Source organism: Oryx dammah, unplaced genomic scaffold (genome assembly GCF_014754425.2).
Source record: "Oryx dammah isolate SB20612 unplaced genomic scaffold, SCBI_Odam_1.1 HiC_scaffold_15, whole genome shotgun sequence".
Classification (NCBI taxonomy): domain Eukaryota; kingdom Metazoa; phylum Chordata; class Mammalia; order Artiodactyla; family Bovidae; genus Oryx; species Oryx dammah.
Genome location: NW_024070199.1, coordinates 31,774,651 through 31,845,307, shown reverse-complemented (window position 1 = coordinate 31,845,307; position 70,657 = coordinate 31,774,651). Strand labels below are relative to the sequence as shown.

Sequence of the window (70,657 nt, the reverse complement as noted above, 5' to 3'; positions counted from 1 at the left end):
AGGGTGACCTCCATGGAGGAAGATTTTATCAGTCTAGAGGATAAGATGACCTGCTCTGTGGCTCCCAGTCAGCCTCTTCCCCTAGCCACCCCTGTCATTGCCCAATGGACTTGAGACCAAAGGGACATTGTCAGCAATGATGGAGGTGACTTCACCCATCAAGGCCAACCTGGCCACAGCCACTGCTGATGCCCAGTCTATCAGACCAGAATGGACTCACTGCCAGGGTGCCATCCCCTGGTGTGACCAGCCAGCTACCAAACAGCAGGCTGATTACTTGGGCCTACTTCCGTTCCATAAGGGACAGTGTTTGTTCTTCCTGGAATAGACACTCACTCTGGATGTGGATTTGCCTTCCCTCTGCACAACGCCTCTGCCACACTACCGTCAGTGAGCTTACAAGATGCCTTATGTACTCTCATGATGTTCTACACAGCACTGCATCTGATCAAGGGACCTTATGGCCTATTCTCCTAGCACTCATCTCAACAACACTCCCTACCATCCTGTAGCAGCTTACTTGCTAGAAAAACAGATTGGCCTTTTGGAGACTCAACTATAGCACCAACAATGTGGAAATAACTTGCAGGGCTGGGGCAGTGTTCTTCGTCCTATACCAATACCCAGTGTATTATTATTCCTCCCATAAGCAGGGGTCAGGGGTCCAGGAATCACAAATTTGTCATGGCAGTGGCACCATTCACTGCTGCCCCTAGTGACTCACCAGCAAAGTCTTCTCTTCCTGACAATAGTATGTCCTTCTGTTCTAGAGACCTTAGTTCCAAAGAGAGGGAAGCTTCTACCAGGAAACACAATGATTCCACTGGAGTAGTGTCTAATACCATCGCTTGGCCACCTTGGGTTCCTCAGGTGTGTCTGAATCAACAAAGCAAGAAGGGACTTAAACTACTGACTGGGGTTAGGAAGAGTATGATGGAGTAGAGCCGAGCTCAGGGTTTCTCTGAGCACCATCATGGCCTGCGGTTAAGGTCATGGAAAGCTGCAACAGCCCAGCTTGGGCAGAACTACTCAGGGTCCAGACCCTGTTAACAATTTACCAATGTCACCCTTTATATTATGTTTCTGTTTCACATTTAAGAAAATCACCCCTACCCAAAGTCATGAGGACAACCTCATGTCTTTTCCTAGAAGCTTTCACATGGACACCTGTGATCCAAGTCAAATTTGTTTTCTGTGTTATGTGATAAGTTAGGATCATACAGTGTTACTACAGAACATGTCTACTGAAAACCAGTAGTGTGAATGGACCCACACATTTTGCAGGCTAGCTGCTCAAGATCAATTGCACCTACACACAGTGCTATGGAGCCCCCTGGAAGGTGGGGGGAGGGGGAGCACTGGGCCCGCCTGCCCAGGGCCCCACAAGGTGTTACCTTCAGCCTCTGGTACATTTGCCCTCTAGGGGCGACTATGTCCACATGGTGGGAGCCCTCTTGCCCAGGAAGACCAGGCTCCTGCACCGTGGAGCTGGTAGCCCCTGAAGGACTCTTTCTCCACTGATTACAAGCTTCCTGAATTGCTCAGTGGTAAAGTATCTGCCTGCAGTGTAAGAGATGCAGGAGATACAAGTTCGATCCCAGGATCGGGAAAATCCCCTGGAGGAGGACATAAACTCCAGTTCATTCTTGCCTGAGATATCCCATGGACTGAGGAGTCTGGCAGGCTACAGTCCGTGGGGTCTCAAAGAGTCGGACATGACTCAGCGCAGCACACACATAGCCTCCTGTGGGTACGCAGGGGCAAGAGGGTGGGACCACCAGGGACAGAAGAGAGGTGACCCCTGGCGGAAACCAGGAAACCTCAGACACACTAAATATTCCAGTGCTTATACCCCCGACGTCGTAAACCTGGAGCTCTGCTGTAAACCTGGGATCCAGCTGTAAACACCCATAGTCATAAAGCAGGCCTAGGCATGAAACTCACCCAAGCCCAGAAGCAGGCTGAGATATAAACCAGGGGTCCAGACGTAAACCATCCCCAGTCCTAACTCAGACCCAGATATAGACCAGGGGCCATCTGTAACCACCTTGCTATTGTAAACTGGGCCCAGACGTAAACCCGAGACTCAGACAGGACCTCCCACCACTTAACTCAGACCCTAGACACTGGTCAAGTTCCAGTGAGCAGGTGGAGCCATCAGACGCCCGAGCACCCAGCGACCCCTGGATCAGACCCGATGCCCCGTGACAGGACACCTGGCCCTCAGGTGATTCCATAACAGGACGACAGTTGCAGCTGGAGGTGAGTGTGCCTGGCCCTCAGGTGGGGTCTATGATTGGAACCCTAGCTCCTTGCATGTGATCCCTGCCTATGAAGGCGGGGGTGGGGTGTGATCACTGTGGTTTAAATTGCATTTCTCTAATGACTCATCATATTGAGGAGAGGCTGGGAGGTGTTGATGGCAAGACTGCTGCCCCCCCCTACTCCCAGGTCAGCCGCTTGTCCAGGCGTGTGAGAGGCCTGGGTGGTCTGGCCTGCTCCCAGGGCTGGTCCCCAGGGCCGTAGGTCCAGGGATGGGCAGGTCCTCCCGCTCATGGCCTCCTGCAGGTTGGCCACGCAGAAGCTCAGTGACTATTTCATGGTGTTTTGGTTTCTTTGGTCCCATAGATCTCTTATGTCTCTTGAGTTATGAAATATACATAGCAGGATGTTCTTTAATCTGAGACTACATCACATTTTATGGTTTTATTTACCTCGTACTTTGTTTCTAGACTCAAGAATATTTTGGTTCAAGACATGAATCATCCAAATTTAGTATTTTTGTTGTTGGCTGTACAACAGTAGTTACCGTTATCGATCGTTTCCCACTGGTATGTCTGAGTCTCTGCTGACACTTCTTTGGGGTGTATACTTAGCAGTGCAGCTGCTGCCTGCTTTTCTGATTCTACGTTGTACATTTTGAGGAGCTGTTTCTGCAGTTGCGGCTGTTTTATGTTCCCACCAACAGTGAATGAAGGTTCCAGTTTCTCCGTATCCTCTAGGAACACGTTATTTTACACTTATTTCCTTAGATTTGTATTTATTCCTGTTGTTATGGAAACCTTAGTGAACTGGTATATCATTGTAGCTTTGAATTGCATTTTTCTAATGACTAGTTCTACTGAACATCTTTTCATGTATTATTTAGACACTTGTTTATCTTTGGATCAGTGCTTATTAAAGTCCATTTACCATATTTTAATTGGGTGGTCTCTCTTTGCTATTGAGGTGTAACATTTCCTTATGTATTCAGAATATAAATTCCTTTTATACATATTATTTGAAAAAAATGTTCCCCCATTCTGTGATTGTCTTTTCAAAACTTTTCTTGTCATGTCCTCTAAAGCACAAAGGTTTTCCATTTTAAAGTCCAACTTTCCTATTTTTGCTTTTTAACTCATGCTTTGGATGTCATATCTAAGAATTCATTGCCAAAGGTAAAGTCTTGACAATTTACTCCTAAGTTTCATCCTAAAGTTCTATAGTTTTAGCTCTTAATTGAGGTTATTGATCAATTTTAAGGTAATTTTTGTATGTGGTTGAGGTAAGGGGCCCACTGTCGTTCTTTTGCATGTGGATATCCAGTTATGCCAACACTGTCTATTAAAGAGACTGTTTATCCCCACTGACTTGTATTACCATACTTATCAAAAGCCAATTGGCCATGGATATATGGGTTTATTTTGGAAATCTCAATTTTGTTTCCCTGGACTAAAATATCTATTCTTATGGCAATATCATATAATTACTGTAGCCAGCCTTTTGTTAATTTCCAGAGTTCTGAGAGTGTTGATTATCCATTTTTAAATTGTTTTTATGGAGGTGCAAATTTTCAGAGGTCATTATACATTCATCTTTGTGGATGACCAGTTTGTGTTAGTCTACAAATTTGTGCAAAATTATTCAATAGGCATTGTGTAGTTCAAGCTTCATCATTATAAAAGTATTCATTTCTCTCTCCTTTCCTTTTTCTGTCCCTAAATAAAAGTTTGTCTGATACTGAAGTTGTAACTCTGGCAATTTTTTTGGTTGCAATGGTTTGTGATGTCTTTTATTATCATTTTATTTTATTTTAATTTTGAACTTGGAAATTAACTGCGATCAGAGACACCCTATCCTATTTGTAAATATATATATATTGCAGTATACTTTACATAGAAGTGCAAAGAACTTTCACAGTCTTGACACATCTGTGTAAATATTTTACAGCTCAAGGAAAATAACATTACCCAAACCTCAAAAATCTGCTCACATTTCCTTTCACTGTTTTCACCCTGTAAGGATAAACTTTATCTTGACTTCTCATAGTGTACGTTAGTTTTACCTGGGTTTTTTCTTTTTCTTTTTTTGGTACTGTAAGTAAATTATAAACTCGCTGTGTGCTTTCCTTTGTGTGACTTATTTTGCTAAACTTTATGTTTGGATGTCTCCCTCACTGCTCTGTGATACAGTGGATCATTCATTTACATTCTGGATATTATCCTGTTATGTCAACTGTACCATGTCTTCTACTGAAGGGCATTTGAATAGTTGACATTTTATGTATATGAGGAATACTACTGCTCAGAACATGCAGGTCTGTCTCATGGTGCATATATGTTTCAGTACATATTTATTAAGTGTAATCTGAGCTTGAGATTGCTGTGTACAAGCATGGGTACGTTCAGTTTTAGTAGGCATGGACAGAGTTTTCCAGCAGTGTTTCCAGTTCGTTTATATGAACTCAGTAATACTTAGCATTTTAATCATTTTATAAATCATTGCCAGGCTGATAATATTTTTCATTTGCATTCCTCTAATCAAGTTGAGTGCCTTTCCTGTGCCTATTTGCCATTTGCATTTATTTTTTCAGTTGCCTTGACAAAGTCTTCTGACCAGCATACAACTGAATTTTCTGTCTCCCATAGTGATGTCTAGAAAATCACTTGTGGGTGGAAATCTTTTGCTGGTTGTATGTATATATTACAAATGTCTTCTCACACTTTGGATTTTTGTTATGTCTTAATAAACAAAAGCTCCTAACTTTGAAAAAATGATTCATTTATCTTTTCCATTCAGATAATCCTTATCCACTGAATTGGAGTAGTGCCTTGTCATAAACAGATGGCAGTGCATAGTAGAGCTACTTCTAGGTTCTCTTTTCTGTTCTATTAATCTGTCTTCCTTTTTTGACATCAATAGCACTCTTCCTTAATTTTTATCATTGGCCTTGATATTTATTTATGGAAATTCTCCTGCTTTTAAATTATTTTTCATAATCATCTTGGCAACTATAGGTCTTTTGCACTTCCATATACATATTTAGAATCAAATTGTGAATTAGCAAAAAAAGAAACTTCTGGAATTCTGATTAGTATTTTATTGACTCTGTAGCTTGACTTAGTGAGAAATGCTATTTTTAAAAAGAGATTACCATTCTTGAACATACTGTATCTTTCCATTTAAGTTTTTCATTCTACCGACAATGCTTTTGTAGTTTTCAGTGTAGAGAGTTTGCATATCTCACTAGATCTATCTATTGTTGTTGTTTAGTCTCTAAGTCATGTCTGATTCTACGACCCCAAGGACTGTAGCCCACCAGGCTCCTTTGTCCATGGGATTTCCCAGGCAAGAATACTGGATGGGTTGCTATTTCCTTCTCCAGGAGATCTCCCCAACCCAGAGATCAAACCCACGTCTCCTACGTGCCACCAGGGAAGGCCAGGTTTATCTGTAGGTAGTTGTTATTTTAGTGCTACTTTCAACTGTATTTCTTTTATTTGTTTATTTATGGCTGTGCTGGGTTTCTGTCGTTGTGCAGGCTTTCTCTTGTTGCGGCAAGCAGGGGCTACTCTCTAGTTGCAGTGTGTCGGTTTCCCATTGCAGTGGCTTCTCACTGCAGAACGCAGGCTCTAGAGTGTGTAGGCTTCAGTAGGAGCAGCACATGGCCTCAGTAGCTGTGGCTCCTGGGCTCTAAAGCACAGGCTCAATAGTGTGGCACACGGGCTCAGTTGTCCCACGGCATGTGCGGTCTTCCCAGACCAGGATCAAACTCATGTCTCCTGCATTGACAGGTGGATTCTTCACCACTGAGCCACCAAGGAAGACCTCAACTGTATTTCTTATTTCAGTTCCATTCTATTTCAACTGCTTGGTCAGTAATAAACAAATGTTTTGTATTGTCCATGTATCCGGTAACCTTTGAAATTTACTTATGATTATTTCTAAATTCTTTTGGATTTTCTACAAATGCAATCACATCACAGGTGAATAATGATCATTTTTTTCCTTTGCAATTATTAGAGTGTTTCTTATTCTTGTTCTTTTGTTCTAGATAGTATCTTCAGTAAAATGTTGAGTAGAAATGGTATAAACAATCTTTGCTTTGTTTCTAAACTTAGAGGAAGAGTGTTCAGTATTTCACTGTTAAATAAGTGCTAGATTTTGAGTAACTTCCCTTAAATATAGTTTGTTCTATTTCTAGTTTGCTGAGAATTTTTGTCCAAAAAAGGTGTTGAATTTTACCACTTTTCTTCTGCATCTATTGAGATGATTGAAGGGCTTTCTTTTAGTCTGTTATTATAGTGAATTATATTGACTGGTTTTCACATATTAAGTGAAAGAAGTGAAAGTTGTTCAGTTGTGTCTGACTGTAGCCAGCCAGGCTCCTGTGTCTATGGAATTCTCCAGGCAAGAATATTGGAGTGGGTAGTTGTTCCCTTCTCCAGGGGGATCTTCCCAACCCAGGGATCGATCCCAGGTCTCCCGCATTGCAGGCAGATTCTTCACCATCTGAGCCACCAGGGAAGCCCAAGAATACTGGAGTAGGTAGCTGCTTCCTTCTCCAGGGGATCTTCCCAACCCAGGAATCGAACCAGGGTCTCCTGCATTGCTGGCGGAATCTTTATCAGCTGAGCTACCAGAGAAACCACTGAAATTATGTGACAAACCCACTTGTTCAGTGTTTATATAAATATATACACATACACATAATATATATATATACATATATATATATATACACATACACACTCATATATATGTAGTCTCATTAGCTCTTTTGCATCTTTGATAATAAGGGATATTGGCTTGTAATTTTTTTTTTATTTCCTTGTCAGATGTTAGGCTGAACACATAAAATAATTTAGAAGTGTTGACTGTTTCTATCCTCTGAAAGAATAAATTTGTTTTATATTATTTCTTCCTTATGTGTTTTGAGAAATTCATCTGTGAATCCATTTAGTTTTCTTTATTGGATATTTTTAAAGTAGAGCTAACTTCTTAAAATACATAGAGAATTATTCAGATGCGCTTTTCTTCTGTGTAAGTTTAAATATTATATTTATCAAGGAATGTATCCATTTTACCGAAGCAGTCAAATTATCGGCATAGTGTTCACACCTTTTGATACCTTTCTAATGTTTGTAGAATTTGATGTGATTCTACTTATTTTTTCCTGAGAATGCTAATATATGACTTTCATGTTTTTATCTTCATTAGTTTTTCTGGAAGTTTGTCAATATTATTAATCTTTTCGTGTAATTATCCTTTGTTGATTGTTATGTGTGTGTCACACTCATGACACACACATGACATTATCATTATCTTGATAATGTCTACCGTTATTCTTTCCTTCTATGTTCTTTGGATGTAGTTTGTTTTAATTTTTTCAGATGACATTATCACTGATTGTCAACTATTTTCCTTTGCTCATATATACATTCAGAACTAAAAATTGTCCTCAGAACTTTGCTTTAGTTGACAATAATGATATTTTCAGTATCATCCAACCCAAAGCATTTTCTTCCATCGTGGTTTCTTCTTTGACCTTATGTAGAATTGTATTTCTTAACTGAAAACCTTTTGGAGATATTCTAGTTATTAATTTATAATTTAATTCTACTGTAGTCAGTAGAAAACTACTCGGGCTTTCTCTTTTGAAATGAACTGAGGTTGGTGTTCTCGCCCAGTGTATAGTCTGTTTTGGCAGCATTTGAAAGAATAAGCACACTGCAGATGGTGAGTATAGAGGTCTGCATATGTCAGTCAGGTCAAGTTGATTGAGCATGTTGTTCCCTGTAGGAATTTAGTAATATCTTTAGTAATTTTTCCTTATTTGTTACTGAAGAAAAAAATGCTAAAACCCGAAACTATGATTGTGTATTTCCCTATTTTTTCTTTTAGTTCTGTCAGTTTCCACTTCATAAATTTTGCAAAGTACATACAAATTTAACATTGGTGTGTTGTTGTTCAGTCGCTAAGTTGCCTTTGCAACCCCATGGATTGTGGCATGCCAGGCTTCCCTATCCCTCACCAACTCCTGGAGTTTGCCCAAGTTCATGTCCATTGAACTGGTGATGTCATCCAGCCATCTCATCTTCTGTTGCCCTCTTCTCCTTCTGCCTTCAATCTTTCCCAGCATCAAGGTCTTTTCAAATAAGTCACCTGTTCACATCAGGTGGCCAAAGTAAATTGTTATTGATCAACATTAAATAGCCCTACTGAACAAAAACAATATTTTTTACCTTAAAATTGACTCTAATTTAATATGACTATAGCAGCTCTCTTTTTTGTTAGGACTTAACATGGTATGTATTTTTAAATTTTATTATTTCCCATCTCTTTATTTGTATAATATGCTCCTCTAAAGGGTATACATCAAGGCTGTATATTGTCACCCTGCTTATTTAACTTCTATGCAGAGTACATCATGAGAAACACTGGGCTGGAAGAAGCACAAGCTGGAATCAAGATTGCCGGGAGAAATATCAATAACCTCAGATATGCAGATGACACCACCCTTATGGCAGAAAGTGAAGAGGAACTACAGAGCCCCTTGATGAAAGTGAAAGAGGAGAGTGAAAAAGCTCTCTTAAAGCTCAACATTCAGAAAACTAAGATCATGGTATCTGGTCCCATCACTTCATGGGAAATAGATGGGGAAACAGTGGAAACAGTGTCAGACTTTATTTTGGGGGACTCCAAAATCACTGCAGATGGTGATTGCAGCTATGAAATTAAAAGATGCTTACCCCTTGCAAGGAAAGTTATGACCAACCTAGATAGCATATTAAAAAGCAGAGATATTACTTTGGCAACAAAGGTCTGTCTAGTCAAGGCTATGGTTTTTCCTGTGGTCATGTATGGATGTGAGAGTTGGACTGTGAAGAAAGCTGAGCACCGAAGAATTGATGCTTTTGAACTGTGGTGTTGGAGAAGACTCTTGAGAGTCCCTTGGACTGCAAGGAGATCCAACCAGTCCATCCTAAAGGAGATCAGTCCTGGGTGTGCATTGGAAGGACTGATGCTAAAGCTGAAACTCCAATACTTTGGCCACCTCATGTGAAGAGCTGACTCATTGGAAAAGACCCTGATGCTGGGAGGGATTGAGGGCAGGAGGAGAAGGGGTCGACAGAGGATGAGATGGCTGGATGGCATCACCGACTCCATGGATATGAGTTTGAGTGAACTGCTGGAGTTGGTGATGGACAGGGAGGCCTGGCGTGCTGCGATTCATAGGGTTGCAAAGAGTCGGACACAACTGAGCAACTGAACTGAACAGAACTGAAACGGTATACAGTTCTGTGTTTTTATCCAGTCTCACAATATTTGTCTATTAACTGGATTATTTGGTCCATTTTAAATCAATGTAATTACTAATACATTTTAGATAGTTAGATTAACATTTTTTAATTTACACAATCCGTTCTTTCCTATCCTGTCCTTGTTTTATGTTAGGTCACATACTTAAATTATTTCATTGTTCACTTAGAGGCTGACTGTTCCTTTCAGCGCTTTAAAGATATCTCCACTATCTTCTGTCTTCCATCGTCATGTGGGAAAGATTGTCATAAATCTTATTGTTGCTTCTTTGAAGATAATGATTTTTTTCCCCTGAACTTTTAAAGACTTTTCTCTGTATCTTTAGTTTTCAAGAAGCTATTGTGTGCCTGGTGTATTTTGCTTTGTATTTATCGTCCTGTGATTAACTGAGCATCTCGAATCTGTGTTCTGATGCTTTGACATCTGGAGCCTTGCTGACCCTGGAGGGACTGCCCCTCCGAGGATCAACCACTTCCCAGAAAGACCAAATAACTTGCCCACAAGTGCACTTTTCAAACTCAGGCCAACCGATCCAGGGTCTACACCCCACCACCTCCTTTATCAGGCTGTCACACTCGAGGCCATTATTCCCCACCCTAGTCACCCAAGGGCCGGGAACCAAACAGTTAGGCACCGTCTGTTGGCCTTATTATTCACAAATGTCCTATACTTTAGGACACTAGGCTTCTCGAAAGTGTTGCCTGTAGACGGTGTCTCTGATTGCTCACTCCCCCTGCCTCACCGTACTCCAGCCTGGAGTCTGTTCCATTGTTCCATTGATGCTGCTCATACCAAGGTTACCAATAACCTCCTCATCCGACGATGCCAAACAGAACAGGTGTTTTCTGAGTAGTCATTCATTCTTTCATTAAGTTTTTAGTAAGTTGCACTTTGGTGATAAGCACTCGGGTTCTGACAGTGAATAGGACAGACGGGGCCCAGACCCTGAGGAGTTTACACACTAGTGAGGCAGACACAACGTGAGCAAGAGTAACAGAGTGCCAAGTGCACATAACAGGCAATACTCCTGCTGCCTTCAGGTTGGCAACTCAGGCCCCAAACTGAGGACAAACAGGAGCTGTGTGCCTCTTCTTCTCAAGAGGACTGGCTACCGCCAGCACACTCTCCCAAGGGGCAGCATGTCAGCCTGAGCACCACCCCCCCAGGCCTCTGCACCTGGGGAGGGTCCTGTGCAGGCCTGCCCCGTGTCAGTGCCCAGGCACATCCTGCTCCTCTCTGTGCTGCTGCTGCTGCAGCTAAGTCGCTTCAGTTGTGTCCAACTCTGTGCGACCCCATAGACAGCAGCCCACCAGACTCCTCCATCCCTGGAATTCTCCAGGCAAGTACACTGGAGTGGGTTGCCATTTCCTTCTCCAATGCATGAAAGTGAAAAGTGAAACTGAAGTTGCTCAGTCATGTCCAAATCTTCGAGACCCCATGGACTGTAGCCTACCAGGGTCCTCCATCCATGGGATTTTTCCAGGCAAGAGTACCAAAGTAGGTTGCCATTGCCTTCTCCCCTCTCTGTGCAGGCAGGAGGAAAGTGCTGCCCTGCAGAGCAAAGGCTCCGAGATAGCCTGTCTTGGCAGGAGAGAGCGTCATCTCTCTTCTTGGAGTGGCCAGTGGCTGAACTTCAGAGCCTGTGACTCAATCTATACCCAAGAGGGGTCTCGGGGAACACACAGCACCCCTGACCCCTGACATTTGAACCTGTGTGCCTCCCCCACCCCCAACGCCCATATTTCTGAAGGAGGGAACCTGGCAGGACCAGCTCCCTCAGGAAGGTTGAACAGTTTGCTGATATTCGTCAGTTACTAATGGAGAGTAAACATTGTAAATGCTGGTGGTTTATGGGCTGGGGCTGCGAGGTCGAGAAAAATAGAGTGATAATGATCTAGGATTTCAAAGCCCTAGAGAAAGGATCCTGCCCACCGTCCCCAGCTGACAGACCAAACCATCTTGAAATTCTTCCTTGACACCATGTTTGTAGACCAAGGGTCCAAGGCCCCCTGACCAGAGGGACAGATATCCTGGGACAGGGTCATGGTCCATCCGAAAGTTAGACTGAGGGAAAAGTACCAGACAAGGACTCAAGACTGAGGCATCTTCTTTAAGGTCATTTCTTGCTGCCTTAAACCTTTGGGGAAGAAAGGAGGGTATGGAAAGAAGGGAGGGAGGGAGGGAGGGACTGAGGGATAGGAAAGGCAGTGGGCAGGGGGAGAGGGGAAGTGGGGAGGAAAGAAGGGACATTGGTTGATTTTACCAGGTCTCACAGCCCATTCCTGTCTCTAAAAAATAGAAAACAAGCACCACTAAGGTCACCATGGGTACCAAATGAAATGCACATGGAAGAATGTTCTAAAGCATGGAGAACCGGGTTAGCGTTAAGTTAGGGACAATTTTAAAATAGATGAAGGGCCTTTAAATAACAGTGTAATACAGAGAGGAGGCTCCTGACTGAAACTATTTATTTCTCCTCACCAGTTAATTTTTTTTAAACTCATCTTTGCCACAGAGCTGACAGATCTAGCCAGAAAGGTTCATTTATGTCCATATCCTCAGCCACACAAAATCCAGGGGTCCCAGTTTACAGCATGTTGTCAGGGAGTTTGAAGGGTTGGCACTCTTATTTGTGTGAAAACAGGAGACTACAAAACACTCCAAGGACCTGCTTTTAAGAATTAAGACCAGAGTGCATGAAACATCAAAAAATATATATGTATTTTCATTAGACTCAAAAAGGATCAAGGGAACAGGAAATGGAAACTAGGAGAACGGTGAGAGTTCACTGAGGCAAAGCAAGCCAGACAGACACTGGGAGGCATGCTGCTGGCACAATAGCCTCACTACCTGGCTCTTAGGGCATTTTATATGGAGACTTTTATCATAAAAGATGTGTTTAAATTTGTAGCTGGCCCTGTTTCTATTTTTGTTGGGCTGGTGGTGCAGCTGCTTTCTCCACTTGGAGCCATGAGCGTACACAGAAATGCATGTTGGTATTTGCACTCCGCCTGAAGACCAAAGGACACTAAAAGCAAGCGTAGTCTGAGCTGGTACACGAGCAGAGTACTGCTGAGGCAGACCACGAGGCAAGGCTGTACAGAAGCAGGGTGCAGTACGGCACGACCAGGGAGGAAGGTGTGCTGGTCTCAGCACTCAGGTCCCTTGGGTCCACCCAGACGATGGCCCCCCCGGGGTTCAGCACAGAGTGGCTGCTGCACCACTGACTCGTGTGTATGAAATGTCGCCACGGGCCTGCTTGTGAGCGCTAGGACCCACTTAGACAGATGGAGCCAAGCCCGAGGACTTGTCTTCATCACCTAACTGAAGAGTCAGCTTATCTTCTCCCAGCTCTTTAAGATTTCAGGTGCTATGAAAAGTCTACAAGTTTAAGAATTTTGTAAGTGGCCCACTCACCTTTTGCTCAGGGGCTGACTTCTCTTTGTGAGGCCCCCAGCAGTGACTGAAACTGCAGCCAACACTGCCTCCTCACTCCACCTGCCCCTCACCCTGCCTAAGTTTCTTCCCCAAACTCCTACCATCTTATTCTATTAGGTCGGTACAAAAGTAATTGCAATTTCAGAGTGTGAATTTTACATCATTATAACTAGGCTTAAACACATCTTCATTAATCAAAATAGGAACCATTACAATCAATACAATTGCCGACAAGAAATGTTTGTTTACTCCTATAGCATAAAAATCTGTGCTTTGGGATTCGACAAACTCTTAGAAAGCATTTTATGCATCCTGCTGGTTGTGGAAGCGTTTTCCCTGCAACAAGTTTTCAAGATGCTTGAAGAAGAGGTAGTCAGTTGGCGAGAGGCCGGTGAATATGGTAGATAAGGCAAAACCTCATAGCCTAATTCATTCAACTTTTGAAGCATTGGTTGTACGACATGTGGTCAGGCACTGTTGTGGAGAAGAACTGGGCCTTTTCTGTTGACCAATGCTGGCTGCAGGCACTGCAGTTACGGGTGCATCTCATCAATTTGCTGAGTATACTCATCAGATATAATAGCTTTGTCGGGATTCAGAAAGCTATAGTGGATCAGACTGGCAACAGATCACCAAACAGTGACTGGGACCTTTTTTGGTAGAAGTTTAGCTTTGGGAAGTGTTTTGGAGCTTTCTTCATACTACTACTGGTTGTCATATAAAACCCACTTTTTGTTGCATGTCACAATCCCAACAAGAAATGGTTGTTGCATAGAATAAGAGAAGACACTTCAAAATGACTTTTTTTTTTTTTTTAATTTCAGTCAGCTTATAAGGCACCCACTAATTGAGCTTTTCCACCTTTCCAATTTGCTTCAAATGCCAAACATCTATAGAATGGTTGACGTTGAGTTCTTCAGCAGCTTCTTGTATAGCTGGAAGAGGATCAGCTAAGTTGATGGCTCTCAGCTGGTTATTGTCAACTTCAGACTGCCAGCCACTATGCTCTTCATCTTTAAGGCTCTTGTCTCCTTTGAAAATGTCTTGAACCACCACTATCTTTCATTAGCAGTTCCTAGGCCAAATGGGTTGTTGATGTTGCAAGTTATTTCCACTGCTTTAAGACCCATTGTGAACTCAAATAAGAAAATCGCTCATATTTGCTTTTTGTCTAACATCATTTCCATAGTATAAAACATGTATAAAATATAAATAGCAAGAAATAAGTCATTAGCAAAAAACATAAAGTGAGAAATGTGCATTAAAATGATATATAACATAATCACATTTAAGAATGTATTCCAATATCAAACAGCAAATTTCAATAATGCAAAACCACAATTACTTTTGCACCAACCTAATACATCATATTTTACAGGGTGTGATTTCCTCAGCACTATCATTGCTTGCTGTTTTGTCTCCTGGAAGGGCAGAGGCCTTGCCTGCTCGTTCGTGATAGAGCCTGAGTGAGTGGAACGGTGATGCACGTGACTGGACCTCGGCACATCTGCTCAGTGAATAAAGAGAACTTCCTTCATCTCTAGCCTTAAATCCTTCCACAACCTTGTTGAGCCATAAGTAAAATCTGGGGTTGATTAGGGGGACCAAAAGCCAGAGGTGAGAGTAGATACCACCAGAAATGACCTCCTAAGTATAAATAAAAGTTAGAAAATGAACTTTTTTAGCAAATGTTTATTTCTATCAAAATACAAAACATTTCTGAAGCAGAGTAATGTTACATGAGAAGCAGTTAAACCCTAAACTTCTTGAATTTTCACTTGCAACACTCCCAGCATTCCTTCACTGGCTACACATCTCGTCTCCCTGTGTGCCCTCTCTTCTCCCATTGCTCGTTTGCCCATGTCTGTCTTTGCTTGTTTTGCTCTTTAACTCATGATATGAACATGCAGTGTTACTGGCGATGCATTGGTTAGTATCTGGCAAGCCTGGAAATGCCAGCGAGGGGAGCCCAGCATGGCAACCCAAGCCACGGCTGGCCACACGTCCTCTCCTAACTGAGTCTGGGGTGACACTCAGCTTTCAACTGGCAGGAGCCTAAGGCCAAAAGTCACTGTCTGTGGTAGGCAGGGCAGACTTTATTGCTTAGGCCACAGAGCAGGCATGGTCAAGGGGCACCTCTGGCTGGGTCTTTTGTGTGGATTGGGAAGAAGGGGTCAAGCAGCCTGAAGGGTGGCAGCTAGAACAGGCCAAGGCCCAGGACGGGTGGTCAGGGGACCCTGCAGGAGGAACCCCTTCTATAAGAAAGCAGCCAGAGCTGAGGGGAAGCAAGTTCCCTCCCCGTCCTGGCAGTCTGTGATTTGGTGGTTGGCGGTGCCTGCCTCTTGGACAGGCCCTTTATAAATGCTTAGACTTTGGAGATCTTGAGGAAAAAGCACCTGGTTGAGAGTGTAGCTATTTCCATAAACCTCCACTCCCTGACAGAGGGGATAGGGGAAGGAGACAGGAAACAGGAGGAGGAAGTACCCTCCCCTCTCATTACAACCAGCCCACTCCAGAGCCAGCCTGGGTCTCCCCTTCAGGCCCTCAGTTGGTGCATTCACTTTGGCATTGTGCACCTGAAGCACATCCACTCACAAATGTACACACACATACCCCAGTCACCCCCCCCCCCACATACACACACGCATGCACACACACACACAAATGCCTGGTGTCTTCCCAGAGTCTACTCAGGATGCACATGGTGTTCCATCTTCACCATTACCCTCGCTCCAAGGGGTCTCCTTCCCAAGACCCAGCCCCAGGCTTGGCACATGCTGGCATTCCCAGGCTTTTGAGAAGAGGGTGACAGAACAGGGCACTCACCAGAGACAGGTGGTACAGAGTGTAGGATTATGTTCATATAAGGCTTTGGTACAGCACCGGTAAAATGTTCTTATCATTTGACTTCTAAGTTATCTCTTAGAAGAAAAAAAAAGCTTACTGAAAAAATAGTGTTTTTATTTACTTTTGAGTTACATACCTGAAGTTCAAAAAGTAAGCCTCTAGTTGCCATTCAGATTCACACTCAAAGGTGTTCTGTGTGCAGCTGTACAATTTGTTGATTTGTCTTTAATAGTTAACCAAAGTCAGCCAACCAGTACCATGAAGTCAGCTGCCCACGATTACGGACTTTACCCAGTGCATACATACAGGAGAGAGAAAGAACACAAAAGCCACCCCTACGTCTCCCACCCCAACCCCCTAGGGGAAAAATAGAGGACAAAATACAGCAAGATTTAAGGAACCAGTGGGACGAAGGAGGTTCAGTCCAGCTGGCCTCATCAAGAACAGCACCATAAAGCACCCTAGCGCAGTTACGTGGTAGTATCGACATTCAAGAAATGGAAACGAGGTTTGAAGGGTCTTCATGAGAAGACCTGGCATGGATGGGGGAAAACCCCCAAAGAAAGTTGAAGAAGGAAAAAGTGTGCCATGAGAGCAGGCACTCCCACCAGCACGCTGAGTCGTACTCAGATTCCTAGAAGAAATGAGGCAAGAGGCCCCTGGACATCCAGAGGTACAGAGCAGTTGAGGTCTTGGGAGGTGGCCGCGCGATCCCTCCCAGCCCACCCTCTGTGTGTCTACAGCCCACTGGGTTGAAAGAGGGGAAAGAAATCCACACACATTGCTTCCAGGTGTGCTATGGAAGAATCATACCCAGGGTGACAAAGTATCTCCTGGTGGAAGAGAAAAAGTCAGGGACGAGAGGAACCAGGCATCACTGACAGGAAGCTGCTATAGTCCCTTCAGGTCAGCGGCTGTGGAAAGAAGGAGCAACTGGTGGGAGCACCACCGCCGTCTTGTGCCCCTTCCTCTGGCCCCACAGATGGCAGTTCGAAAATGAAGTCTGGACGAGGCGTTAAGACCTTTGGAGATTGATGTATACAACTTAGCAAGGGGGGCTTTAAACTGCTGTTCTTCCCTAAACCAGCCATTCAGTCTGAAGTCCCAATGATCAAGACCACTGCATAGAGTGTCCCCCCAGGCCCTGGGCACAGAAGAGACCCCCACAGGCCGACATCGGGGCCAGACCCTGCGGGACAGGCAACGTGCTGCGTGGGTTTCTCCCGCTCTCCCCGCTACTGCTTTGACATTGCCCCAAGTGGCTCAGCACAAGCACCTGCATCAGACAGGAGATACAGGGCCAGAGGGCAGTGGGAACCCCACTTCCCCAAGCTACCACTTGATGCCCACGGGGGAAGGATGCACCCACGCTGACTTTGGGTGAGGAACACCCAGTGACTCTGTCCACCCCAAACCCTGGTTCCATGAGGCAGCCAGAGGTAGCAGAACTAAAACAACTCCACAGACACCTTCAGCCCCCACCAAAGGGGAAGAGTACCAGCGTTCGGTGAGCCTCCCACCACGCAGGCACCAAGGCGCAGGCACAGCCTACGGGTGGCCTCAAAGACCTAGTCAGCACACTCGTCCCACCAACCTGTCCTGTTAACAGAGGTTCAAAGGCAGATGCTGTTCCTCTACATATAATCAGATCTCCATCATCCATTGGCCTCACATGCCTTTGTGAAAGGCCGGCTCCGCAGAGAAATTGCAGGTCTTGGCTGGGCTATCTACCCTTTCCCACCTCCCTGAGGCTCAGGGTAGAGATAACTTTACAACCCCTCCAAGCTCTAACGTTTCAAGGTAGGGCTATGTCACTTGTCTTCCCTTTTCTTCCTGTAACTGATTTCAGTTAGAGGTAGAGGGGTGGGATGGGAAGGCTGAGGGCAGTGACTCCTTGGTGCAAAGGACCACACCTTGGGTTTCATGTAAAAAGCAGTTTCAGAGTAACCCCAGACCTAGTGCGGTACTGTGATGCAGAATACCAGAAGTGGGACAGGGTCTGTGGAGAAAGAGGATCGCTCTGAGAGCCAAAAGAACGATAATGAAAGCCCTCTTGTCGTGGAGGTTTGAGCAGGCTGGACAGGACAGAGACTGTGTTGCCTTCTTGCCCGGCCTCCCTGAAAAGTCTTACAAGGAACGTCTGGCTGCATCTTCCCCTGGTCTCCTGAGAAGACTGCAGGAACAACTGGTCACCTGCCAAGCACAGATGTGGCCACTGGACCCCATGCTAGAGCTCCCCCAGTGCAGACTAGACAGAGACCACCGTCCTCCAGTGTCCTTGGGAAACGGAAAGCGTCTTGAGCAGGTACGCCAGGGGCTGAAGGACAGGCCTGAGTGAATGCCAGGGCCCCTTAAAGCTACACTGAGGCACGAGATGGGTCAGGGGTCAGACTCGAGCTGCACCCTCACCCCCTCTTCTCATGGTACTGCAAAAAAAGCAAAAAAGCCCCACCCATGGCTGAGGCATGCGAGCTCCTCTAATGACAGAGTTCCATAAGACAAAACCTCTTGGCCTATGTGACGCCCTGCTTGGGGAGGAGGGGTCAGTATTAGCTCTTCAGTTGACGAGCGGGATACGAGCAGAGACTGCACCCACAGGTGTCTCCTGGCTGCCGACACTATGCGGCCCTGCACCAGCTTCAAACACATGACCCTTGGCAAGTCAGAGAAAGAGCTAGCACCCAGGGACAACTGTTGAGCCGCGAGGTGTGAGATCCTTGCAGCATATGTGAGGTCTCGAGTTCTCAGGGAGGTATTCTTCAGGGCACACACTTTCCTGCTCAAATGCTAGTGAGTACCTGTTCCCCCAGAAGCTCCAGCTCTGGGTCAGACTCTACGATACTCTGCTCTGTTCTAGAAGTCCCTGGCCAGGTGCCAGAGGGAGGCTTTGTTAAAATTAAATTTTCATATGTACACATTTCCATCAGAAAGACCCAAATGACTCTGAACAGAGAATGTCTCAAAAGACAGATGAGGCATGGAGGAAGGACGGTGGGGGAGAGGGCACCAAGGCGTGAGCTAGAACCCAGGCCACCCCAGATGGTCGTGCTCCAAACATGTCTAAGCACGAGTACAAAAATAAAGCAAACTATGACTGCATATAGAGATATAGATACATAGACAAGCTAGCTAGCTAGACTTCATATATATGCGTGTGCCGAAGGCACAACCCCGCTCCTCTCCCCGGCTGCAGTCCGCTGCCCTCCCAGCTCCCACTCCCCAGAGGCCCCAGCTCCCAACCACGACTATTGCATTTGGTCCCTGCACCCACCCACCCCCTTACATAAGCTCCCCTCTCTCCTTAAAATAGAACAAATCATATATATTTATATAATTTTATATACAATCTCCATAAAAAATACACTAAAGATGGCATATTACTAATTTCACCCTCCTACCAAATTAGGAGTTGCCTCGTAAAGAAAAGAGTCAACCAAAATGAGGGCCTGCTAGGCCTGAGGCTACTCAGGCAAATTAGTGTGTCCCTACAAATCTTTCGTACACACACACAGCACACTCAAATGCATACCACAAACATACCACACACACACACACACCACCCTCACAAATGCACACCACATACCACATACATAGGCACCATACATACAGAACACACCACACACACACACCACAAACACACACACACACTCACTCACTCACTCACTCACTCACTCTTATTTCCTGAGCCCAGGAAAGGAACATGGACAAGATAGCCACCTGAGGCTGGAGGCCACAGAGCTAGTCTGGTGACTGCAGAGGGCCAGGTGGGAGAGCCCAACCTCTCTGCTCCAGCCAGGACACTGTCTGCTCACGACAGACCCTTCAGGTTCTCAGCAGGTAATAGAGATTTCCGATGACAGTGATAGACAGTTTCCCTTCAAAGAACTGTAAGATGGCTATAAGGACATCTGTCCCCATGCCAGAAACAAGATCTCTTAGATGCTGTAAGCCAAAAGGGGCAAAAAGCCTCTCAGTCCTCATCACCAACACAAGGAGTCGGCATCAGCCCCTTTCCTCTACACGTGTGGAAACCCCACACACCATCAGAAGCACACTCACAGGGCTTCTAAGGTGGAAAATGGAAACCACCCCCCACGAGCTCAACCCTTCTCCCCTCTGATTCCCTTCCCTACCCAACCACCTCCCCAACGCAAACCATGCACGAGGTCAGGATCCCTGGAGTCACGAAGAAGTGGGGTGGGAAGGAAACGAGGTAACTGCTATGTATATGGGGCAGAAAGGAGAACCTGGTCCTAAAATAAACCCAGAGAAGCCAGGGCCAGGGAGAGACTGGTGGGTCTGGTGGGACACATTTCTTCAAGATTCAAGAGACCCAGCAGCTGTTTGTGTCACCATCAAGGCGGCTGGGACAGATGGCAACGGACCAGGGCCAGGGGCTGAGAACTTGCAGCACTTCTCCCTACCACCCGGCCCAGCTCTCCCCACCAGCGATCTGCAGCAGACACTGTTTCCTCAGGCTGCCTCAGACCCACCAAGGAAGACTGGCCCTGTGATGTCATTAATGGCTGCTGTCTACCGAGGATTCAGCAGTCCAGATGCGCCGCTCATCTGGAAGGGACGGGCGCCAGCAGGGCTGTCTGCACATCTACCTCACTCTTCCTCGTCCTACACAGATACCCCGGGGTATGGGACTGTCTAGGGATCAGACTCGACCTATTTATTCTTCCAGCTTAGAATGGGTCATGAAAACACTTCTACCCTCTCAGTAACCCAACATGCAAAATAGTACATTTGCTCACAGAAGCACTGATGAGAGCCCCAGAAGTAAAGCACTGGACCAAGGTGGACTCACTGCTGGTCAGTGGGGTGGTGGTGGACACCCCAACCAAACTCCCAGTTGCTGAAAGCAACTCTTCTCAGAGGAGCAGTGCAGCCCCAGGGGGCTCCAAGCTCCAGCCTCCCTTTATTTGGAGAAGAAAGAGCTGATCAAGGATGCCCACTTCCTTGAGGAAGCCCCCAGGTGCCTACCTACCTCTGCCTCCCTGCTGCTCCCCAACAATCCCTGCCCCCCAAAGCTCCATCACATGCAAGCAAAGCAAGCCCCAGATTAGCCACTAGCTTTTCTTTCCCTATGTTTCTCTATATGGTAATAAAATGTACTTTATGTACAGTTCCTCCCCAGCCCACCCCCAATCCCCTAAAAGGCTTCTTCTAACAAAACTGGAAGTAACAGCTCTAGCTGTGCACACTTGGGCCCTGAATTCTAATCCTGGAGAGTAACAAGGTCGCCCTGTTGCTCTCTGAAGTCTGCCTCCTCCCTGAAGCTATTTTGTCAAACTTAAAAAAAAAAAAGCCTAGGAAATTTCACATTTGATCCTATCAGGTTTCCTCTGCATGAAAAGGGCACAAGGAAACAGCTGAAATCAGTTTAACCCCAAATATTTTAGATACCAAATCAAAAAGAGATAGCATTATAAAATAGTAATGGTGACTCCAGTCCACCCTTGCACTTGAGATGCCCCCATGCACAGGATCACAGGTCATGGGCCTCCTCAAAGAGGGGGCAGACACTGCCCGCCCACCATCCCCCTTTCAGACCCATATCTCTGGGGAAAGTTGAGAGAGACAGGCTGAAGGCTTGTAGACAGAGATCACCGAGTGCTGGGCTGCATCCATACTCAACCCCACTGACGCCGCCAGCAAAGCGAGAAAAGGCCCCACCTTCTCCTTATTGCTTGTTTTCCTCCAAACAGCCTCAAGCTCCCTCTGGCAGCACTTCAGCCTTTCCCTGGTCTCCAAGTCACCTAACCTGAAACAGTGCAGCCTCCAGGCACGATGCAGGAGGAAGGGTAGGCTACTTCTATGCAAGGTTACCGGATGGGCCGAGGGTCAGTCTGGAGGACACCCGATCTCCCGCAGACTGGGGCCTGAAAGTCGGAGGAAGGTTCAGAGTCATCCCTGCACTTGGTGACGGGCAGACTGCAAAGGGCATCTGGTCCTTAGACATGGCTGCACCCCCATGCACATAAATTCACACCTGCACACGCCCAGCACTGGAGCGTGTGCCTCTAACAGCCCTGTCTCCACCTCATGGACAGAGTGGACTGTATTCTGCTGATTTCCATCACAGTCCTTACAGTAAGTGCTGAACCAGCTCCCTGGGGTGCAGGAAGGCCTGTGTCCACATACACTGTCACAAGAAGGAAGCCCTCTTGGGAGGAGTAATGAGTCCAAAGCTATTGAGAGATAGGTCGGCCTGGTGCCCTTCTCCAGTACTGCGGACGCCCAGAACAGCTGACACCCAGCGGCCGGCAAAAAAGCACAACTCCAACCACTTGCTCTTCTGTGCTGAGGTACCAGGCCTGGCCGGGGGAAGGCAGGCAGGCAGGAGTCAGCACCGCTGTTACCGCTGGTGACGGTACACGGCAGGGCCCTGAACACCATCCCTTCTGTCTCCTCTCCTGTTGTAATCTCAGGGCCTACAGTCCCAGCCCAGGGCTCAGATATGGCGGCCTAGCTCACCCTAAAGATACACAGCCCTGACATTGCACGCACGGTCCACCAGGACCTGCTCCACTCAAGAAACAGCCACCATGAGAGTACAGACAAAGGCCACAACTGACCCGTGGGCCTGGTAGAGGTGCCCATGAGCCCCCCGTCGGGCACAGCGGCAGAGGTAGTGCTGCCTCGGGGAGGAAGCAGAGTCGCTGCTTCGCTGGAGCCGCCACCGGGGTGGGGCTTGGACACGGTGCCCAGCGAAGTACATTGGCCAGAAAGGGCAGGTTCCACCGGGTCAGTGGTGGACAGTAGAGTAGGCACAGCCACGAACACTGCTCCTGACACTTCCTTCTCCACGATGGTCACATTTGGAGAGAAACTGTAGTTGTGTGACATGTGAGGCAGAGCCCCAGGGGTGGACCGGGTCCCCACTCACCAGGCGTGAGAAGGAAGCACTGGGCTGAGGATTCACCCCTAGGATGGACACTCCCACACTCAGGTTAGCCTGCCAAGGTCCCCAGAATGAGAGCCAGAGAAGTGTCCAGTGCTGTGACGGGGCCAATATCCAGGCAGGTAACGGGACAGGGGCTGTCCCCAAACCCACCAAGACAGCAGCACCAAGAAGGAGGTACTTGCAGGAACCTGATTGCCACCATAATTTGGGTGGCCAGAAGGGCAAACTCTGGCACAAGAGGAGGAGAAAGAGGCCAGATGCACCCTAGCCACACACAGGCCTTCTGCCCACCGAGGGCAGTACCACACTGCACACGCACGAGAGAGAGACCTCTCCTGTCGCCGTCAGACCACCTCTCAGAGGCTTCTGGGTGCTAAGAGTCTGAGTTAGGAAGAGAACTCAACAAAGAAAGGATGAAGCCCGGCTCCCACCTCCCACTCTTTCCACCTTCAACCCCAGGCCTCAGACAGTTCTATACATACAGCCCTGGGGGAAGGGGGGGCCCAGAGCACCCCCAGAACCCAGTATCCAGGCCCCCAGCTTTATCTGATCCCATCCTGTGGGAGTTCAGGTCTGCGGGGGGACACATGGGGAGCATGGAGAGGAGTGTGGGCGGGCTCCCCACACGTGGCAATTAATCAATCTGGGGAATTAGCTCCCACAAAAGGAGAGGAGGAATCCAATCAGAGCTTTGGAACAGCGCTCCAGAGGGCATGGGATATAAATAGAGCCGCAGCGCTGGGTGCTCGGCACAGATGGCTCTGGAGCGGGAGGCCCCCGGCCACAGGGCTCTGGGCCCGGCTGGACCCAAGGGGCTAATGAGGAGCTCCAGTCTGGGCACAGGGCCACCTCCGGCCCCGCTGCTAAGCAGCTTCGCTTCCGAGCCAGACCATGAAAGCAAGAGAGATGCCCGCCTGGCCGTCCACCAGCCATCCTTCTCCGCCCGGGACCAAGAAATGGAGGCGGTGTTTAGTTCCATGGTAACGGACTGTTGAGTCCCTGGAGCGGGCAGCGGTCAGTATGGCAAGCCCTCACTCTGCCCGGGACGCGATGAGGTCAAAACAAACAGGGGACCCAGCTGAGAAGGCGTGAACCCCATTTCAGGGGGACTCATTCCCGAGACAGACACCAGGGCCCCCGCCAGCTCCCGCTGGTCCTCCTTGCCCAGCCTACACGCCAGCTGCCCTCTCCCTCCTTCTACTGACCACAGAAGTGAGCATTTGCTCCCACGTACATATATATACATAGAGAAACCCACAAACTACACACATACACACTTGCATCTATAGCTATATATATGTGGAGTCTGGAAGACGGTGGAGTCCAGCCCTCTTTCAGGACTCGAGAAACAACAGAAGCAGGGCACAGCGCGAGCCACTGCTTCCTCTCTCACTCCACTGATATCTGAGGAGGTGGAGAAATCCACCTAGTGAAGCAGGGAGAGGGGGGGAGGAGGCAGGTCTCCCCCTGTCCCCAGTTCACTGCCCAAACTCCACCCACAGCCACGGCGGCCAGCGAGCCCTCTGCCCTCTCTCCTGGACACGAGGCCAGCAGGTCGGGAGGCAAAGGAGAGGCCTACTCAGGCCAAAGGGAGAACAAGCGCAGCCAGGGTCTGAACAGCCCTGGAAGCCAACAGCCGGGCCACCGCTCCCCTGGCAGGGGAGGATGAAGCCCCACACACCCATCGCCCCATGCCAGCCCTTGCCCCTCAGCCAGCAGCCTCGCTCAGGGGACACTTAAGTGGCAGCATCACAGCAGAGTGGCGTGGCCGGGGTCATCATGCTCCACACTACTGAGTATTGCCTTCTGGTCTTCCGGGAGCTGGCGGTGGCACAAGTCCGACAGACGGGCGAAGGGGTCGGGCCGGGAATGTCTCTTCTTCCTCCGGAGGCAAACAGCTTCGTCGGGCCACAGGACCTGAGAGTTTGGAAGGTGCTGAGCCTGGGAGGCAGAACCATCTAGGGAGGGGAGCAGGTGCACACAGGACAGGAAAGGAGGAGAGTATGGTAAGAGTGAGAAGCCAGTGGTGCACCCCCGCTGCCCTCTGCAGGGCATGCTGCCTGGGCCCCAGGGCCACATGCTGGAGCCACCCACCTGCCCAGAGACCAGAGCAGAAAGTGCAACAGAGAAGTCAGCGCCCGGCCACCCCAAGTGCTGCTCTAGTGGGAGCCGGAAAGCAGGGTGGGCATGGCTGCACCTCCTGCAGACTCAGATCTAGTCAAGCAACATCTCTCATCTTGTATTTAATATTGAATATATTCAGTACCTTTTATTTAATTTTTTTTTCTACTTTTTTTAAAGAAATATTTACCCATCTCTCTCAGTGCCTCCTGGGTCCCAGGCCAGCATTCTAGGCACGGGGTTGGGACTCAGCACGGTTTCCCCCAACCCAGTCCCACAAGCAGGGATGGATGTCTCAAAAGATTTTACTTGTCCACGTCACAGTCAGGTCTGGCCCACCCTGGACTGCCAGGCCATCCCTCTGCTGCATGGTGCTTCTGGGGACACAGAGGTGAAGCCCTCTCTTTCTAGAAGATTATACTTCAACGTGGGGATGAGGAGGAAGAGATAATAGAGATTTAAAAACTACAACCGTAAACCTTTCAGATGCTGCAAGTGCTACCAAGAAAGGTAGCACAGAACCCTGAGACAGAAAATCTGGGGCGCTGCTTCTGCCCTGAAGGAGCAACACCGAGGCGAGTCTCGCATTACGAACCTTCCACAGGCCTAGGGGAGAAGTGTTCCCACAGTGTGACAGCCCCAAGCAAGGGGCGAACGTGACACGAACTGGAGCCCAAAGGGGGGCTGCCACACTAACGCAAAGGGAGCGGAGGCGGTGAGGCAGGAGGGCAGGCAGAAGCCTGTTCTGGTTGCAGGGGGACCTTCCGAAGGTTTTAGCCAGAAGTGAGTGTGTGTACGTGTGCTGCACATGTGTGTGCACACACTCACGGGACTCTCTAAAACCACTCTAGCCGCTGTGTGTTGAATACACTGCAGGAGCCGGGACGGAGGCTGGAGGACCAGACAGGAGGCTGCTGTTCTGGTCCAGGGGAGAGATGGGAATGACTCAGAACTTAACTTTAGCATCTGAGACAGACAAAAGTGGCCAGATATAGTGTGTGTTTTAAAAGTTGAGTCAACAGGGGACTTCCCTGTTGTTAACACTTTGTCTTCCAGTGCAGGGGGGTGTGGGTTCAATCCCTGGCCGGGGAGCTAAGATCCGACATGCCTTGTGGGCAAAAAACCCCCCAAAACATAGAAACAATGTTACAAATTCCATAAAGACTTGAAAAATGATTCGTATCCCAAAAAAAAAAATCTTTAAAAAACAAAGTGGAGTCAACAGAGCTCACCAGATGGACCAGATGTGAGAAGAGGAGGGAATCAAGGAGCCTGAGCGACCAGGCGAGGAAGTGAGCCTTTTATGAGACTGGGCAGGAAGCAGACATGGAAGATTGTCCATAACTATTTGAGACAGAACACCCAGAGGGAGGGGCAGCAGGCACCCAGAAATATGAGACCAGCTCACAGACAAGGGCTGGGCTAAAGACAGAGCTTTGTGGAGCTGTGAACACCTGACAGCAGACGGGACCACTTAAACAAAAAAAGAGAACATAGGCAGCTCATGGGACCTTTTTTTTTTTTGCCAAAAAACAAAAAACAGATGATAAATAATATATAGGTAGATAGAATGGGCTTAAATGCATTGAAAATTCAGCTTTGAACTCTTCTCTCCCAAAACCTAAAAAAATTTGTCTTCTTTCTCTAAACTTCAATATCCTCAGCTATAAACTAATAGGATAATAGTACCACCCAAAGGCCGAGTGAGAACTGAGAGCTTGCTGCTTCCCAAGCACAAGGGCCTCAGTGTCTCATTCTCCCATATGGAAGGCTCTCTGTGGTAGATAAGAAAGACCAGCAAAGAAGCTGTGCAGTGGTCTTCTCAGACAGCCTGTCACAGCACTCCAAAAACCACTGGTAGAATGAGAGCATGTGATAAATAGTAAGGAGTTTTCTAAGTCTGAAATAAGGCTGAACTATTTTTGCAGTATCTTAGAAGCTATGTACAACTGCTGGGTAAACAGCATCCATTTCAGCAGAGATGTCCTTTCTATGAAATAAGGCAGTTTCACTCTAACTCATGGAAAGAAGTCTGCCCTGCCCTCAGACACTGAGTCCATGCCACAGGGACCCGTTAACACCGAGTTCAGTTCAGTTGCTCAGTCGTGTCTGACTCTTTGTGACCCCATGGACTGTAGCACGCCAGGCCTCCCTGTCCATCACCAACTCCTGGAGTTTACTCAAACTTATGTTCATTGAGTAGCAAATGCTATCTAACCATCTCATCCTCTGTTATCCCCTTCTCCTCCCGCCTTCAATCTTTCCCAGCATCAGGGTCTTTTCAAATGAGTCAGTTCTTCGCATCAGGTAGCCAAAGTATTGGAGTTTAAGCTTCAGCATCAATCCTTCCAATGAATATTCAGGACTGACCTCCTTTAAGATTAACACTGAGTAGGACCCCAGAATTCCCATGTCCATCCAGAGGCCTGATAAGGAGGAAATATATAAGGAAACAGGGATATGTCCAAGGCATATGGCAGACTGAGGGGAAAAGTACTATTTATATTGTTAACAAAAACACACTAGGACTTCCCTGGGGGTACAGTGGATAGGAATCCACTTGCCAGTGCAAGGAACACAGGTTCGATCTCTTGTCCAGGAAGATCCCACTTGCCCTGGGGCAACTGAGCCCACGTGCCACAACTACTGAGCCTGCATGCTTCAACCACTAAAGCCCGTGAGCCTAGGGCATGTGCTCCACAGCATAAGAAGCCACCACAGCAAGAAGCCCGCCCACCACAACAAAGAGCAGCCCCTGCTCACCACAGCTAGAGAGCCCACGCAAAGCAACAAAGCCCCAGGGCAGCCAAAAATAAACATGTTTTAAAATACACTAAAACAATGCCATGTATTTTCTGAAGGTGTACACACAAAAGGGCTGCATCTGAATACACATGCCCCCAGGAAGGATGGTCCCTAGGTTGGATGAAACAAGATTGGGAGGACAATCATATTTTAACCTTATTTTTCTCCTTTTTTGACATGAAAACTCTATTTGTACATCACCTGGCAATTAGCACTAGAGAGAAGCAAAGAAGAAGACACACTAGAGGAGCTGACTCTGCAGAGAACCCAGAGCTGGGATCTGTAAAGGCAGGTCGGGGTTGGGAGGGAGGGATGGCGCGCCACTCTGCATTTACCGGATCGTTTCTTTGACTTCGAGGAGCCCTTGGATGACTTTTTGGGCTTCTTTATCCGTTGGTACTTCAGAGCCTCCAGCCTCTCAGGTGCAGCAGCACTCCCGGGTGCAGGCGGATGTGTCCTGGAAGGGACAATTGGAGAGGCACAGGTAAGCTCGCAGACGAGGGAGGTTTGGAGGAGGAGCTGGAGAAAGCCAAGCAGCTGTCCTGGAGAAGACACCTGCCTCTCTGCTACTCCTGGAAGAAAGAGTCCCAGCGGAGAGCTCCTGCAGCAGGAGGCCCATCTGTCGGGCCACCAGAGACCTGGGAGAGGGAGAGAGACAGGCTTTAATGGTGAACCCGTCATGCGGCCCTAAGCTGGGGAAGGCAGCGTGGAGAAGAATGCAGCTTCCGTGTCTTAAGTTCTTGGACCATCACAGTCAAGACCTTTAAGTGAAAAGTACAGGGGCAGATTAAAGGGGTTGGGGGGAGAGCAACCCCACCCTTGACTGTTCCCCCCACCCCCCAGGAAAGATAGACCCGGCCAGACAGGGCCCTAGTGTCCCGTGAGATCAGCCGCTCCTTTGCCGAGAGTCAGGCAGAACCCTGCAGCCAGCAGCAGCAAATGGCTGTCATCCACCCACATTTCGGCAGCGGACAGGGCTCAGACTTCATGGTCACGTGAGAGAACAGACGAGCGCAGAAGTGGATTATGACGGTCAGTGCCCAATCGGGCAGTCTGGCAAAGCCCAGGACACCTGAAGTGAGTGTCTCCACGGTTTAAGATACAGAGAAACCAAGGTTGTTGGGAGAGGAGACCTGTGTCGGAGTCTCCTGCCCCAGCTGAGGAGTGGAGGTAGCAGCTCACTTAACAGAGTGCCTGTGCAATTAGGTCAAAGGCGACACCCAGAGCCCATGCCACCAAGATGACAGAGAGCTCAAAGAGAGCCGAGAACGGGCTGCGACAATCTGCACGCACTGGAGAGAAGAGTTCAAGAGTCAGAAGAAAATCTAGAAGATCGTTGCCTTTTCTTCCCAGAGGAAGCCAAACTTGGAGCGTGAGGAGTAAAGTGGGAAAGAGAGACATCGGTCGCTCTTTCTTTCCGGCCTGTGATGCTCTCAGCACGCCATCAGGGAATCAGGGCCACCCCAAAACCCTGTGGGCATCTCCCTCCCCACACCTCACTCTTCCATCTCCATTCCAATCAGTGCTTGGTAAATCCTGATTGAAGGAAGAAGGATAGCCAAACCTGTGAGGGGAAAAGAAGTCCCCAGCAGTGAGCAAGAAATCTAAGGTTAAAAAAAAAAAAGAGGGGCGGGAAGACCACAGCCGCATCTCCCCAACCTCGGGGATCTTTGTAGGGACAAGGAAGAAAACAGAGGCTAACTGTAGATGAGCCTCTGGTTCCTGGGGCTTCTTGATCCAGCTAACAGTAAAGCAACCTGCATCTTCTCATGGATGCCATCCTTCCACGGCCTGTCCACATATACAGTGCGGGGAAGCTCCTCCCAAGTCCAGGCCAGAGACAGCATCTCAATTTTCATCAGCCCCCTCGAAATACAGAGCTAAGAGCCCCCCTACACGCACGCACGGCCTCAGAAAGAAGTAGGCCAGCTCACCATCAGAGGTCTGGTCTTCACCCCGAGACCCAGCTGCCAGCTCCCCCTTCCTTCCCCTTTCACAGACACCGCCGTCTACCCCCAGAGGTCCTACACAGCAGCAGCTGGAAGGAATTCTGGAAGCAGACCAAGAATGGAGACGGCCAGGCCATGAGGGAGCGTGACTCCCCGGAGCCGATGCAGTGGCCTCACCCCGCTCATCCTGGACTAAGGCTTCCTGGTGCTGCCTGGAAGGAAAGAGATGTGAATGCACGGCTCGGGTCATCCGCTTGCTGGTGCTGGCCGGCCTTTTCCAAGGGAAGACAAGTGAGCGGCACACCATCCGAGGAGGCATATGACAAGCCAGCAGGCCAGGGGCCAGTGTGCAAACTACACAGTGCAGGGTGACCCACTGGGCATGAGAGAAACAGGTACAGGATGCCCCCCAAAATTGCAAGGGATTCTCCCAGGCAGCTAAGGCTTCCAGGGTCAGTATCGTTATCACTGTCATTATCGCTCTTATCATACAGAACTGGTTCACCAGTCACCATGCCAGGCACTGATCTATGTCCTCTGCAGTAATTCCCCTGAACCCTGACAGCATCCCTAAGGGGCAAACATGAGACGGATCCCATTTTTCAGATGGAGAAACTGAAGTTAAAGCGCTTAAGCCATTTGTCTCATAATTCAGTTGTCAACGCGACACAGCCAAGACTCTCAACGTGTCGTAAGCTGTGTGCGCAGCTTCTTCCTGATGGAAACAGGCACAAGCCCCACGGGAGGAGGACACTGCTCTCACCCTGCAGCGCCCCCATGCCCCAAGCAGTCAGCCTGCCCTGGACGCCCATGCTGCCACCGTCTTGGACATTCACCCCGTCGGTGGCAGAGCCAGAGAAGATAGCCTGGGGAGGGAAGCTGGCTCAGGTGTGCCCTCAGCAAGGATTCCCAAAAGGAAGAAATAAGCCACTGGGAGGTGGACACAGTGGGAGCCAATTTTCCTTGTGAAGCAACCAAGCTCCAGCCCTTCCAGGACACCTGCTGTCCACCTGTTCCTGCATTTGGCTCGGTGTTCAGACTCTGATGCACACAGGAGAAGCCCCGAGGCACTGGGCTGCTTGCCAGTACAGGGGGCAGAGATAAAAAGGCAGGATCTGGAAGGACGGGGGTGTGGGGAGGGGGGCACAGTGGGCCTTCATATTCAGTTAATTAGGCAGAAAAGTCACACGAAGCATCCCAGCAGGCTGGAAGCCAACTGCCCGCTTCTCTGGAAAGGGGGACCCTGTCCCCTGTCCAGGCTAAGCCCCTGGGAGACTTCTAGGCAATGCACTTTGATGCCAAGGAGCTCAGACAGGGAGGTGAAGCCAGAACTCTCTTTCCATTCAGCCCCAGTCCTTCTAGAACACACAGAGTCATCAAACTTGGACCCCTCCCTCAGAAAGTACAAGCATTGCTGGAAGGTGAGGCCTCAAAGCCTGGCATCCCCAGTGAACTCCAGGTCTATGTCCCACAGTGTTTCTCTGTGGTTCAGACCTACCAAAGATGGCCTGGAATATACCTTAACGCTCTTTGACTCTTACTCATTATAAAATTCATGCAAAACCCAAATTAGTCACAGTCCCAGAGACCTCTCAGCTGCTTTCGCTGTGCCCACCTGGAGCAGTGGAGGGAAGACACAGCCCAGCTCAGAAAGGCAAGCCACAGCGCAGGATGGCCAAAACTCCAGGCCTCTCCTGCCCAAAATGGTCACCCTCCTGGCAACAGCAAAGCAGAAGGGAAAGAGTGTGGCCTTCCTCTCCTGAGTGCACACTCTACCTGTCTGTCTATGGGACTGGGGAGGAGACCAAGCAAACCCACTCCCATCCACGGGGTGGCCAGGACGTGGGAGAACCCGCCTTCCATCATAGCACAGCCACCAGGACTCTGCGGAGGGACGCCCTCCTGCTACGCCCACCGACGGCCCCTCCAGTGGGCCAAGTGTGTGGCCTCCCAACTCAGGACAGGCTTTTACCAACGGGGCCACCTTCCCCGGGTTCACCCAGTACAAGGGTCCCCAACACACTCCGACACGCCTGCCTCATGGAGGCCACGGTCAGCATGAACAGGAAAGGGAACCTGAGAGAATGGCAGGCCCAGGCGGCTGCTGGTGTTCAGACAGGGAGCTGAGAGCCCCGGCCACTAACAGGCCGAGTCCTCCCAGAAACCACTCGCCACTGCCCGCCCTGAGAAGGGAGCTGGAGGAGGAGGAAAAGGAGAGGAGGAGCGGCCTAGGATGGCTGTGGGCTGGGAGCAGGGAGGGGGGACAGAGCAAGAACGCACGTAGACGAGACGAGTCACATCTTCTCCAACAGACCCAGGGGAACACACGCAAAGGGGGCAAGACGGCAGCGTCCATGGGGGAGCCCGGCGCCTGCGGGGGCCCCCCGGCCTCTGCCTGAGCTCCTGACAGGCAGCGCAGCGAGGGCCTGACTCTCAAGGCCGAGGAGCTGGCCGGGCCAGGCAGAAACCCAGCTCCCGCGTCACGCCCCCAGATTCTGGATTTGTCACAACAGTGAGGGGACACTCAGCCTGCAAGTCTAGGACACCAGGAAGGGGTCACAGGGGAGAACAGGGCCCGGGCACTTTTCAAGAATGAAGGGGGAGGGCTGGGCCTGGAGTCATCAACTCCTCGGGGGGGTCAAACTGGGGTCAGGGAGGAGAGAGGGAAGGTGGAGGGCCAGCCTGTCACTGTCACTCAGCTGGCCGCTTGCAACTGCTGTCCCTGGGCTCCCAGAGCGTGGCATCAGCCAGCTTCACAGGACCCGGACCTCTGGCTGCGGACACCTTCCCAGCTGCAGATCATGAGGAGCTGGCAAACAGGCTCTGGTTTATGGGAGGCCACTCTCATGACTCGAGGAGACAGGCAGCCCCCCGCCTCCCTTGCCCCCTGCTATCTCCAGGTGGGGAGGAGATGAGGCTTCCTCCTGGAAGCCAGAAGTAGCCGGGGAGGCTCCACTCCTGTCCAAGTGCCTGGTGCCCTCACTGGCTAGTCCCCAGAAGCATCCACGGCAAAAAGCATCTTCTTCTTAGCTACCATGAGAGTGATGGGGTTAGGGGGACTACAGAAGCCTCTTTAAGAGGCTCGGTACCCTTCTGCTGTCGAGTTGCTGAGATCCCCACCTGGAAGAGGAGGCACCCACAGGGGAGCAGAGGGAGGAAAGTGGTGTTTGGTCAGCCTCTTGCCAATCCCCTGCCCAGGGCCGGTTCTCTCCTCTAGGGGGCTCCTCCCAGAAGCCCCCAGAGCTATGGCCCAGAGAGGGCAGGAGTGGCTGCTGCAAGGGCCTTGAGAGCAGCGAGCCTCCAGGCGAGGTCTGCGCCTCAGTCCTGCGACGGCCAAGAACAGGCTGCCGTGAGGGCTCAGGAGTGGTAACCTTCGCTGCCCAGGGCCCTCACAGGACAACGCAGGGCCTGGACCAAAGAAAGACCCAGCTGGTGAGGAAAGGAGAAGGCCACAGCCCAGCCCCAAGCTATGGGGAGGACCAGCTATCATTAGGGTCCCCAGAGAACAGGGAGGGAACAGGGCAGGTCAAGGGGCCAGGGAGGGAGGGGGCCTCTGTGCTGGAGGCTGCTGGGAAAACCGGGCAGAAGAGAGCAACGTGCTCACAGATACCCCGGGGCCCAGACAAGTTTCCCAAGTGCAGAGATGCAAAGCGCTCTAGGCATTCTAGGCCCTCAGGTGCATGCAGGCGCCAGGGCTTCTGTGGGAAGCTCTGGACAGCAGGATGCGGGTGTCTGGATGCAGAAACCAGGGGGGGCTCTGGGCGGGGCTCGGAAGCTGCAGCTAGGCGGTGGCCCGGCGGGCTGTGGCAACAGCATGATGTGGGGAGCCCAGGAAGCTGCAGGGAATCGGAGCGGAGGCTGCCGCCCCACAGAGGACCGGGGGGCTATGGTTTGGATTCCCCCGTAGAGGAAGCGATGGCCCTGCCAAAGCCCGTCCGCCGGTCCGCCCCCCACCGCCCGCCCAGCCGGAGCTCCCTTACCTATTGAGCTGAAGAGAGGCTTGTCTCGACAACACTGCCCAGATAGCTGAGATCAATCAGAAACAAAGCGGTTATCAACACGGGCGCCGGGACCACCCACGCACACCCAGAGGGGAGGGGAGGAGCACGGGGACCAGAGAACCGACACGCGAGGAGGCCAGAGAATGGGGTGAGGGGCAGGAAGGAGAGAGACAGAGACCCAGACGGCACGATGGGACGAAGCAGATGAGGGCTGCACAAAGCACAGACGACAGGGCGCGGCCCCCAGCATCTCCTGCAGACAGCGCACGGCTCTCCTCCACCTCCCAAGCCTCCTCCCCCACCTGAGCCGAGGGGTGGGCGGTGAGGCTTGTGCTTCCAGGTACCAGAGTCGGGAGTGAAGGGGGCAGGGCGCCGGGCTTCCTCCTCTCGACCACCTCCCATCTGCCTACCATCAGGCCAGCCTCTGCTCTGGACTCTTCCCCTGCACAGGCGGCCACACCAAAGAAGACCAAAGGACGGAACCAGAGGGGGCGGGGGCAGGAGATATGGGGTCTACAGACGGTGCAGGCTCTTCTCAGCAAGTCGGGCCAACCCAAAGAAGATGCAGGAAGAGAGACAGACAGAGAAGGACGGACTCAGGGAGGAGGAAGGGGGAGGGAGGGAGAAGGACCAGAGAGAAAGAGCACGGGCAGGCGTCCAGGCTCAGTGGTACCTGGCACACCAGCTGCTACCGTTTACAGTGGGCTCCCCCAGGCCAGCTGATCGCAGGGGCTTGTCTGTCTGTCTGTATGTCTGCAGCTTCCTGCGAGGCACACAGGTTGGGGTGGGGTGTGTGGCTTGGGCTCAGGGTTCACAGGCCTGAGATGTTGCTTTCAGCCTCCAGGAGGACACAGCCTCTAGAGATGCTGGGGTGGGTGGTGGGGGTTGGGGAGAGGGGGGGCAGTGGTGCGGCGCTCACTAGGCAGCAGAGGGAAGGAAGTTGGGGACAAGAGCCTGGGGGCCAGGGAAGCCAGGCCCCAGGGTCCTGCTTTCAAGGAGGAGGGGTCAAGGAAGAACAGGAGGCTGGACACAAGGTCTCCGGGCAAACCTTGGAACCACCCAAAGTCAGGCTCCCTGGGAAGCACTGAGTGACCACTCAAGGGACGCACACACCCTCCCCCATCCATGTCCTCTCCCCTGGCCGCCGTCCCGGGTGGGGGGGGGTCTCCTGAGAGCTCTGGGCAGGGTGGAGAAGATCCCTCATGCTCCTGGCCAGGTACCTGGGCAGGTAAGCCGCACCCCCACCCCAGTGACCACACCCTGGCGATGCCAAGACCAGCACTCCTCTCCTGAAGGATCTGCAGCATGTCCAGACAAGCCCTGTCATTCAGTGGATGGAGGGGCGGGGGCAGGGGGTAGGGGGGAAGGGACGGAAGATGATCGGTGCAGTGGGCACGAGAGACCAGCTCACACTCACCCTGAACTCGGTAAGGGCGGAGCAGGGGGCTCCGGTCTGAGCAGCTCCTCCCCCAACCTTCGAGGGGAAGGCGTCTGTCCAAACACATCCAAGCTGTCCGCTGGCCCCGTGGGGCCCGGCGGAGGGGAGGGGTAGGCTGTGGCCAGAGTGGTGAAGCCCACAGTGGGCCGGAAGCTGGGGCTGCCGCTGCGGCTGCTCTGGGACGGGGAGCCTGTGGACGGCGTGGACTTTCTCGAGAAGCTGACGGCGGCCGGCGGCTGCAGCGTGATCTCTGACATCTCGGCCTGCTGCAGGAGGCCGGGGCGGGGCCGGGCCCGCGCGGCCAGCTCAGGGGAGCCGGTGCGGGAACCAATGGGGCTTTGGGTCAGAGGCGAGAGGCGGGAGGGCTGTAGCACCACTTGATGTAAACTGGGCTCAGTGCGCCTGGCCTGCCGGGGGCTGGGCCGGGGCCGGGGCTGGGGCTCGTACCACCGGGTGTCCAGGCCCAGCGCGCTGGGGCCGCCGTGCGCCCCCGGCTCGGCCGGCTCGGGGTAAGGCAGCACGGGTATGCCCATGCCTTGGCTGGTGTGTCTCAGCTGCCCTTGGCTCACGAGAGGCTGCACAGGCCTGTCCTGCCACTTGGCGGTGGGGGGCACTGGGGCGGGGCCTCTGCCTGGGGATTTGCCGGCCCAGCCCTTGGGCGCCTCCAAAGACAGGATGCCTGGGTAGGCTGCGGGCACCTGCAGGGAGGCGGGTGGCAGTCCTCGGGGGAGGCCGGCCGCGGGCTGCAGGCTCTCAGCCACTTCACAAGGGTGCAGCTGGTGGGGGAACATCATGGCCGGGGTCTCCAGACCCCCGAAGGGGAACTCCGGCCGGCCCCAGGGCTCCGGGGAGCGCCCACCAGTGGGCGTCTGAGTCAAGGGCAGTGTGCTGTTGGAAGCATTCTCTCCATTCTCCTCGGGGATGGTGGGGTGGCCGAAAGGCCCCTCGGCGTGCAGGGGCGGCGAGGACATGACGGAGCTCAGGGGGCTGCCCACCTCTGGCATGTAGAAGGGAGGCGGCTCCACCTCCCCCGGGCTGCTGCTGCTGAGGTACCCGTAATACTGGCCGTGCTGGAAGGGCCGGGGGGCGGGCGGTCGGGCTTGACCAGTGGCCTGCAGCCGGCTCTCCAGGCCGCCGGGGCCCTCCAGGCCACGGGGCTGGAACCGAGGGCTATATGCTGGTGGTGGCAGGTAGGACTCCTGGCTGGATGACAGAGGGGTCAGCTGGGACTTGAGGGCAGCCACAGACGTGGGCACCAGCGGGTCCTCATTCTCCTCGTCCGACTGGCGGAACTCGGGGTACATGTCGGTCTCCTCGGCGAAGGGGAAGCCCTCGATGCGCCGGGCCTTGGCGGAGGGCTCCACCTCAGAGGGGTCCATCACGAAGCGGCCGTCAGGGCCCCTGCTGATGAGCTCGATGGGCGTGGTGGCCTCCGCCTCAGCCTCCGCCTTGGCCACACTGTACTTCTTGCTGCTGATGGCCCTCTTGGTCTTCTTGTACAAGGACAGCTCCTTCTCGCGCGAGGGGCTCAGCATCCTCTTGGCCGCCGGCTGGCCCTGGTCATCAGAGGATTCAGACGGGGCACGGAGCGTGCGGATGCTCTCAGGGCTGACCTTGCCGGAGGACAAGCTGGGGACAGGGAGAGAGCAGGCAGCGTGAGGGGGGCTCAGAGGACATGACTTCTTTCTGTTCTTCCCACCAAGTACCTGAATCACCTGAGAGGGTGACAGTGAAGAGGAACGGCAGCGGGGCCAGGTATTCTGGCATGAGATCCTCTGCCTGGCTCTCAACTGCCTAGGTGGGCGCTGTCCATTTTCCAAATGGACACCCTGTTCCTACACTTATTCCGTCTGCTCCTACTATCTGCCACCTCTCTAGTTACACCTGCAGCTTGACTCCTAGATTGCTCAAGAAATGCAAGCTCCTTTTTCTATTAACTTAACCAAAACATATTAAGAAGATACATCTGTTAGGATGGGGGAAAAAATCAAAGAAATACATTCTAAAGCCAAAGAGAAACAGTTCATCTGCTCTCTTGAGTTGCCTGCGCTACAGCTTCCTCTGTCAGTGTGGACAACTTAAAATTACCATGCAGATCAATTAAGGTGACACAGCTGAGTGGGCCCTCCACCCTCCACCCCGGACAGCTGTGCCCTCTCCTCCTGGGGAGGCCACTTACGGAGACTCCAGGCTCTTCCTGCAGTGTGTGATGGAGAGTGGAGGGTCTGGAGGGAGAAAGGATGGAGCTGGCTGAGGCTGATGCCACAAAGCCCACCCCAGCTGTCAGCAGGGCCCAGGGCAAAGCCCTGCAGGGAAACAGCCCCCAGGCATCAGAGACCTCTCCATCCAGGATCCTGCACCCCCACCAGGCCCACCTCCACCCTCATTCTGGTCCCAGCCACCTCTCCCACCATCAAGGCAAGTCCACCTCTCCCACCATCAAGGCAAGTCCCGCTGGCAGCTCTGCCCACGAGGTCTGGTTTCTGTTTTCAAGCCGACACCCACCTTTCTTGCGCTTGAGCTTCCGCTTGCGCTGCTTGTTGACGAAGCAGGCGGCCAGGGTGCTGAACAGGATGGCTGCAGCCAGGAAGCAGATGGTGGCCACAATGCCAGCCAGTACCGGTCGAGCCAGCCCCTCGTCGGTCAGATCCGGCTGCGGGAAGATGTCTGGGGGGTGGGGGGGTGGGAGGTGGAGAACAGGTGAGACTCTTCCCTCCCCCAGGGCTCCAAGTGCCTCTCCGCCCGCATAGCATCCACATGTCTAAGGCTCTGCCCTAACACTGAAGAGGCGGCCTGGTGGGAAGAGGTGGAATGGCATCGGGGAGCTGAGGAGTCGCCACCTACATCTCCTCCCCATGGGGCAGCCTCTCCAGGTGATGACCAGGCCATCACTCACCTGATGACCTCACCAGGTGCCCTCACCAAGCAGCATGCTCCACCCGGAAGCCATGCCCAGTTGACCGGACACTGCAGGAGCCTAAGTATCACATGGCCACAGGGACCCCCGCCAGCCTCTCTACAGGACCAGGGCCCAGGAGGGTGACTGCAGCACCACGGGGCTGTCACTCGAGAATGCAGGTTCCCATTCTACCATGACAGTGCAGGCGGGCAACCCCTGCAGGGGGTCAGCTCGTCCTGGCCATCACGGGCACATGCTGGCGTGGACAGGGCCATCAGACTACATCCTGTCCTACTGGCAGAAGGGCTCAGATTCACAGAGCTTGTGAGAGACAGCGGGATTGGATGGGTCCCCAGGATCACACATCACTCAACAGCTTGTTAGGAAGTGCCGCCCCACAGGCTCATCAAAGGGAAGCCCACATATCTTTGATACATTTGGCCAGAACCCACTCCCATGTCGATAAGGACATGGATGAAAACAACCCAGATCATGCTGAGTAGAAAATGAAGGCTCAGCCCTTGCAACCAGGAGGCTGAAAGACAGGGAATGCTCAGGCAGTTAGACGACGTTCACCAGGGACTCTCGCAACTACTAGGAACCAGACATAAAGCCACTGAGCAGAACAGTTCACAAGAGCTGCCCCCAAACCCTCAAGTCCTCTACCCCGGCCCGGGCTGCAGCTCTCTCCCTAGATGGATGCCAAGAAAGAAGTGTGCTGGGCTACAGCAGGCACCTCCGAGGAGAAAAAAACAAGACCAGGTTTCCTAGGGGATCAGTGGTTAAGAAGCCACCTGCCAGTGCAGGGCACACGAGTTCAATGCCTGGTCAGGGAAGATTCCACATGCTGCAGAGCAACTGAACCCGTGCACCACAACTACTGAGCCTGAGCTCTAGAGCCCAGGAGCTGCAACTACTGAGCCCAGGCGCTGCAACTACTGAAGTCCACATGCCCTGGAGCCCACGCTCCACAACAAGAGAAGTTACAGCAATGAGAAGCCCGCACATCACAGACAGAGAGTAGCCCTGGCTTGCCACAAGTAGAAAAAGTCCATGCAGCAATACAGACCCAGCACAGCCGAAAACAAAAATAAATAAACTAAAAAAAAAGAAACCAGCCCCACAGTGCCCAACACACAAGACAGAAGTGTGTTAGGCCCGCCGGAAGGCTCGCTTCCCTGCCCACCCCACGGTACCAGCATCTCCAGGAATCCCAAGCGTGAGCTTGTCAGGCCCCCTCCTGCCCCCTGCCTCCAGGGGGCTCTGTGAGCACTGCCCAAGGACGTGTGCCCCAACTTGATCGCTAAGCAAAAGCCTCTTCCCAAACCGAGGGAACCACCTCTGGGGGAGGGATCTGCTACTTGGCAGGGACTGTAACTGGAGAAACACGCGTAGAATTGGGCCCCGAGCCAAGAGAAAGGAAGATAAATGGAGACAGTGCTCGGGAGTTGGCTTTATTTAGCCTGAAAAAAATCTAGGGAGAGGAAGGAGCGGAGGAAAACAACACCAAACAGCAATTTTCCAAATGAGACACCCTAATTATGAAGCTGCCTTACCGAGAGGCATCGGTAAGCACCGCTGACCCGTTTCTGTCTCTTTGCTCCAATTTGCAGCCCCCACATCACCCTACAAGTGGATAACACCAGAGGAACAGAAATTTGACAGCAAAAGGACTGAAGTTCCTTTTGACTATTCTAACCAGAAGGTTAGCTGGATTTCCTTCTGTGGCTACCGCAGAGAAATGGTCATGAATTCGGCTCTTCAGGTGGAGAAACCCTACCCACCTGAAGGTCATGAAACAAAGAGTCAGCTGGCGCCCCCTCCTCTATTCCAGCTCAGCCTCTCCTGCAACGAGCTGGTGCGCCGATGCTGCCCCGACCCCAAGTACCTGTGCTGGAGACGCCGGCAATGTTGCTGGGCTCGCTGATCAGATCCTGCATGACGGCCAGGACCCGGAACTCGTACCACGTGTCCTACAGCCCCAGAGGTGACACCCCATCAGCCACGCAACCTGTGACAGCCACGAGTACCCCTCCCAGCGGACTCCCCCCAACCAACTCTGCAACTTGGGGTATCTGCCAACTTCCATGGGATAAATACTCGGACTGTGATAGATTCCAAGCTATACATGTGAGGTCACTGAAAGCAGAGCTAGAAAGAGATGCAATGTGGGCTCTTGGGACCAATCCCAGCTCTTGAGCATCCAGGGAAGGGAGAAGGGAAGACGGGATAGATAGCAGGCACATGTGCGATAAGCGGCTGCCTCTCTCCAGCTAGAGACGCCAAGGTATAAGGGGAGTCAGCTGGGAAAAAATACCGTGTTCTCCAGGGACTCAGAATTGCTGAAAGAGGGCTCCCACCCTGGGCTGCCCATGTCGGACTCCAGCCCGCCCCGCGCTCCCTGGCTTTTGGCGGCATGTGGAGACCCCCCAGGGCTGGCCCTGAACTTGCAGATCTTGGCTGCCGTAACCCCAAAATCCCAAACCCTGGCAGCAGCCCTGGGAGAGCAGGAGTGCGAGTGTGGCAGTATGCAGCCAGCCTGCCGACACCTGAGCTCCCAGTGATTCTAGAAGCAATTCACGGTCACTTCCAGCAAACGCCAGGCTCCGCACCTGTGATAGGTCCCTGGCAAAGAAGTCCCCTTCGGTGCCGGGAATGCCATCGTCCAGCGTCTCCCAGCGCTCTCCGACGCGGAACTCCAGGACATAGCGGTCGATCGGGAAGCTGTGGTTGGCAGGTGGGAGCCAGGACAGGAGCACGCCCTGCTGGGTCCGGTTGGCTGTGAGGCACCTCGGTGGGGTAACCAGCACCAGGGGTTCTGGAGTTGTGACAGGGAATGCTGCAGGGTGGGGGGAAGATGATGAGGGGGTTGCTAAGGCTGCTGCACCCCCTCGACCCACGCGTTCCTGCAGCACAGGGACCCCAAGGTGGTGAGGGTCACATCCCCTGGGAGCAGGCATCAATTTAAGGACCAGAGTTACATGAAGAGCCCTGCCCTCCTGATCCAAAGGAAGGAGGCCGGGCAGCGGGCCTGAGCTTCCTGATTCTGTCTCCAGAGCACGTCCAACAATACCGAGGGATGAGGGACAGCATCATGTCCCTCACGGGAAAAACACCAGGAACCAGCGGGAAGTAAGGCGGTATCTTTAAAAAGATACTTTTGTTCCCTTCCGAAGGAGGAAGAACACCTTCCCTCAGCACTGCCCTGTCCACACAGTCCCCTCTGGCCCAGGTGGAAAGCTGGCCCCCGTGGGGGGCACTCTGGGGCAGGAGGAGCCCGCCTCCCCAGCTGCCCCCTTGGTGGCAATAAACGACCCCGGGCAACACTGGTGTGGAGCTGCCCGGTCACAGCTGCCCTCGTTGGCCGCAGAGAGGGGACAAACGCAACGGCAGCCAGGAGGGCACAGCCCCTCCTGGGCCCCTGGGTCAGGAAGGAGGAGACGGGTCCACACCTGCCACCAAATGAGGCCGGGGGCCAAAGGAAGGAGCCAGCAGAGAACAGGAGTAGAAAGGACCCCCAAACCCTCTATGAGGCCACAGGAAAATGGAAACATGCGGTCAGCCATGAAGGATGAAACCAAAGCTTTCCCACCCACCTGAAGACACATGAGGCTGCCCCATAGCACCCAAAGTGCTCAGCCAGGGCACTGTGGTCCAGACCAACCCCGAGGGATGGTGGGACAGACCCCTGCTGCAACATCAGTGATGGTCATATAAGGCATTTAGCAAGGTGCCTGCATATAGCAGGCAAGAAACGTCTGCTCCATCCCAGCTCCTGCAGGAGCGCCCCGGCCCGGCCTCACCTAAAGTGTTCACAGTGACCACCTCACTGAAGGCGCTGGTGCCCAGTTTGTTCTGGGCCAGGACACTGAACTGGTATGCTGTCTCGGGTTCCAGGGCTTCCACCAGCAGCCAGCTGGGTCCCGGAGGCACAGGCAGGGACTGCCAGTCATGGGGCCCAAACTGTGCCCGCTTCATCCTGCCCAAAAGGGAGAGAGGATTGGGGACAAGAAGACGGGGTGGGTTACACTGGAGACAGGAGAGGGCACACAAGTGCTGGAGGTGGGGGGCACCCTGGCCTCCCCAGGTTTGAGGTCAGGAACGGGCTGCGACCCCTCAGCTATGGCTGGCCCTGTCCCCATGAGGCCAGGTCCCTAGCCACTGCTGGTGCCTCATCTATGAAAAGGGACCCTTGGCATTGTTGACACTCAAGAAACTAGTCAAATTATCAGTTGCATTCTGAGAGAACCTCACCCTGGGCAGAGTCTTAAGAATGGCCCTGCCCTGAGAGCGAGGACACTGGGAACAAGGCAGGTGCTAACATGGGAGAGTAGCTATGAGCACCAGCAGGACCTGAGGGGAGGCCAGGTGCCCAGCTACCTGGCTGCTCTGAGATGGTCAAAGCGGGCCTGCCTGTGTGACCCAGAGGGCTTGCTCTGTTCAAGCAGGCTGGTGTCACTGAGGAGGAGCTGGACACAGGACAAACACAGAGCACTTCCCCACAGTGGGGACAGGATTCTAAAGCCTTCCAGGTTAGAAGTCACCAAGGACGGCTGCACTGTGGGTGCAGAATGCTGGAATCCTGTGAGAGGACCAACCCCTGCTCTGCGGCCCGCTGTACTCCCCACCAGCCATGAAGCCGGTGTCCAGGCACACTGTCCAGTGCCACCACGGGGAGGGGATGGCTTTCCGTTGGACTGGCCGGGCAGATTGAGGATCCCCGAGGAGGCCAGGTCCCTACACACCGACGGCTCACCGTTTCCTCTGCCCAGGAATCAGAGCCAGGGCCGCAGAAAGCACGGCAAAGAGAAGCCAGCATCAAAGGTCAGGATGGGAGAGCTGGAGGCAGGCAGAGAAAAGGGGGGAAGGAGCCCCCCAGCCCGAGACTGCCCCTCCCACCCGGCACCCCAGCAGGCAAGCAGGGTGACACAGCGAAGCAGAGCCACAGGCAGCAAGGGGACCAGTCCATGCCCAGACCTTCTGCTCAGGCCTCCCCGAAGATGGCCACACGCCCTGCCCTGGCCACACAGCCCCCCTGGCAGTACCTCGCCTGCCCCATGGGGGTGGGACGGGGTTCGCTTCAACTCTGAGGCCCCCCAAGCTCACCACCTAGATCCGGTTTGTGTCCAGAACTCAGAAAGCCCAGGTATTCAGAGTCTAGGAAACAGGCCAGGTCCCTCTCAACATCCCTCTCAACCTCCCTTGTGCTGCAAGTCCACGGAGGGTTCTGCCTGCATCACTAAGAGTCCCCAACTATGTCTCCTCCTCTCCAGGCCTGGTGAGCCTGGGGCAACACATACCCTGAGAAGACAGGTATGGAGAGGAAGAGCTGAGGCTCACACTCCCCGATCAACAATGTCGCCCCAGATGCAGGTGGCTGGCTCTGGGCTCAGGAAAACCCTAGGTGAGTGTGGACCTCAACCGAGGGCTCTCCTCCCAGTTTTTCTACACCTCCTGTCCTCAGCCTGACTCACACGTCACTGAGACGCTGGTCAACCCCAAGTTTTCGGCAAAGATCTCCAATCACTGCATCTCACCAAATGAATGTACAGCCAGGTACAAAGGCAATGGACACACAGTCCCAGAGAGAAAATGCACGTGTGCAGACGAGGGCAGGACGGTGAGTGCCACTTCACACTGGTTTCTGGAACCATGGGGGAAGGGTCAGGATAAAGCTAATCCTAGGCTTGCAGCTGGGCTGTCTTAGGATGCCCAAGATCAGGAGTCTCTTCCAGACTCCAGAGGACAGAGAAACCTAGAGGAGCGAGCGAAGGACATGGAAGGGCCACAAGATCAGCTGAGGACACTCAGCACAGGATGGTGGGCCATTCGGGCCCCGACATCATCCCAGACACTCCGCCCACAGAAGCCTCCTCACCAGGCAGCACACACCCACCATCCAGAGGAAGGTCAAGCGGGCAGAGATCCACACCCTCCTCATAACCTGCCCCCCAGCCCCGGGGACTGATGGGGGAGGGATAAGCAGAGAGCGAGGCGTGCAGGGGTGACTCACAGAGGTCCGTACCAAACAGAGAATGTCTGCTCAAATCCTCCGTCGTAGCCTGGCTCCCAGGACACATTGGCAGTTGTCATGGAGACCTGGACCCGGACACTGCCCGGGGCGTGGGGGCTGGTGCCTGGAGACCAAGCAGACACTTCAGGCAGGGGGGAAGTGAACCCGCGTGACCAGGGCTGTGACCCCAGGGGCCCCGCAAGCACAGTGGCCCCAGGGGAGCAGTGGGGGCCACGAAGCTCTGAGGAGCTGGGTCCAGCCCAGGGCCCTGGGGCTGGAGGAGGAAACCTGTCCTGAAAAGGAGGCTGGTTCTTCCAGCAAGAGATGGCCTGAACATCAGGGATACAGGCTGGGGGTGGGGAGTCAGCCCCTGGTCATCAGGACTGTGCTCGTCTGAAGAACCCAGAAGTGCACCTGATGGAGGTCAGCAAAGCCAAAAGCCCGTCCCACACAACTCTGGCGACCCACACACCATCGTGAGAGCAGCCCAGTCCAGCAGGCCCTCAACACTTCCAGCAGGAGTTTGAATCCAGGGCCCACCACTCAGTGTGGTGATGCCAGGCACGGTGTCCCACCCAGGCTGCCTCGGTCTCTGTGAGTGAGCCTGGGAGGAATATCAGCTTCCACTTTGCACCACTAGGTACTGAGCTTAAAGCCAGTGGTAAATGTTCAATGGCTGTTGTTAGGACAGTGGCTGTCTGTCCCAGAGGGGCAGGCATAATGTCCAGGCTGGGGTCCTAGGGACAATGTCTCCAACAGCGGAAGAGCCCCAGGGAACAGGACACCTGCGCCAGGCCCCGCCCAACCCGAGCCCATACCGATGACGGTCAGGTGGGTGCTGGCAGTGATGCTGGTGACCACGTTGGTGGCGACGCACTCCCACTCCCCATGGTCCTCCTTGCTCAGGGCACGGAACTGCAGGCTCCCGCTGGGCAGGGCGTTGTGCTTGCTTCTGCTGGGCTTCCCTACCTTGGCCAAACACGGGGGCGGGAGCGGGCGGCCAGGACAGAAGAGAAGCCACCGACACTCAGGGCTCCAGAAGGGGGTCAGCACTGGGCTTCAGCCCACAGCCCTCCTCTGCCCCTTGGGAACAGAGCAGTCCTGGCCATGCCCCCACTGCGCTCCTGCAGCCCCAGAGCCCAGGGGTACCTTTCTCCAGGTGACGATGAGGAAAGGGCCCCCACCACATTCCCCATGAGCCCTGGAGCCCAGGGGTACCTTCCTCCAGGTGATGACAGGGAAAGGGCCCCCACCACACCCCCTGCGAGCCCCGGAGCCCAGGGGTACCTTTCTCCAGGTGATAATGAGGAAAGGGCCCCCACCGTACCCCCGCGAGCCCCGGAGCCCAGGGGTACCTTTCTTCAGGTGATGATGGGAAAAGGACCCCCACCGCGCTCCCCATGAGCCCTGGAGCCCAGGGTTACCTTTCTCTAGGTGATGAGGGAGAAAGGGCCCCTACCACGCTCCCCATGAGCCCTGGAGCCCAGGGGTACCTTTCTCTAGGTGATGAGGGAGAAAGGGCCCCCACCACGCTCCCCATGAGCCCTGGAGCCCAGGGGTACCTTTCTCCAGGTGATGATGGGAAAAGGGCCTCCACCACGCTCCCCATGAGCCCTGGAGCCCAGGGGTACCTTTCTCTAGGTGATGATGGGGAAAAGGCCCCCACCACGCTCCCCATGAGCCCTGGAGCCCAGGGGTACCTTTCTCTATGTGATGATGAGGAAAGGGCCCCCACCACACTCCCCACGAGCCCTGGAGCCCAGGGGTACCTTTCTCCAGGTGATGACGGGGAAGGGGTCCCCAGCCGCGGCACAGGGTATGAGCAGCTCCCGGCCAGCCTCCTGCCTGTACTCCCAGCCCGGTAGCACCGTGAAGTACGGGGGGTCCTAGGAGAGCAGGCCAGGCCGTGACACCAGGCATTTCAGGAGCCCACCTGCCCACACGGAGGCATCCGCAGCCCAGCCTCACCTTCAGGACAAGCCTCGCGGGGGCAGACTGGCCCATGGTCCCCAGGGTGTTGTAAGGCACACAGGTGTAAGTGCCAAGAGCCTCCTCTGTGGCCTCCTCAATCCGGATGGAGCCGTCCTCCATCAGAGTCCAGCCCAGGTTCTGCGGGGCACAGTGGAGCGGAGCTGCGGTCAGTGCTGACGTCCAGTCCAGTCCCACTGGCCAGACCCGAGCTGCCCCTCTGTGGGCAGGTATGTGGGGTAGGGCATCTCAGGTCTGGGAGGAGGGCCAGACCTGCTGGACTTGGCCCCATGGGAAGCCCCTCTTTGCTCTCCCAGAACTCTGAGGGGAGAGGAAGGGTCCTGTTGGGCACCAGATCCCTGGAGGCAGCATGTCAGAGCCAGGGGCCTCCCGAGACCCACACGCGGCCCTCCAGCACCTTCTCAACCTGCAGGGGGCGGCCGTCCTTGTTCCACTTGACCACGGTGGCCGGTGGCTCTGCGTCCACGGGGCAGCGGATGTAGCCGTGAATCCCCACGGGCACGTAGATCACAGGGGGCATGTTGAGGACTCGGGCTGGGTCTGCAGGAGCGGGAGTTGGGGCAAGGAGGGGTGAGAAGGCACAGCAGGGGCCGAGCCACCCCACAGCCCAGGGCCCAGCACTCTGTGCAGCACCAGGTGCCAGCCCAGTGGGGCCACGATACAACACAGCCCACCCTGTGGGCTGACCACCCAGAGGCCAGCACGGCTGTCCCGTTTGTCCAGTCCTGCATCCTTAAGAACCCCTGTCTGAATGCGCCGAGGCACTGCCGCTCCTGCCCACCTGCAATTCCCCCCGAACACCTCTGTCCACAGACTTGGAAGCCAGCAGGGACCCTCAGCACCCCAACCCCTAGACTCCCAACCTCAAAGCCAGTGTCTGGCCACTCATAAGACCGGTAAGATGATAGCATCCCTCTCAAGTAGGTGGGACCCCAGGCCCTTCCTCTCCCCACACCCTCGGGACAAGGCTGCTTCTGTGCGTTCCCTCCCGCCTCGGTCTCCCGTGTGTGTAGCTGGGGTGCAGAGTTGGCCACAGAGCCTCTAGAAGGTTCTCGGGCGACAAGAGCAGCAGCCCCGTGACACGGGTGAGTCATCACCCGGGGGCCACCCAGGAGAACAATCCAGAACTCCCCAGGAGGCGGTGGGGATGAATGGGTGGCTCTGTCAGCGTCTGGAGCCCTTCACAGAAGAGCATTACATAAATACCAGGCCGAGGTGTATATTTAGACATAGCTTCCTACTTTTCTATGGTGGAGGCTTTTTTTTTTTCCCCTCCAAGGTTTTCAAAGGGTTTATGAATGGGAAATACTCTGAACACTGCTTTTTAGTAGAAATAAAGATCCTCGTCTCACCCACCTGAAAATCACATTCCTCCCCCTGCCCCGGATTCTCTTTGAAGGCAGGAAGGAGGTAAGAAAGGACAAGTGGGAGGGGATGATGCGCTGGAAGGAGACGGGAAACCACGCTTCCCTGGCAGGCACGGCCGCAGCTGGAGGACAGGAGTCCTCGTCCAGGCAGGTCAGGGTCCTCTGGGACCATTCCTACCAGCCCTGTGACTCTGTCTCTGCCCCTCTGCGCTCCATGACACAGCAGATGGGATCTGCCCCACGAGGAGTCTGCAAAGGAGCCTCTTCCTCCAGCAGGTGTGGGTGGGACACACCTGAGGCCCCAGTCACACAGGTGTCCTGGGGCCTCACAGCTCTCAAGAACCTGGGACTCACAGGACAGCAGCTGAGAGTGATCCTCTGCTGTGGAAACTGGAGAGGAGGCCTCTGACCCCACCAGCAGCAACGCTGCATGAGGGCATGAGGCCAGCACTCGGGCAGCCCCCCACCAGCCTCTGCTCTGCTAGCCTCCTGGGTCACCAGCTGTTCTGCTCACATCCTCAGCGCAGACACCGCCTCCAGGCCCTCTCCAGACAGTCACACTCTCGCCTGCCTGCCCCTCCATGCTGTGGGGGAGCCTGGTTCTCCCACACAAGCCGTCAAGTGATGGAGTGCCTGTCATCTACCACATCAAGAGGGGGCCAGTGTTGCCTGAGTGACAGAGCCATCAGCCAATCAGGAGAGAGGGACAAGCCCTCATCACACATCCTCTCCCCACCAAAACCAGCAAGTTGAACGATGCTGCACAGAAGCCCTCGGCCGCTCTGGGTCTCAGGCAGCCCCAAGAGCCGTAGAGGGAAGGCCCAGAGGGGCCTGGTGCTGGCAGGAGTGTATGAGCCACTGGGAGAGGGCCTGTGCCCCTCGCCGACACGGCGGGGGAGCAGAGAGCTGGCAGGACAGTCGCCCCACCAGGTGTGAGCCACACACCCTCAGATAGTGAGAAAAAGCACCTCATTCCAGGTGCAGACAGAGGAGCTGGACGGTGTCCGGAAGGGCAGCCTGGCCCAGAGCCCAGCCAGGGTGAGGACGGCGGGATGGATCAGTGGACAGGAACAACCGCATGGCCGGAAGAAGGACCCAGAGCAGGCTCCATTCACCTGCACTAACTAACCAGCCCTGGTCGGACCTCCTCCAGGGCTGACCCCCTCCCTCGCCCCGGCCCCTCCTCTGCCCACCTTCCCCGAGGCCGCCCTCCCGTCCCCAGCATGGCCAGTGCGCCCACTCACACTGCACAGTGAGGTACGCCGAGGCCGAGGGCGAGCGCCCCAGGCTGTTGCTGGGCACGCAGGTGTACTTCCCCGCGTCCTCCGGCTTCACCCGGAAGATGATCAGGGTCCCGTCGATGAGGATCCGCACCCGCAGCTTCAGGTCGCTGCAGGGACACAGGACACATGGAGGAGAGGGTCTTCCATGCAATGCCAGGGCAGTGTGCCCATGAGTCCTCCCCATGGCTGATGCGTGGGATAAGCGCCCCCCACACTAACACTGGTCTCAGCGCACGGAGCACAGGAAGGGGACCCCAGGCCACCCTCCCATCCCAACCAGCTCCCTGAGCCCAAAGGCAGTCCCTGCTGGGAAGCCTCGCCCCCGGGAGGCCTGGTTGGGCTCTGGGCAGGGCATGCACTCACTTCTGGAAGTAGACGTTCTCATCCTGCCAGTACCAGGTGTAGGTGAGGTTGCCGGGGTAGGCCTCTGCCCGGCAGGTGAGCAGTGCATCCTGGGAGATGTTGACAGTGATGTTCTCAGGAGGGGAGACGATGAAGGGAGGCCCTGGGGGACAGGGACAAATGTGACCTCTCCTGGGGGGAAGGGACCACAGCACCAGCTGCCAGGGGGCTCTGCCCCTCGGAAAGGGGCGCCACTAGCCCCAGGAGGGACCAGGCCGGCAGTGGTCCAGAAGCAAGCAGCACAACTGAGCAGTTGTCATGGAGACGCATCCAGCTGCTGCCTATGCTCAGGTTCTTACTCACCCTGCAGGTCCCAAGAATGCAAGGGACCCAGAGGTGTGGCCGCGCACAGCCCGTGGCAGACACCCACCCATCCACAGCCCCTCTGCCAACCTGGCCCCCTGAATAGCCAACTAACCCCTCCATAGACACACACACACAGCAAGGAGAAAGGCCACTCTCTCGACCCACAGAAGGAACCAGCCTGCCTCTAGAGGAGTAAGAGGCTGACCACAGGTGGAGGGGCATCAGGAGAGGAGGGAGGAGAAGCAGAGGACAGGGCTGGAGTTCCAGCAGCCCTGGTGCTGACTTTCCAGACACCCTGTGGATGTCACCAGCTCTCGCCCAAGTCAGGAGGCCGGGTGCAGCCACCCCCCGGCTCCCTCCAGCAGGGGTGGGGGAAGTGGAGCAGATGGACAGAGGCCACCCCTTCTGGGGGGCTCAGGGCCCCAGGCAGAGCATCGCAGGTGCTGACCCCACAGACGCCAGCCCTGCCAAATGCCCTCCGTGTTATTTAAGCCTCTGGGGTTGGACTCAGTTCAAACCTTTACTTATTAAGGCAGTCACCAGAGGATGGAGTCTGGTGGGGGAGGGGACAGTCCCCGCCCCGGGGAAGGTGGAGACACCACAGGACACCACCTGCACATTCAGAGAAACCAGAAACCCAGTTGACATGGCGCCTCCTGCCACCCCATGGGAGGGCCACTGAGGGCCACCAAGGGAGGCCACAATACAGGGATGAGACCCCACCCGGTTCCCCGCTATCCCCAGCTAAGCCACCCACACCCTGGGAAGACCCCCAGCTCAGTGAGGCCAGGACTCCCTTCAGGAGGCCTCACCTTGGACGAGCAGATGGGTGGTGTGCACCGCTTCCCCCTGGATGCTGTACGCACGACAGGTGTAGGCGCCTCTGTCCTCCCGACTGACCGACGTCACCGTCAGGCTGCCCTCACTCACCTGGAGCCAAACAGATGGACTCAGCTCCCACCCTGGGCCCCACCAACACCTTCCCAGGTGGAGGGGGCCTCGGGGCCTGTGCACTGGGGAACCTCCAAGGTCACAGGTACCACCCAGTCAGCCTGCCACATCCAGCCCCACCTGCGACTCTGCAATGGTGAATTGGTGGCAGGACAGGAGGCGGGGGGGCAGCCAGGAGGGGGGGCAGCAGCCCGCGACAGACCCACACTCACCTGGTACTTGTTGCTAGCACCTAGGAGTGTCCCCTCCTTCAGCCAAGTGACAATGGGCTTGGGATTCCCAAAAGCTGTGCAGGTCATGGTGACGCTACCACCCTCCTTGGCCTCAATGTACTGAGGGGGTGTTTCTGTAAAGGTAGGAGGAGCTGCAAGAGACCCAAGGCACAGGGGGCTGATTAGCTGGCTGTCCCACACATGGTACCCTGCTCCGGAGCCCGTCCCACAAGTCCAGGGCACTCCTGGAGGCAGGGGGTAAGCAGGAGACAAGCTCTGCCCACCTGCCTTCTGGAAGGGAGACCTGGAACTCAACAGTCTGGCTGGATCCCAATTCCAAACTCTCTGTTGTATCCGCCTAATTCCAAATAAAGGACTGTTTGTCCAGCACCACAGGGTGCCTCAGAGGCGCTAGGGACACGGGGATAAACGAGGCACCCATATACGTGCAGCCCCTCACACCTCGACCATCCAGAGACCCGTCTTTCTGTAACTCCAGCCCAGCCAGGCCCACGGTTGCAGGCCATATACCATCTGAGCCCCATCAGGCCTAACGTGGATCACAAACCAGGTGACGTGGGATCACCTAGACCCTGAAGAAACAATCCTACATCTTCTCCCAGCTCAGCCATGGCCACTCCCTCCCAAATTGCTCCCCCAGCACCCACTTAGGAGTCCTGACTAAAATCCCACCCTGTTGAAACCATCAGCTTTTAACACACCCCATCTCATCTGTCGAAGCTGCTTTTAGAAGCCACCTGACCACCCTCAACCCTCCTGACAATCACCCGGGGCCTTCTGGCCCAGCCTGAGGGTCCACAACACCGGGCAGGGCCGGGACTTCTGACCTTGTCTCAAGGCTCCAAGCTCATGTCCAAAAACTAGTCACCCTGTAGCCCTGGGCTCAGCTATTCTGGGCTCTACCTAAAACCCTGCCCTCCACACTGATGGGAGGAATGATCCAGGTAAGAGTCTGTGAGAGGAGCTGGTAAAACATAAAGCTACTGAATGGTGGTCATCTTGCCATGCTGTCATCGCTGTTAGCTGCCCAGAGCTTCTGAGGCCCCAAGGAGAAGTTATGAGAGAAGTCTCCTAGGAGGTAGCCTCGCCCCAGGCCCAAGCAATGTTAGGGGTCACAGCTGTCCACCAGCCACCACACATCCCTCAAATCAACTCCAATACTCCAGCCTTCCTGTCTTCCTACAAGTGCCAAGAAATTCCATCCCTGGGACTGCTGCACCTGCCATTCCCGCTTCCTGGGCCATACTCACATCTCACCCTTCTAGTGCTTCTACATCTCTGCTAAAATGCCACCTCTGCCTCACCTGGTCAGCCGGTCAAGGAAGGTACTTGCTGCAGGCCTGTCCCCTGAGACAGTTTAAAGCACTTACGACCAAGTCTCCTGAGAACAGAGATCTCCATAAATCCCAGTATGTGCTCAGCTTTTAGCGCAGCTCATGTATGGAAGTGAGAGTTGCAGCATAAAGAAAGCTGAGCGCCGAGGAATCAATGCTTTTGAACTGTGGTGTTGGAAATGACTCTTGAGAATCCCTTGGACTGCAAGATCCAACCAGTCCTAAAGGAAATCAGTCCTGAATGTTCATTGGAAGGACTGATGCTGAAGCTGAAGCTCCAATACTTTGGCCACCTGATGCAAAGAGCTGACTCATTGGAAAAGACCCTGATGCTGGGAAAGATTGAAGGCAGGAGAAGGGGACGACAGAGGATAAGATGGTTGGATGGCATTACCGACTTGATGGACATGAGCAAGCTCCAGGAGCTAGTGATGGACAGGGAAGTCTGGCAAGCTGCAGTCCATGGAGTCACAAAGAATCAGACATGACTGAGCAACTGAACAGAACGGAAGTGGCAAGTTACAGAGTCTCAACAAATGGCTGGATGAACGGATGAATGCCATGAAATAGCTGCATGCCTGCAAGCGCACCTGCATACACACCAACACAAATGCAAACATAAAACTGAAGACAAGGTGATGGTGAGATGACCTTCTTCAACAATCTCCCCAATGCTCCACTCGATGTGGCCGCAAAGGTGGCCACAAGTGAAGGCTGGGTGACCGGGGAAGCGGTCTTCATCACGCACAACAAACATCTTTGAGAAAATCAATCCTGCTGCTGCTGCTGCTAAGTCACTTCAGTCGTGTCCGACTCTGTGCAACCCCATAGACGGCAGCCCACCAGGCTCCCCCATCCCTGGGATTCTTCAGGAAAGAACACTGGAGTGGGTGGCCACTTCCTTCTCCAATCCTAACCCGAGGTTAAACACCCCAAAAGTGATGGTAAAACACATTCTGTGTTAGTTGCACAGTCACGTCCGACTCTTTGTGACCTCATGGACTACAGCCTGCCAGGCTCCTCTGTCCATGGAATTCTTCACAAGAATGATGGAGTGGGGAGTCATTCCCTTCTCCAGGGGATCTTCCTGACCCAGGAAACGAACCTGGGTCTCCTGTACTGCAGGCAGCTTCTTTAGCATCTGAGCCACCAGGGAAGCCCCAAAACACATTCTAAGCCCTTGCAAAGGGAACCTGGCTTCCGAGCCCCATATTGCCTCCTACCCTGGCCCGTGAGCCCATCCTAGCAGAGTCCTGCTGCCAAGCCTGCTCTTGAACTACAGCTCACACAGCCTCGGCCTCTATTACCTCTGTGTCACGCTTAAGGAAAAGATAATACAATAAATTATGTCCTGAAGTGACAAATTAATGACTAATTACATAATTACTTTATTATTTCGGTGCTTATCAGGAAAGCACTTTGAACAATTTCAAGTTTTCAGGAAAATAATGGTTTGACTCCCGATTATTTACTGGATTAGGTGTGAGCCTGCCAGCTGCCTTTCCAGCTTAATTCTTCTTTTTTCACACATGCCCTATAATTAATCATGCAGGTTAGAAATAGGCTGGCCTCTCCTCCGAGCAGTTCACTGACAGAAAGCAAGGCCTGACTCGGCCTTTTCTAGTATTTCATATGCAATGAGGAAATAATTGGATTTGCTTCCTCCCAACTGGCCTTTAAGAAAACACAGAAGGAGACAACTTGTGATTCTAATTTTTCATTTTCCCAGGGTGATCCCGGTCAGAAATGCCTGACAAGAAACATTCTAGTTTGGAAGAAATGCAATGTTTGTGCTCCAGACTCTTTCCTTCAACAAGGGAAGTATTAACTCTAGAAGAAACCTCAGAATGCAGGAGGCAGGAGGGAGGAAGAGAGGGTGAGGTCGCTCACCTTGGGAGCAGGGCCCTGGTAGGGAAAGCATTCCATGATGAGCTCAGCTCCGGTGCTAAAGCCTGGCCCTTCATTCCAACAACCAGCCAGGCTCCTGAATGTGGTAGCTCTGCTTCCTCTGGGCCTCTGGGCATGCTGTTCCCTCTGCCCTGAAATACCCTGCCAGCCTGACCCCCCCGACCCCTCTCACCTGGTCAACTCCTCTTCCCCAAAGGGTCTCTGCCCAGGGCTCATTTCCTCAGAGAAGTCCCTGTCCCTCATGCTTCCAAAGCTGTACTGCAGTCACCTGTGGACCTGACTGTCCCCTGACGATCCTTCAGAGCTCGGTCTGCACACCCCCAGAGCCTGCCGAGTGGACATTCAGGAACACATGTTGATCATGGGTCAATTCCCAAGGGCTCTTCGACCACCCAGGCCGCCTCTGCCAGCCCGAGGCCCCTCCTGGGCTGCCCGACTTGGTCTTTCTCTCCCATGAAGGGGAGGGTGACCCATATCCTGCACAGCATGACCCCCGCACAGCCGACGTTCCAAACGCGGCACCAGGCGTCTTCATCCACAGCCCTTCCTTTAATCTTCACTACAGCCCTGCACACAGGCACGGTTCTTGGAAACAGAATAGTGAAGCTCCCCGAGGGGAGGCGGGTGTCCTGGCTCAGACAGTGAACGAGGTGGCCTCACAACACAAGCCAAGTGTCGTTGGGCCGTGTTCCTTGCTGGTCCTCCTGCCTCCACTCCCTGGACAGGACCCAGCGGCGACGTGCGGGAGGCAGGCAGGGATGTGACGGCATCAGCCCGCCTCGGGAGACGGCACGAGAAAGCAGGCAGCGTGGGGGCTCTTGGCTCCGAGCTCCATCAGTGGTGCCATCAGCGGTAGGTTTACCTTCCTAATTACACTTTGCTTGGACTAATATTAAGCTGAGTTTTCATTCCCGGCACAGACAACAGCTGGCATTGAAAGGAAGTTGACTCAAAAGCTCACCGGTAGTGGGGACAGCCCACTCAAGGTTTAAAAAAAGCCCACCATTGGTCTCTGGGGACTGACCAACAGGAGTCAGTTGCGTGCAGTGAGTCAGCAGCCTGGACCACTGCCCCAAGGCCACCACTCCTAGGTCTGTTTGGTCCCAGAGGCCAGTCTCAGGCTAAAACACTATTTTTCCAGGACCCTCAATGGGTTTTCAGGGCAGAAGGTGCACAACCTGACCCAACCTCATGAGACAAGGCCAGTGGAAACTGGGAGCTCACAAGCCAGGACACTGACAGTTCCTCTCTGCTGAGCGTGGAATTCAGGGTCACAGACATCACACTCACAAGGACCTAAGCTGTGCCTGGGCGTCCAAAGCCTCGACAACCAGCTTAGTATGCATGGCACGTGGCGGCTGAATACACTATGTCACAAACTGAATCAAGAGTAAAATATAGCAAAGCTAAAACCCTGCTCCCCTCCACCATGGGGATCACTTCCTCTTCCATTTTCTTTGGGTTCCAGTGTCCCTGGTTCCTTGGGAATTTCCCCTCCCAAGGGAGGGCTCCCAGGGGCACAGAGGTCCCTCAGTCCCAGGAAAGACCCTGGCCCTGTGAGAGACCATCACCCTTCACCCTAGGAAATAAGTACCCACTAGCATCGAAAGGGTTACCCTCCAGGCCGGGACCAGCAGGATTGCCACCCGGCCCTGGGTTTGTCCTGCTGCTGCCCATCAGTTGCAGCTCAATGGCTGGCTGACACTCAATGGTTACTCAGGCAAATGGACTAAAGGAAGGCTCTAACAGGGGATCCCTGAAGAGGGTCTTCCTGCAGCTGCCCTAGAATCCACCCTGCAGATGCTCAACCCTCCCAGATTCCAGAACCCAGTTCCCACCCCCACCTATGGTGATCGCCGTCTGCCGGGAGCTGCCCAGCCTCTGGGACTCCAGGACGACCAAGGGGCCAGGGGTGTGGCTGGTATCTGACCAGGCCAGGGCCAGGGTCTCCTGGAAGGCTGAGGAACTTGGTGCGCAGCTGCACCAGGGTCTCCAGGGCAGGCTACAGTCAGGGGCTGAGTCCCAGGGGCATGGGAAGAAGGCTCAAGCACATGCAGGACACACACCGAACATGCTCGCATGCAGGCACACAACCCGCACAGCGCGCACCGTGGATGGTGAGATGCACCCAGCTGCCGTTGTGGAAGGTGTCGTATTGCTGGTCGAGCAGGAGCACCTTGCACTCGTACCAGCCCTGGTCTTCGGCACGCACCTGCTCCAGCCGCAGGGATGCCTTGTCGTGGAGGCTCGCACGGCCTGTGGAGAGGGAACAAGAGGGTCAGGGGAGGGCGCTGCCCCCTTCAGCCCCAGCCCCACAGGGACAGCCTCCCTTGACCCCAGCCCAGGGCAGGCAGTCCCAGCACAGGGCAGACCCAAAAGCCCTGCTCTCTCTGCCCACCGGCTGCACCAAGAAGGCTTCAGTTCCCTGCACCGTCCCATTCTCTAGGGGTGGAAGAGAGGAAGGCACTCTGGTGAGGTGGGATAGGAGAGGATGAGTGGGCCTGGGGACCTCCGGCCAGGCTGAGCAACATCCTGTCCCAGGGGTCCCCGTGGCTGCCACGCCCAGCACCCTGTCTGCGTGGCTTCCCTACAGCGGCCAGGGGAGACGCCACCAGGAACAGGGTGCTGACATCCCCTCCCAGTCCTTCCGCTGGGGCCAGAGAGCAGAGAGCACTGGTCCAGACAGAACCCAGCCCTGAGCTTGGCTAGAGTGGGGGTCGGCATGGGGAGTTGTGCGTACCCTGAGAATGCAGAGCGGCTGGCAGGTAGAGCACTTATCCATTCTGAACCACCCTCCCTAACTCAGATCCCTTCCCCAGAGTGCCCTCCGGGTCCTCCCTCCACCCGGCCCACTCCTCGCCCCAATGTCACGACCTCCTCTGCTTTCCTCCTTGTGTTTTTGACACTGGCAATCTGCCTACAAATCAGACAGTCCCAACCAACCAGGGCCAGAGAGACACAGACACAGGAAGAGAGAGAGAGGCAGAGAGAGAGAAATAGAAGCTGACAAAAATGCAAGGCAGACCTCAGAGCCCAGAGGTAAAGATAAAACCCATGTCCTGCCAGCTTCCTCTCTTCCTTTAAACCCCAGCGCACACACACACCCACACACACACCCAAGTACACACTCACACTGCCCCATGCCCTCCTCCCTGGTGGGCAGGCCCTGGCAGGGACTCAGTGAGGCCCAACTGGCAGGAGTCGATGCAGAACAAGACACAGGGGGCCAGGAGGAGGAGACAGAGCGGGCGCCCAGAGGCTCCCTCCACCCAGGACGAGAGGCCCCAACTTCAGAGCCAGAGGGAGGGAGTGGGCGAAGCCAGACAGAGCAAACCCCGTGGCTGCCTGCCGAGGCTCTGACTCAGCTGCTTCTACTGAGCGGCCCTCCAGCCAGCCTCCTCTCCCACGCAGCGGGCTCTGGGCCTCCCTTCTCCTCTGGCCTCCAGATCCGCAGGGGCCCCTGCGGATCGGTGAGGCTGTTCAGGAAGCCGTGTGTCTGCCCCACCTCCTTGTCCCTCTCCTCTTGCCACTTAATTAAAACCTACCAGAGTGCAAAGGATGGGAGGACAGAGGCAGCGACCGGAAAACAGAGATAAGAGGCCCATTGGAAAGGACGAGAGGTTACAAGACACAGGCAGGAGGGACAGGGCGGGGGCCCCCCAGAGCCAGGCGGGAAGCTAGGGCAATGGGGCAGCCCTTACCTGCATATTCAGGGTCCACATGAGGCGGGTAGTAGCCGAACTTGATGAAGATGGGGATGGGCACCCCGAACTTGAACCACTCCACGACATAGGGCGGGGGCTGCCCCGTCACCGGGTGGACCACGTCGCATCGCAGGACCACGCTCTCGCCAGCCCTCGCGGTCACGAACTCGGGCTCCTCTCGCAGGCCGTGGGCACCTAACAGGACAGCCACGTTGGGACACGGGAAAGGAGAGGCCAGGAGATCCTGCCCGGCTGTTCCAGAAACCACCTCTGCCCTCCCAACCCTGAAGAGCACAGCCCAACCATGCCTTTTCCCAGTGACACTCCTACCAGCTCTGAGGAGGGTGGCCACTGGGAAGCTGGAGGGGCCTCAGCCCCTCTGTGGACACCAAGGTCCGGGCAGGTACTGCAGCCAAGGGTGAATGGGGACCTCTTCTTGCACCAGGATGCTTCCTGCTAGAGCACAGCGGGGAGACTCGGAGACGGCATCCTCCCACGCCCCACCCCCAGCTCAGCCTGATGTTCACAGCACCAAACAAGAGCGTTCCACACAGAAGCGGGGAATCCCCAACAAGCTGAGCAGAGGCTGCTCCTGGCATCGCCAGAGGGAAAACCCCACCGGCCTGAGCTGGCCTCTCTGCCCCTCCTCCCTCTGCCCGCCCGCCGTGCCTGCCGCAGAGGAGGGAGTGGGAGGGGCCTCCATCCCTCCCGTGTACAAGCCCCAAATCTATCAGCAGGAGAAGCCCCAGACACCACCATTCAGACCGCAAGATGCTGGGGACACAGGAGGGGGACCCTGGGGCCACGAACCTCAGCCAACTAAGGGGACCACCCCTACCTGGCAGAGGACAAAGCATGTGGCTGGATAAGGCACTGACATCCTCCAGAAAGGGACTGGAAGGGATGGGAGGTGAGACAGGGAGAGGCCCACACCCCCCAGCCCCAGCCCCAGCCCCAGCGAGAACAGGTTAACCCAGTCTCCACCCCAGGCCTGCGGCCCCACCTCCAGCCTGACTTGGGCTACCACACCAAAAGTCACCTTGTCCACCTTCGTTCCCAGTGAAAGAGCCCGCTGGGAGGCCCCTCCCCCCCGCCTTCCCTCCCAGCACCCACACAACCCACCAGACCCCGCCCCTCCCCTCCAGAGCTGGCTGGGCCCCTCCAGGCAGCACCACGGACAGCGGCTGCTCCCCTGAGGCTCGGGCCTGACTGTGAGCACACCTCTGACCCCTGTGGGCTCCTGCCAGGCGCCTCTGTCTGGCTCTCCTTTGTGTCTTGGTGTATCTGGCTCTTTCTATGTGTCTTTCTGTTTGGTTCTGTCTCTCTCTCTCTAGTGTCTCTCCTGTGTTCATCTCTCTCTGGTTCTTCCTCCATGTCTGTCTCTCTCTGTCTCTGTCTCTCTAGCTCCCACCCACATGGGTGATGCTGTCTACCTGCTCCCCTCCTTTGTGTGACTCTATCAGCATGTGTTGGGGGGGTACATGTAGGGTTCCATTCGCCTATGCTGAGGAAGAGGTTTTGCTTTTCTGCTGCCTGGCCCCTGCGTGCTTGTGTGCTCTGCCTCTCCAGGTCCATGTCTCTCCTTCTCTCCCTCCCGCTCCAGCTCCCTCTCCTCCTCCCGCAAATTGCGGAAGAAGGAGGAGGCAACCCTTCTGGAAGCTGATTGGCTACTGGTGACATCACTGTTTTCTAGAGAAAGAGCTAAGATCACAGAGTATTTTTGGAGCAGAGCACAGTGTTGCCCTCACCTGCCTGAGGCCCCAGCAGGTTTCCCAACCCTCCCAGACCTGCTTTAGGCAAAGGCTAAATTCCAGCCCCTCAGGGAAAGTATAGCAGGTTCCTCCCAGCCCCCACCTCACCCCCTGGGGGCACCAGGCAGGGACTGGGCCTGCCTCACAGCACCCTGGCACAAAGGCTGACCCTGGGCCCTGGAGGGGTGAGCAAACAACAGACGTGTGCACATGAGTGCATGTGTGTACACATGTACATGTACATGTGAGTGTGTAGACTTTGGAGAAAAGAAGAGGAAATACAGGAGCCAGGGCAAGAGGAGGAGATGCCTCCCAGGGGCGGCCACCTGGGGCAGGGGGCAGGGTTGCTTGCCCTCCTCTCATAGAAAAGGTTCTGGAGGCTCTGGGAGGCAAGACCTTGACTGCTTTGTTCTCTGCACAGCAACTGGGCAACGAGGTGGCCTCTTCCACACCCACCCAGGCTCAGGGCTGCGCACCCCACCTGAGACCCAGCCAGACCTGGGCCCCACCCCACAGCTCTTCCCACATCCCTCCACCAGAGACAGCAGCTGGAGGAAGACATGGTGAGACCAGCAGCACAGAGACAGTGAGCAAAGCCAAAATAGACGGGCTTCCAGGATGAAGGCAGCGGAGTGGGAGGCCCTGTCCCAGCCCCCGCACTCAGGCCAGTCTTCCTGGCTTTCAGAATCCTAAAATATTTATCAGCTTTCCTCATCTCAACACACACACACACACACTCTGCGTGTGCTCTCACTCCATCACCCACGAGTACTTCCCCCTCAGCCTGATCCTTTCTGAGCCAAAGCATGTCTAATAAAACACTTTCTCCAGAAAAGCTTGCTGCAAAAAAAAAAAAAAAGTAAACAGGCTGGCAGCAGAGATGGAAGAGGGGTTTGATGGAGGAGAGAAATGCCTTCAAACCCAGGACACAACCCAAGTCAAGAGCAAAAGAGATTCCAGGGGCAAGAATGGAGACAGACGGTCAGGGTGTGAACAGACAGGCAGAGACAGAGAGAGAGGTCAAGGGCACCCAGGGTTCTGCCAGGGACACAGAGACACAGGCCTTCAGAGGATGGAGAATCAGGAGAGTCAGGAGGGGACAGAGCCAGGCCCCAGGAGCAGCAGGGAGGAGGAAGAAGGGGGGAGGGGAAAGCAGGGATGAAGGGTGCCCAAAGTGGGAGGGCTGCAGGAGGGGAGGCCCCAGACCCCTCCCCACCACAGAGGCCTGCAGCAGCCTCAAGGGGACTCTGGCACCCACAGGGTGAGCACCGCAGGGAGCAGGTGTCCTGGATTCCACACACCCTTTTCAGAGATGGCAGGATCCAGCTGTACCCGGAGGAGCAGAGCAAATCTGCACTTTGGGGTTTTGCCCGGCGCTCCCCAGTAGGGAGAGAGGACACAGGAGGAGGAGGTGCCCCGCGGTCTGGCTAACCTTTCCGAAAGCCCACAGGGTGCAAACCTCCTGCTCTCTGGGCCAGGTGGTGCCCAGCAGGTCGCCAGGTCCAGGGCTGCCACTGGACCCCTGTGAGCACAGGACCACGAGCCCTCCACAGCCTGGCACAGCCCCCACCCCCACTTCCAAGCTGGAGCTCTTCCAGGGGCGGGGCTGGGGGAGGAGAGGCAGCAGGACTGCAAAATCTGGTGGCAGCAGCCAAGGTCTGGGAACCAGGCAGGGAGGGCCAGCTGCCAGGCAAACCAGCTTCCTCTAGGTCACTACTAGGGGACCTCAACACCCATCTGACAGATGTACCACCGTCTCTGTCTCACTGGTGAGCAGACTGGAGGGTGCTCTGGCTAGGCCAGTGGCCAGGGGGTGGGGATGGGGGGGCAGCAATTAGTTAGGGGCAGGTTCCAGCTGTCCTGTCTCCCCTTTGCCCCGACTTGCTCCCTGCCACAGGCTAGGTATCAAAACACAAGACCCCTCCCACACTGAACCCAAGAAGCAGCCCCCTCCACTCTGTTCCCTGAGTTGGAGGCCAGCCCCTCCACAGTGCACTCAGGACAGGTTCTCACAGCCAGACCCCTGCAGTCCTGAACCCGAGAAGGCCAGCGGGCCAGACCTGGGTCAGTAGGCAGATGTGGGTGCAGGGCTGAGCCCACTCTGCCTGGGACCCAGGAGCTCCAGCCCCATCTAGCTGCGACACAGGGAGACCTCCCCACCTCGGTGAGTGAGTACACATCCCCAGGAAGGCTCCCCTTTTCCCCCGCCCCCTCGGGCACCAGACTCCCAAACCACAGGCCTGTTGTCTAATAATACCAGCGACAGCCACCGCCACCTCCATCTGCCAGCCTAAAAATAATCCCTGCTAAGTCCAAAATAGGCACAGCCCCCAATAGTCCCCCAGTCACTCCTCTGTGACAAGCCAGGGGGTTCCAGGAGATCCCAGGAAGCTTGAATCGGGCTCCCCTGGGACGTCCTTTCCCCCGACCTGGGAGATCCAGACCCAGAGGCTTGCATGAGGAAAGCAGAGCAGAGACTCCATACACACATAGCCAAGTGTGACATGGAAAAACAGCCATGTCCACATAAGACTGCACCCTGGGTGTCCTTTGCAGAAGGTGGGTGGGCCAGAGGTCACTGGGACATTCTGCCTCCAGCCAGGACCCCCACACCCTACCTAGGAGGTCCTTGGAGAAGTCCCCACCTTTTAAGGTCTCCCTGTAGCTATTCTTCTGCCCCCACTCCCCATCAACCTCTGAGGATAGAAATCAGAGATCAGGTGAGCCCAAACTGGCACTCCCGTCATCTAACAAGGCACTGGGGGAGGGAGAGGACACCCTTCCTCTGTGGGTGCCTCTCCTCCCTAACTCTCTGGCCCAGGCAGCCCAGGAGGCAGCAGCTATTAGCCACCTTAATTTGCTCTCGGCTAGATTGTATTTCCAAGAGCCTGTTCCCCAGGAGCCACTGGCAGGAAGCAGTCAGTAATCCAACCTCCGCTCTGCTCCTGCAACAGCTTCTCCGCAAAGAGGCCCAGCCACACCCACCCTGCCCACCACTGGCGCGGGCCTAGTCCAAGTACCCCCAAGCTGAGCCAGGGAGGGCCTCGGGTGAGGCGCCAGGTGGACGCAAGTAAGCAGGGGATCGAAGCCTGAGTCTACTCACAATGAAGCGTCAGCACTCCCTACTCGGAAGCTGGAAAACCAGGACAGCAGATCCTGCATGTTACCTGGACAGTGTATTACCTGCCATGGCCCAGCTGGCCAGGGGCCTGGACCAGGAAGGAGCTCGGGGGTGAGGGTGGGCAGAGGGCACCACCCAGTCACCGCCTTTTCAGAAAGACAGGCAGGCTGGCTGGGACCTCGCTCGTAGCCTGGCCCACAAGGAACTGTTCTCCAAACCTCTTCTGGAGGCCCTGACTCTGCTCATCAGTCTCCTGCTTAATCACGCAAGAGAGAACAGAAAAGCAGGAAGATTCCTAAGAAAAATAGGTCAGCTGCCTCAGGCAGGCTGAGCTGGCTCCCTTGGGCAGTGCCCCGGCAGGACCAGGCTACAAGCTGCCTCTGCACCCAGCTCCCACCCCCCGGAGACCAAGTCCCTTCTCCATTCGGGAGTCTGGGCTACTGGGTAGCCAAGGTCAGAGCCACCTCTTAGCAAGTCAGACCCGTCTTCTGCGTCCCCTGGCTCTGCCTGTGTGTCCCCCACTGAGGCTTTCTCTCAGAGTTCAGTCTCCCTTCAGCCCAGCCCCAGGGCCGAGCCTCCAACTTTGGGAGCTTCTGGGCTGTCCATACTCAGGTGTGGAGCAGAGGGTGGGAAAAGCCGGGCGTCTGCTCCAAGTCTAGCCTCACTGCCACCCACGGCCATCAGCAATCAGACAGGAAAGATGCCCCACGTCGCGCCTGGAGACTCTGGGTCTCCTGTCTGCTACATTCATGTGCATACGCATACACACAGTTGCGTACACAGGCAGGCACACACACACAGATGTGTGCAGGCACTTCTAGCAGCTACGACCAATGATGGCTCTTTCCACAGTTCGCATTCACTCTCTCACACAAACTGCTTTACCCATCACCGGGCACAGAGAGGAGAGAGCTGCCCTGGGACCCTGGCCTAGCCCAAGGAGGCACAGGACTGGAGGGGGTTGGGGAGCCGGGGAGGGAGTGCAGCTCTTCCTGTGGGCTGGGTCCACTCCCACCCCCTCAGCGCAGCAAGGCCCTGACAGCTAGGCCTGAGGCAGAGAGATCTGAGGATGGAGAGCACAGGGCTCAGAGCCAGGAGAGGCCGGCCAGAGAGAGGCTGGGGTTCAGCATCTCCCAGCCAGGCAGCCTCTGCTCCTTTGCGTAACTGGATCCTAGCTTTCTGTCTCAGAACCTCAAACCTGAAACCACCACCAGCCCTGGGACTGGCAGCTCCAGGTCAGCACACAAGATGAGCTTGGGGCCAGCAGCTGAAAGCTGACTCTTCCCACACATCCCCTCCTCAGCTTCTCCCAAACGCATGCTGCCAGACACACCCCTGCCTGCCTCCAGCCACGCGTGCTGGGGACACAAACACGCACGCCACGTCCTGAGCCAAGTCCCGCGCAGCTGAGAGGCTGCCTGTGGGGGTATCTCTAGCAGATTCCAGACCTAAATGCCCTCCCTCGTGCCTTCACCACCAAAGGGAGGGAGGGAAGGCCAGGCTGAGAGCAGAGGGCATTAGTCCAGCTACCAGCACTGTCCGGGTTAGAACCCGCTTTATCTGGGGACAGCAGTAAGCCAGACACGGAATCTGTGGTCCACAAGAAGAGGCAGCCTTGGCGATAAAGGCCGGGGTCCTCCACACCAGTTTGCTCAGTGAAGGCCTCGGACGCAGACTCCACTCACCACCTTCCAGGCTCTCTGCACGCCCTCCCCAGCCTCCACACTGCCCCCAGACACACAGGATTCAAGTCCACCCCTCTCTCTGTCCCAAGCCTTTCACTCCTCTGCAGGAGCAACTGCTGCTCAGCCAGACCCTAAGACCAGCATCTCAAAGTCCCTCCCATCAAGAATCTCCTGGAAATCACCTCTGCCAGTTAGAGAACAGCTAAGCTCTCACAGCAGCATCTGAAACGCTGGCCCATCAGCCCATCCCCCATTCCTGGAGGCCGTAGAGATGATGCCTCCTGGGTATCCTGCAGTTTCTCCAACAGGTTCCAGCCACTGACATAACTCCAGTTCTGCAGATCTTTCAAAGGATTTCCGAGCCGCCCTCCACATCTCCCTGGGCAAGGTCAGCGGGGAAGGCAACCTTGGTTCTGGACAGAGGCAACTGTCTGAACTCCCCCTGGGGACATTCCCAGCTCCCAGTGCCCTGAACCATTCAGGGGAAAGAAATGGAACCAAGATCATCATCAGTTACTTACTCATGACTTAGCAACTAAACCACCACTACCACAGAACACTCAGCCAGCCCCTCATTTCTTCATGGCACTAATGTTCACAAATACCCCACAAGCTCATACTGTTAACCCCCAATAAGGCAAGTGACAATCAGAGAAGCAAAGCAATGTGTCCAAGGTCACAAGCCAGCAAGTAGCAGTGCTGGAACTTGAGTCCAGATCCTTTACCACCACACACAAGAGCCCCTAGGCTAAAAAGACACCCCCCTCCCCAAAACCCACAGGGATGGCAGGCAGGGGTTCATGTCCAGCCACCCCCGGCAGAAGGACGTCTCCATTCCCAGAAAGAAGTCAGAAGCTCCAGAACCAATAACCTTCAATGCTGGGAAGTCCTTCCTTCTGTCTGGCTCTTCTGTGTGCTGCTGTAATACAAGCACACATTTCCCTTGATTCTGTGCTGAAACTGGCAAAAAGTCCATCCTCCTCCCTGGACTTCTCAGGCTGGGATCCTATTTCAGAGCCTCCCTTCAGCGTCGCTCTTTTATTCAAACATCCCAATACATCCTTTTGTGAGACAGTCCCATAGCAGGAATATACCACAAACTGAAGGAGAGGAGATGCAGGCATCAGAAGAGTACAAGGCAACAGGGAAGGGGCGAGCACTGAGGCTGGAGACAAGTTCTCAAGCGCAGCTCACCTCACACCCCCAACCCCACCCCACGAGCTTCTGGTCTGTTTTCCCACCTGACAATCCTGAGTTTTAAAACCACCCGGGGTCACACACCATATAATAAAATCACTCTTCTCTTGGCCTTCCTCTGCCTCTGTTTTCACACCCCCGCAAACACCAGCAAGACCGATCCCATTCCAGAAACTTTCCCAAATCAGTTCCCCTCCCCCTACACAGCCCCAGACAAGGTGAGCAAAGGGTCCTGCGCGAGCGGGGCCGGGCGCTGGTTCTTCCGCTGTGGGTCCTCCTACTGCTTGCTGTCCACCGGACGGTTCTCCCCGGAAGCCAGTCTGGCCGGCCCTGGGGACCTGCCCGCAGCTGGGTCGTGTCTGCGCGCTGAACGTCGCGCGCTCAGAGTCCGGGCACCTCCAGCTTCCATAGCAGGGCGGACAGCCGAGGTGCCACACAGAGGCGTGCGGGCCGCTCTGCGGTCTCCAGAGCAAGAGCCCGCGTGCTCACGCGCGCCTCACCCAGCTCACTGGCTTCCCTCTGCCCGCTTCCCAGCTCAGACCGGAAACACAGAAAGAGGAAAACCTCCCTCCGCCCCGAGACGCGGCAGTGGAGACCCCCTCCCGCTGCTCTCGCCCACAGCAGCTGTGGCCAGCTGTAGCCGGCTGCGGCGCGCTCCCGGGGAACTTTTGCCCGGCCCAGGCCGGGCTCAGGTGCAGCAGAGCCGGACGCGGGCAGAGCCAGCCGAAGTCAGCCGCTCCTCAGAGCAAGCGAGAGACCCCGCGCGGAACCAGCTCTTCTCCTCTCGCGGCGCTCCGTGCGCCCCGCCCTGCGAGGGGATCCGATCCCCAGCTGCCACGACGTGTGGTCCGGAGGGACTCGAGCCCAAGCCGGGCCCGCACCGGCTCCCCTGCGGACCGGTGGCACTGCGCGGGGTCCAGCGTGCCGCAGCCAACCGAGGACCCGAAAACTCCCTGGCGGCAGAGTTGAGAAAGCCGCCGCCTCCCCAGCGCTCGAGGCGGCGGCTGCGCCCGCGAAGGGCACCGGGCGCGGCTTTCGCGGCAAAGCCCTGGTGCCAAGGGTGGCGGCGTGGACCCTAGCCCGAGGCGTTCTCTCCGGAGCGCCGGCAGCCCGGGTTCAGGCCCTTCCCGCTGACCGCGGATACGGCCCCCCCGCTCCCGGCGGTTCCCTGAGCGCGCTCGCCGGGAGGGCGCGGGCTCAGCAGGAGGACGGAGCCAAGATCCGCGGGAGGCGCAGGGGAGGGACGCTGCACTTCAACTCACCTTGAGCCGCAAGACCTCGGGCGCTGATCACACTTGCTATCAAAGTGGCCACATACCAAATCATAGTACTACCGCGCGCCAGCCAGGAGCCTCATCCTATCGCAAAGTGCCCCGCGCCGCCTACGCCCCGCGCCGGTGCTCTCGCGGCTCCTGCGGCTCCTGCAGCCCGGGCGGCCCGCTCCCCATCCCTCCGCGGATCCGCTCGGCTCGGCGCGCAGCCTCCCGCCAGGCGCAGCGGCACCTGCACTGGAGCCCGGGCGGAGCGCAGCCAGCGCCGTGGAGAAGCCCGGCCGCACCGCCCCGGGCCCGCCCCCGCTGCCCTCCCATTGGGCGCGGCCAGAGAGCCCCGGGCCCGATTGGCCAGGATGCATGCCCGTCGCGTCGAGGGGGGCGAGCCCATTCAAGGTGCGTTGACGTGTGGCAAGCCCAGAGCCGCAGAATCATGCGCATTGCTGGGGAGAAGGCGCTGCCGCGTCTCCGCTAGGCTCTGCTCCCTGCTCCCACTGCATGGCAAGTTTCTGGGGGAAGGAATGTGGCCGCCGAGCCGGCCAACGGGACCCTGGAGTCTCTGCTACACTGTAGGTCTGAGGGGTCGGTGCCCCCGCCCATCCAGGGAACCCAGCATCCGGTTTCCATCCAGCAAAAAGGCGTCCCGGGAGGACGGTGCTGATTCAGTGATGGGGAAACCCGGGAACAGCAGCCTGGGGAAGCTGAGAACGTCCTTCACTGGAGATCTTTTCAAAGGGGTCACGCGCTACCGCCACCTCCCCTCCTCCCTTCCACACTCGGCCACTCTTTCCTCCCCAGCGCACTCCCTGCCACCCAAACTTGAGATTACGTTAAGTTCCATCCAGCCTGAAGGCAGGGGGATGACTAAAATGACCTCTAAAAGTGGCTAAGATTTGGGGTGAGTCATTGGCTCAGCTGCAGGAGTGTCACGGGCCCCCCTCAGGAACACACGTGTGCACACTGCCACCCCCAGTGCGGGTCATAGTTGCTCATCGCCAGGAAGTCTCCACTTTGAGCAATGAAAGTGTTCCTTCTTCTAAAAAGACTGCCTCCTCAAGCACAAGATTCCTCCCCCATCCCCACCTGCCTGGGAGCCTGGCCCCATCTCAGCAGAAAGAAGCCAAGATGGATTTCAGGAGCAGTGTAGGGATCTGGGACAAGGGACCCAGGGAAGGGGAAGGTGGTCTTCTTATCTTTATAGAAGAGGATAAGGAGGAACCTAGAAGGTGTTCATATTTCTCAACCTCACCCCTCCCCCCATTATAGTTGTATTTGCAGAAGAAATAAACCAGCGTCATGGAAACATCTACAAACAGTCCCCTCACACCAGGGATCTGAGGCTGCAGTGAAGATGATCTTTCACAGAGTGAGAGCAGAGGTGAGAGGGGCTCAGTTCCCCAGGATGGGCAGCAAAGGGGGCTCAGGAAGGTCACCCTCGTCGCCATCACAAAGCACTTGTCAGCCACAAAGCACTGGCTCTAGCATATGAAGCTCAAAGGGGAAAAAAATGAGGGAAACTTGCTTGTAAGAAACGCACACATACACACACACATTCTACACATGGAATGTGGCCTGAACATGGGAGGAACACCCTTCCCTGAAAGGTGGTGAGCCTCTTAGCTCACCATCAGCCAGGACATGGAAAGCTGGAAGGCCCTTCCTGGCACAGCAGCAAATACACTGGGCAATCTAGCACCTGGATGTAACCTGGAGAACCAGAACACGTAAATGACCTCCTGCCCTGTCCAGCCACTCTAGTTATGAGATGTAACTCTGCTCGTGCAGAGATGCCTCTCCCTGAGCCCTCACTTTAGGGTCTCTTTCTCTGCCAAAATGCCTTTCTTGGGGATGTGAAGTGAGTTGGAAGCTAATTCCCAGCCAGCATGCCCAAGAACTAGAGCTCCACCCTCAACATATACATGAACCCACGGTCCTAGGGCTTTGAGCCTCGCTAGGATCCACTTGGAGAACTGGCAATAACAGGATTCTCTTTTCAGAACCTCTAAGCATCTATCTGGCCTGAAGAGAAATGCTGGACCCCCAGGGCTGCCCATGTCCCTAGCCCTTTATAGGTAGTAACATGGCCGAGTGGGAAATGTTCTTCTAGGGACCTGAAAGGTAGGGAAGGGGGTAAAGCCACTATCACCATCTTCTTGATTGTTTTTTCTTGGCCATAGACTTTTTCCCACTTTGCATGGTAGTTTCTCGGAGAAGGCGATGGCACCCCACTCCAGTACTCTTGCCCCTGGGAGAATCCCAGGGACGGGGGAGCCTGGTGGGCTGCCGTCTATGGGGTCACACAGAGTTGGACACGACTGAAGTGACTTAGCAGCAGCATGGTAGTTTCTACTAGGAAACTAAAATTGTCAAACTGAAAGGAAAAAGTAACACAAAGAGCTTAAGAGCATGAGTTGAGTTGGGAAGGGGTTCAAAAGAACTATCTGAAAAGAAGACTAATTTCTTCTGGATAAATATATTGGAAATGCAGTGGAAGAAGAGGGTGAGGGCAGAGAGGAAAGGGAGGAGAGTTGAGATTCAAAAGGAAAAAGTTAGCTTCATCATCAGATGTGTCTTAGATTTGGTTTCAGATCAGTTCAAAAGAGATACAGAGTATCGGATCACAGTGAGGAATGAGACCAAAGAAGTCTTTCCCTCTTGCCACATAGCTTATCTCCAGACCCAGGAAGGATGGGACATATCCAGTGATAGTCTCAAGGCGAGTGTGGACCCCAGCATCCAAGAGGGACATGAGGGAGGGTGTGAGCCACTCCCAGGATGTACACCACTCTCAGCGTACCTGGTTAGTTATCAGCATCTCTGATAATACAGATGTTTGTTAATATCTTACATCAAGTAAGGGAATAGATGTCATCTCTCCCACATTTTGGAAATGCAGTATGCTAGTCTTATGGGTTTCTCGATGTAAAACCAGCTAGCCACCTATCCACACCTTCTCCTGGGCCCCTGGAGGATAAGGGTCTGCAAAAGCTTCAAGTCTAGGAGAAGAGGAAGCAGGGACTTCTTCACGTCCGCTGAGCTGTAGGACTCAAAATCAGGAGTTCACTCACCCTGCTTGCTCAGTGGTTCCAGACCCCTTTGTGGAATCCTAGTGAGGATGTTCATCGGAGCAGGTGCACAGTTAAGTACCCGAGAGGGTGTTCATATCTCTATAGTCAGGGAACCATATCAATTTTCTTGCTGTACAAAAACCACCCCAGGGCTTCCTTGGTGGTCCAGTAGTTAAGAATCCACCTGCCAATGCAAGGGGCACAGGTTAAATACCTGCTCTGGGAAAATCTCACATGCCACCAGGCAACTAAGCCCTGCCCCACGACTGCTGAGCCTATGCTCTGCAACGTGAGAAGCCACTGCAATGAGAAGCCCATGCATCACAACTTGAGAGTGACCCCCACTCACTGCAACTGGAAAAAGTCTGCAAAAGCAATGAAGACCCAACACAGCCAAAAATAAATAAATAAATTTGTTTGTTTGTTTTAAATTCCAGAATGTAATGACTTATGATAGCTCAGTTGGTAAAGAATCCGCCTGCAATTCAGGAAACCCTGGTTCAATTCCTGGTTTGGGAAGATCCGCTGGAGAAGGGATCCAGTATTCTTGGGCTCCCCTGTGTCTCAGCTGGTAAAGAATCCGCCCACAATGCGGGAGACCTGGGTTTGATACGTGGGTTGGGAAGATCCCCTGAAGAAGGGAAAGGCTAGCCACTGCAATATCCTCGCCTGGAGAATTCCATGGACTGTATAGTCCATGGGGTAACAAAGAGTTGGACATGACTGAGCAACTTAGACTCACTCACTCAAAACAAGAGTCATGTATTTGCTCACTCATCTGCAGTTTGGGCAGGGCATGGTGGGGACATCTGACCAACCAGGCGAGGGAAACTGTGCTTTGTAGATGCTTACTCATATGATCAGCAAGTGATGCTGGCTGGCAGCCAGGGCTGCAGGCAAAGAAGTGCAGTTCCCCTCCAGGTGGGCTTCCCTGTGGGTGCTTGGGCTTCCTCACAGCATGGTGGCTGGGTTCCCAGAAGAACCAGGCAGAAGATGTACTTCCCTTATGTCCTTGCCCTGGAAGAAGCATAGCATCTCTTCCACCAGCGTCCAAACCTTGCTCTGATTCCAGGGCAGAGAA

General features: G+C 54.3%; 1 protein-coding gene across 1 annotated transcript; it reads right to left on the bottom strand.

The window, feature by feature from the left end:
- Positions 1-15,960: 15,960 nt before the first annotated feature.
- IGSF9B (immunoglobulin superfamily member 9B) lies at positions 15,961-66,613 on the bottom strand. The gene is made up of 20 exons (XM_040256527.1): positions 66,500-66,613; positions 57,481-57,678; positions 55,889-56,035; positions 50,517-50,668; positions 50,166-50,283; positions 49,009-49,150; positions 48,607-48,752; positions 46,393-46,535; positions 45,975-46,115; positions 45,776-45,892; positions 44,825-44,975; positions 44,019-44,130; positions 41,797-41,972; positions 40,606-40,832; positions 39,882-39,966; positions 37,600-37,761; positions 37,274-37,319; positions 35,074-36,723; positions 28,042-28,163; positions 15,961-24,738 (listed from the first exon to the last, which is right to left on the bottom strand). Exons 1-20 carry the CDS (start codon positions 66,561-66,563, stop codon positions 24,530-24,532), a joined length of 4,308 nt encoding a protein of 1,435 aa, XP_040112461.1. The 5' UTR covers positions 66,564-66,613; the 3' UTR covers positions 15,961-24,529.
- Positions 66,614-70,657: the final 4,044 nt, after the last annotated feature.

What these genes read in the sequence shown, in the direction of transcription:
- IGSF9B (XM_040256527.1), bottom strand. Translation starts at nt 66,563, where the DNA reads ATGATTTGGTATGTGGCCACTTTGATAGCAAGTGTGATCAGCGCCCGA. An exon ending in CCGTCATCACCTGGAGAAAG is followed by an intron (nt 44,976 to 45,775) that starts GTACCCCTGGGC and finishes TGTTTGGCCAAG; the next exon opens with GTAGGGAAGCCCAGCAGAAG. An exon ending in AGGAAGAGCCTGGAGTCTCC is followed by an intron (nt 36,724 to 37,273) that starts GTAAGTGGCCTC and finishes CCCTGTCCCCAG; the next exon opens with CTTGTCCTCCGGCAAGGTCA.